The 71,760-nt window shown below is 37.2% G+C and overlaps 4 protein-coding genes, 2 long non-coding RNA genes and 1 other non-coding gene across 8 annotated transcripts in view; 4 read left to right on the top strand and 3 right to left on the bottom strand.

Moving 5' to 3' along the window:
* LOC112762583 (probable receptor-like protein kinase At4g39110) overlaps nt 1-1,903 on the bottom strand; it is a 2,962-nt gene extending 1,059 nt beyond the window's left edge. The window contains exon 1 of the mRNA XM_025808453.3: nt 1-1,903. This exon is cut by the window's left edge and continues 1,059 nt beyond it. Coding sequence (XP_025664238.1) covers nt 1-1,853 — 1,853 coding nt within the window. The 5' untranslated portion in view covers nt 1,854-1,903.
* An 18,658-nt stretch (nt 1,904-20,561) lies between these two features.
* LOC112765607 (bifunctional phosphatase IMPL2, chloroplastic) lies at nt 20,562-22,976 on the bottom strand. The gene is made up of 9 exons (XM_025811499.2): nt 22,606-22,976; nt 22,065-22,219; nt 21,910-21,988; nt 21,736-21,830; nt 21,609-21,658; nt 21,311-21,502; nt 21,149-21,238; nt 20,957-21,068; nt 20,562-20,873 (listed from the first exon to the last, which is right to left on the bottom strand). The coding sequence occupies exons 1-9, from the start codon at nt 22,767-22,769 to the stop codon at nt 20,803-20,805; spliced, it is 1,008 nt and encodes a 335-aa protein (XP_025667284.1). The 5' UTR covers nt 22,770-22,976; the 3' UTR covers nt 20,562-20,802.
* A 676-nt stretch (nt 22,977-23,652) lies between these two features.
* On the top strand, nt 23,653-25,269 carry LOC140180617 (subtilisin-like protease SBT5.4). The gene is made up of 3 exons (XM_072221870.1): nt 23,653-23,737; nt 24,407-24,512; nt 24,675-25,269. The coding sequence occupies exons 1-3, from the start codon at nt 23,653-23,655 to the stop codon at nt 25,267-25,269; spliced, it is 786 nt and encodes a 261-aa protein (XP_072077971.1).
* Nucleotides 25,270-34,221: 8,952 nt separating this feature from the next.
* Nucleotides 34,222-35,687, top strand: LOC112765394 (uncharacterized). 2 transcript variants are annotated; one of them, XR_011874784.1, is made up of 4 exons: nt 34,222-34,288; nt 34,765-35,047; nt 35,142-35,469; nt 35,579-35,687. It is a non-coding gene; the product is annotated as an uncharacterized lncRNA (long non-coding RNA). The 2 variants fall into 2 exon arrangements; XR_011874783.1 differs by having other exon boundaries at nt 34,765-35,469.
* Nucleotides 35,688-41,649: 5,962 nt separating this feature from the next.
* On the top strand, nt 41,650-41,753 carry LOC112767560 (small nucleolar RNA R71). Its single transcript, XR_003185003.1, has one exon. It is a non-coding gene; the product is annotated as a small nucleolar RNA R71 (small nucleolar RNA).
* Nucleotides 41,754-45,895: 4,142 nt separating this feature from the next.
* LOC140180808 (uncharacterized) lies at nt 45,896-46,479 on the top strand. Its single transcript, XR_011874782.1, has 3 exons — nt 45,896-45,945; nt 46,050-46,083; nt 46,174-46,479. It is a non-coding gene; the product is annotated as an uncharacterized lncRNA (long non-coding RNA).
* A 367-nt stretch (nt 46,480-46,846) lies between these two features.
* Nucleotides 46,847-48,238, bottom strand: LOC112763367 (uncharacterized). Its single transcript, XM_025809057.3, has 5 exons — nt 48,209-48,238; nt 47,770-47,872; nt 47,596-47,667; nt 47,294-47,382; nt 46,847-47,191 (listed from the first exon to the last, which is right to left on the bottom strand). The coding sequence occupies exons 1-5, from the start codon at nt 48,236-48,238 to the stop codon at nt 47,045-47,047; spliced, it is 441 nt and encodes a 146-aa protein (XP_025664842.2). The 3' UTR covers nt 46,847-47,044.
* Between the last annotated feature and the right edge of the window lie 23,522 nt (nt 48,239-71,760).

Genomic DNA, 71,760 nt, shown 5'->3' with positions numbered 1-71,760 from the left:
GTTGTGCCTGTGTGGAGGTAGTGAAGGCCGCGGGCCGCTCCGATGCAGATCTCTAATCTCTGCTTCCAGGAAAGAGGATGCAAATTCTTGCCATAAAGATGGTCCCTGAAATGTCCATTAGGCATGTATTCATAAACAAGAATCATCTCATTGTTTTCATCACAGTATCCAATCAACGAAACCAAATGTCTGTGTCTTAGCTTAGACAGCATTTGAATTTCAGTTTGGAATTCGTTGATGCCTTGTTCTGATTGTGGATTCCCTCTCTTAACAGCAACTTTAGTCCCTTCATCAATCATACCTAAATACACATTACCAAATCCTCCAACACCTATAATATTATTGGAGTCAAAGCTCTTGGTAGCATCTTGCAACTCTGCAAACGAGAAAAACCTGCCTAGTCCCATGGTTGAGGAGTAGAAATTGCTCTTGTTAGACCCCAATGAGTTCTTGCTACTTAAGAAGCTTGCGTCACCAGCATGTAAAGGGAGCAACCATGAAGAGAAACTATTCCTTTTTTGCCAATCCGGCGGCCTCTTTTGCCACTTCATCACCATCGCACCAAGACCTACAAAGGCTCCAAACATCATTGCAAAACCAACCGCTGCCACCGCACCGCGGTTTGAACCACCAGCTTTTCTTCCATCAACACCAAATTCACCATCCAAACTGTCCACAGAATTGCTTATCTTCAAGACCTCAATTCCATTCATAATTGCATTGCCATTCCCACCCTCAGCATTTGCAGGACCAACCTGAACCATTAGCCCCTCAGACATCAAAGAAGAATTAACCACAATGTCTTTGTAATAAGGTGTTGCCAAAGCTCCAGTAATAGCTGACAAATCCAAATTGGGAACTGCCATTTTTCCATTGACATATACATTAAAATAGAGTTCATTTAGCCCTTTGCTCACGATATCACAGAAATGCAGTCTTACAAGGTAATCAAAAGCGGTGTCCACATCAAATTTCCACGAGACATTGAAATTAGGCTCGTTAACACCAGCATCACCCATCTCCATGGCAGAAGCATAAACTGTTTGCGGTGCAATGAGCGGAGAAATGGTTGGTGTATTGGAAGGGAACTTAATGGCAGTGGTAGCCACAGAAACACTCTTTGCCGAATTCTTGTTTGTGAGGTAAGGTGCATCAGAATCAGATACCCATGTTCTTCCCAGTGTGTCATTTGATGAAGTTATTAAAGGACCACCATTGTTGATGCGATGAGCCGTTTGGAAAGCGTAGTTGCTCAAGCCCGAAAAGTCTCCAACGGGAAAAAGCGATGTGGCGGTGTCAAATATGAGGTTATCAGGAGCTGAAACAAGCTCAATGGCATTGATAAATGCTGCTGAATCCTTGGTTGGAATGAAGAATATGGACAAGTGAGGCTCTGTGGCATTGATGAGGAACTCCTTGACAATGGTGGTGTCATTGTTGACGTTGAAGCTATGAAGCAAAACATACTTATCTGTGTTCACAGAGAAGGTAGCCTTGTGAAGTTCAAAGATAGTGTTCTCGATTGGGTAGAAATGAAGGCGAAGCCAATGAAAACCAGGTTGGTTCAGAGGGAATGAATATGTAGCCTGATGAATGAAGATCCTTGCGTTTGAGTAGATTGGGGAGGGTAGTTTGGGAATTGGTTCGTTGGATGAGACTTTGGTGTCATCAGTGGCTTGCAAGAAGGAGCTTGATTCAGATTCTGATTTGAATCTTCTTCCATCAGGGAGCGTTGCTACGTTTTCAGCACCGCAATCTATCAGGAAATTATCTTTTGGAGTGAAGTTGTTTAAAGCAGATGTTGCGCATGAGTTAGAGATGAACACCACAATGATAATAAGGAGGGTAGGCATTGAAGATCAAATTCAAGACAAGAGAATGCTACATTATTATGTCTAAACCTTTTGTTAGTCTGTATTTTGGTTTAGAATTAGAATAAGCGGAAGCCTGAATAGGAAAAGTGGTGCGTTTTGTGACACAATAATTAGACAAAGCACGTGAGTAGTAATTTTTGTGCTTTGAGAAATTCTTTCTTTGGCTTTATTTAGCATCTACCAATCGAGAAAGTAGGGATCCAAAATGGTTGGGAGGATTTGATTGGAATAGGTCAAACATCTCATGACCTTGCGTTTGATTTGGAATTCAGATTGTTGCCGCGAATAAATGGTGATTTTGGTCCTTTAGAGCTTGGATGCTTTCAAGTAGTGGATGCTATATGTAACTCTGATCTTCAAGTCAAGGCTGAAACTTGGTTGAAGGGACAGAAAATATTTACACACTCCAATGTTAGCATGTTATCACTTATGAACAATGTAAAAAATTACTTTTAATCCATAAAACTTAATTATCTAAATATAAGCGAGCATGATGCATAAAACAACTAACAAGATTAATATTTCAATTAGTATTTCTTTTTTATTTTTAAATATTGTTTTGGTAAATGTAGCTTTTCTGCTTAGGCGGCAACTTCAGTTCCTCGAACATGATTCCATGGACGAAGATGAACAGAAACAGCGATGACTTTCCCTCTAAGAGACTGAGGAATCCGTACGCTGCCATGTTGACAGCGGATTATCACAGGAAGCTCCTCCTGCATAATTAAGGAGCTTGACTCCAGCATCCGAGAAGGTCCACAACATACCGTAAATCTTCCTGTTCTTTACTCCACCAATCACACTCCTTCTCTTTCAGCTCCTGGCTCCTGATTTCATCAAATCTTTTTTTCAATTTATAATTAATGCTTTCTTTGCTTTTTTAAATTTCCTTGACTTGTCTTCTTTTTTTTTTATCATGTTTCCCTTTGCTGAAATTAAAGTTTTGCATTTTGTTTGTTTGTGGAAGCTAGTTGTAATTATAAATGCTATTTTATTCCCTGCTAATGTAGTGCTTTACTGAATTGATTTGGTTCTAATTTTGTAATTGTACTCAGTTAGAGAGAATTTACGGGTTGCAAAGAACGAATCCTCAAAAACTGAGGATGATCTGAATTCCCTTCAGTAAGCACAGTATTTTGGTGATACCACTCAAGCCATTTTAAAATACGATATTTGCCACATTACTAGGTTCAATACCATGTACAAGCCTTAGCAAATTGATTCTTCAGTTGTTTAGTAATTCTGATTTGTCACATTTATGCTATAGCTAGCAAGTGCAAAGTGATTTTCCTTCGTAGTCTAACATGATCATATTATTAGTGATGGAATTTTTTTGGAATAAAATTAAAAAAAAAACTTTATTTTCACAAAAAAATTATTCTCTGATTATATCCTGGAATCCAATCCCGGAATCCAACCTTTTTTGTGGAGGGCAAGTTTGCCATACTCCGGCGAACTTTATAAGATTCATAAAGTTAGTCGTTCTTCCAACGAACTTTAAATTCCTAAACTTCACAACGTCTCTTTGCTTCTAATTTGAAAAAGATATATATATACTAGAATCAAAACTCTTAATTTTGAAAAATTCTAATTTGGTTTAATTTGTGTGAGAAGAAAAGTTGGAGAGTTAAATGCTGAACAGACAACAAGCATGACTTCTGCAACGTGGTCGGCAGAAATGGTGACCATTATCATCGTCTTCAGAAGTACACAGGATTACACAAAAGTACATAGGAATAAGCCGTATTTAAAAATGACTTAAACTGTTTATACTTTCACATTAGCTTTTTTAAGAATAAGTACTCTTGAAAACTTATAGAAAAAAATAAAATAAAATTCATATGTTCAGTTTATTATTTGTTCAATTGTGTATGACACATGTATATAGGCAACAATGGCATAGTAGAATAGTGGTCCCTAACACAAAGAAGAACTTAGGAATCTGAAGTTCGTTGGGAGAATGATGAACTTTATGAATTTTATAAAGTTTGCGGAGTATAGCGAACTTGCTCCCACAAAAAAAGTTCGATTTCGGAGTATAAGTCCAGAATAATTTTTTAAAAATACGTACTCTTAAAAACTCATAAAAAATAAAATGAAATCATATGTTCAAGTTATTGTTTGTTCAATTGTGTATGGCACATGCATACTGTTCATACCTGACCCAAAACATAAGTTAGGCCCAAAAGTAGATAAAAGCCCAAAAGACAACTATCACATAACCGACCTCTTGAGAGATCGGACAAAATATTACAAGGTGATAACTCCCCTCTGAATGAGTTATAACTGACTCCTAATATCTCTCACCCACTTCTAGAAGAGAGATCTTAACAACCTCTTGATAAAGGGGCAGTTATCCACCATCAAGAGTGGAGCTACTCCAATAGTGGTTATTGGCTCATCACCTATAAATACACTGACACTCTCAGGTATACTTAAGATCCAATACACTATAATCCTGCTAAGACCCTTGTTGACTTAGGCATCGGAGTGTTTTTGTAGGTACCACCCCCCATCTCTTTTCAACAACTCAGACGACGGCCGTACCACCCTGGCTGACACTTCAAATGCGACTCGCTGCAAGACCTTCCCGACAACCTTAACAAAGTCGGCCATGAAATGGTTTGACAGCCTGCCACCTAGGTCGGTTACTGGTCTCGAAGACCTTGCACGAAAATTCCTCACACGGTTTTCAATTCAAAAGGACAAGGTCAAGCATGCACCCAGTCTACTTGGAGTCAAACAGGAAGTTGACGAATCTCTCAAAGACTACATGAAGAGATTCAATAGGGCATGCTTGGAAATCCAAGACTTACCCACTGAGGCAATAATAATGGGACTAGTCAATGGTCTCCAAGAAGGCCCTTTTTCCCAGTCTATCTCAAAAAGACACCCGGCTTCTTTGAATGATGCCAGGCTGCGGAAACCAAATTGGCGATTAAGGCATCCTCATCAGACACGAGAAAGGAAAAGGAGCCCAAGAAGAAAGAAGAATTTGGCTCGGAGAAACCTAGGAGGTATCACAACTACACCCCGCTACGAGTTTCTCTCGTGGATATCTACAGGAAAATATGTCATACCGAGAACCCCCTCCCCCCCGGGCGTCCAATAAAAAATAAAAAGGGTGGAAGCCGTAATGATTATTACGAGTACCACAAGCTGTATGGGCACTCTACAAATGACTGTTACGACCTAAAAAATATGATAGAAAAACTGGCCAGGGAAGGTCGGTTAGAGAGATATCTCATGGAAAGGTCGGACGGCCATGGAAAGAGAAAGAGAGATGACGAAGAAATCGGTCGAAGAGGTCAGCCCCCACAAACTCCAAAGTGACATGTCCACATGATAGCAGGAGGCTTCGCCGGTGGAGGAATTGCATCTGGGCATGATGACCCCATTGTGATTACTATTATACTTGCCGACGCAAATTTACATAGGACCTTGGTAGACCAAGGAAGCTCAACTGACATACTGTTCAAGTCTGCATTCGACAAGTTAGGGTTGGAAGAAAGGAATTGAAATCCTATCCGGATACTCTTTTGGGCTAGGGGATACACCAATTAGGCCATTAGGGTTCATTTCCTTATATACTACTTTTGGAAAGGGATTGAAATCCAAAACCCTAAGCATTGACTACATTATTGCGGATGTAGCTTCAGCCTACAATGCCCTAATTGGCAGGACAACTCTAAATCGACTAGGAGCTGTTGTTTCCACTCCTCACTTCTGCATAAAATTCCCAACAAAGGACGGAATTGTTACCATTAAGGGAGATCAAAATCTGGCGATAAAATATTACAATGAAAGCTTGAATCTACGAGGTAAGGGTAAAGAAGTCAATTCGATTGAGCTCGAAAGAGTCCGAGGAAGAGATGAGCTACGACCACAGCCTAAAAGGAAGATAGAAGAAGTGAAAATCGGAGAGGAAGCCGGAAAAAATACCAATATAGGAGTAAATATAAAAATAGATCTGAAGAAAGAACTCGTAAAACTCTTACAGGAGAACTCCGACCTCTTTGCTTGGAAGGCCGTCAACATGCCCGAAATAGACCCCAGACTCATGACGCACAAACTGGCAGTATATCCCGATTCCCGACCTGTCCAACAAAGAAGGTGCAGACTCAGACCAGAGCGAACTCAAATGGTCAAAGAGCAAGTCAAGCACTACTAGAAGCCGAATTCGTCAAGGAAATGTGGTGTTGGTTAAAAAGCAAAATGGAAAATGGAGGATGTGTGTTGATTATACCGACCTCAACAAAGCTTGCCTAAAAGATCTGTATTCCCATCCCAATATCGATGCTTTGGTGGATTCCTCTTCAGGATATCAATACTATCCTTCATGGATGCGTACTCGGGATATAATCAAATTCCGATGTACAAGTCGGACCAGGAGAAGACATCATTCATCACTCCCAGAGCGAATTACTATTACGTGATCATGCCATTTGGATTAAAAAATTCAAGCGCCACATATCAAAGGTTGATGAACAAGATGTTCGCACCCCACCTTGGAAACTTACCGGAGATATATGTGAACGACATGTTGGTAAAAACCAAGGATAAGGCCAATCTCCTATCTGATCTTTCACAAGTCTCCAGTACCATAAGAAAGCATGGGATGAGGTTGAATCCCACAAAAAGCACTTTTGCGGTAGAAGAAGGAAAATTTTTGGGATTCATGCTCACACAGCGGGGAATTAAGGATAACCTTGACAAGTGCAGAGCGATTTTGTATATGAGAAGCCCGACTTGTTTGAAAGAAGTCCAATAGCTGAATGGACGACTTGCAGCCATGTCTAGATTTTTTTGGCAGGATCAGCCTTGAGATCCTTGCCACTTTTCTCATTACTCAAAAAAGGGTGCCAATTTGAATGGACTTCTGAATGCGAAGAATCCTTTCAAGAATTCAAGAAATCTTTAAGTCAACCACCCATCCTTACCCGGCCAAAAACGGGAGACGAGCTCGTATTGTACCTAGCTGTTGCGGATAAGGCAGTAGCCTCAGCACTAGTATGAGAAGATGAAGTCGGACATAATCCTATTTATTTCACTAGTAAAGTCTTACAAGGGCCAAAATTAAGGTATCAAAAAATAGAGAAATTTGCACGCTTTAATTCTGGCATCTAGGAGGCTTTGACCTTACTTCCAGACGCACACCATAAGAGTCCGGATGAGCCTTCCTATCAAGAAGATTCTCCAGAAAACAGACATAGCAGGTCGGATGGTACAATGGACCATAGAACTGTCCGAGTTCGACTTAAGGTACGAAACTCAGATAGCAATCAAGGCTCAATGCTTCACCGACTTCATAGCAGAATACACAGACAACAAGAATGAAACCTCTACGACTTAGAATCTTTATGTAGATGGATCTTCAAACAAGGTCGGGAGTGGTGCGGGTGTAACACCCTAAATTTTAGCATGTCATGATCGTACCAAAAGTAAGGCGTTACTAACCTATTTTCCTTTATTATCTATTTAATATTGAGCCTTTACGTCATTATCGCGTTTCAGTTTTTAAGAAAGTTCCACAAAATTTTGTTTCTATTAATTAAAACTACATATCAAAGATCTTCAAATAATAATAATCACATAAATACTATTAATAATAACTGCTATACAAATAAATTCAATATAAAACTCAAATACAATACCTATCCCTCTAGATAAAATAGAAACTAAAGCAACAAGGGCGAGAAAATTCTATAAAAGCGACAAGAATCATAAGTAAATCTACCAATCGTCCGCAGCTTCATACTGAGTCTTCGAACTTGTGTCACTGAAAGAGTGGAAGATTTTGGGGTGAGAATAAATCACACATTCTTAGTAGGGAATGAGAATGCCGTAAAAGTAATGAATATAATGCAAACAGTTAACTTACTCAATAAAAATATTTTGTTAAACCTTTAAAAATACTTTTTACTTTTACTTTATATAATGAATTACTTTCTTTAAATTTCTGAACTTAAAGCAAATCTCAATCACAACCTCAGTTCCCAATCACAGAGAAACAATAGCATGAGAAACAGATCAACACACAAACAAATTGCAATAAGACAAACAGCACAATCACAGAGAAACAAGATAAGCAAACACAATCAAATACAATGCACAAATAAGGATGATGCATGTCTAGTCCTATACAGGCCATGAGCTCATGTGTCAGTTTGTTGCCCGATTCTCGTCACTGGTCCTGAGATAAGCATTTCGTACTGCTGTCCTTATCTCAGCCATCGTCCCCTCCATGAGCGTTATGTATCACCGTCCTTATGGGGGAACCTTCTTTTCGGTCTCCAATGAGTGTTACGCATCGCCGTCCTCACTGAGCCATAACCTTCCTTTCGGTCTCCAGTGAGCGTTACATATCGCCGTCTTCACTGAGTCGTCTATATAGTATCAAGTGAGCGTTACGCATCGCCGTCCTCACTAGACACTTGGCACTAAGGCCCAACAATACTCAATATCTTTTAATATTTATTCTCTGCTCTCCTGTGGCAAAAATTCCTTTGACTATCTCTCTTTCCTTTACTTTTTGTTCTTCTTCCTTTCTTTCTTATCAAACCGAACTCGTACCGTAATTTAAATGAAATCTCTTCTCAAAAGATTGGATTTAAAACATTATACTTTTTTAATAAATTGGATTCAAAATAGAATAAATCTTTTCTTAACTAAATTTATCTCAAATAATTTAATTTTCCAAAACCAAATCTTTTAAAATAGCATTTCAAAAAAAGTCTCAAATTTTATAAAAATTTTGGTAGCATCTTGCCTAAAACTCGGACTTAGCCACCCTTACGGGTTCCCTCTTTCATAACAAATCACCAACCCTTTTGTCAGCAGTTATCATAACAACAGATTCTCAATAAACAACTCATCATAATTCAGTTTAACGAGTATCATTCTATCACCAACTAAAATTAGAATTTCTGTCAATCATTCTTTTAAAAGTAAACCCGTCCAACTTCAAAAATTCTAACTACTATTCAAAAATCAGCCTCACATAATTCCAATTATTTTAGAGTTACTTATTCATTAACAAAGTTACAATTTTATCTTAATAAAAATCAAATTTTAAGAAAACAATTCAATAACCAAACTTCAATCATTTACAATCCTCAAAATTAATTCTAATTAATCATAAATCAACATTAACAACAATCATAACCTCATCAAACAACCAGTTCATTAACCACCAGTCACATATTTATTCCGCATCCAAAATTCATCACAGATCAAGCATTCATATATTCGCAATAATTCAGTAAACTTCTTAGGCATTCAATGTTTAAAATATTTATTTTAATAAAATATCCCCTACCTCAACTCATCGAAAATTGAAAGCTATGTAACGCGTCAAAGATCCCTTTTTCTCGACCCGCAACAGCGGCAACCATCAAACACCACATGCAGTCACAGTAACTTCGACCTTAAGACATTAACGTCATGAAAATATCAACAAACTATAACAAAAAGCTAATGGCTAGCGTTTCAAGGCAAGAACAGCTTACTGTACCGAACAAGAACCAAGAATGAAGCAGCCGTAACTCTAGTGGTGAACTCTAGCGGCGTAAATGCTGCTCCCGGCGACCATGCACGGCGGCAACGGCAGAAGAACCACCTCGTGATGCCTTCTCTCTCTTCACACATGTTCTCTCTCTCTCTCTCTCTCTCTCTCTCTCTCTCTCTCTCTCTCTCTCTCTCTCTCTCTCTCTCTCTCTCTCTCTCTCTCTACGCGTCGGCTCCTCCTCGGGGTGGCTCCATGACAGCTCGCAGCAGCAGTGCGACGGTAACAGCTCTATGTAGGTCTGGCCGTGATGGCGGCGCATGCAGCACGAGTTCCTCTCCGTTGGTGCATCCCTAGTTCGTGTCTCTTCCCTTCGACAATGACGGCGTGGCTAATGATGATGGCTTTATATACGGCAACTTGGCAGCGGTGGCGGTGGAACTTCGATGATGGCAAGGCAGTGAGCTAGACGGCAGCTGGGGCGGCTGGGCGGCGAGTTCGGTGGCGGATCGGCAGCAGGGCGTAGCGACAGTTCCCTCTCTCTTTTCCCCCCTTCCCCTCCCTTTTCTTCCATGCTTCTAATCCCTTCTTTTCTTTCTTTCTTCGATGGGTAAGGGTTTTTAAGGGGGTGAATGGCAGCTGTAGGGTTAAATTAGGGTTAGGGTTTCAATTTGGAGATTTTTTTTGCTAATTTAGGTAATTTTTAATAAGATTAGGAGTAATAGAGTAATTAAAAACTAATTTTAATCCAACATTAATATTTATACAAATACTATTTAATTATCGACTTACAAGTTTATTTTCAAATAAATTCTCTAATTCAATAATTAGAGATAATCAAATTAATTTTCTTTAAAATCATAAAATAAAGTTAAAAATCTAATTATTCAATTTAAAGCATATAAAATTCTTGTTATTATTCAACTACTAAAGTTCTAAATCATAAATAAGAAATTGCTTAATTTATACATAATATTTCTTAAAATATAATCTTAATTAAATATAATAAATCATAAATACTTTATTATTTAGTTTTCAAAAATCCGGAGTCTTACATCCTACCCCACTTTAACACTTTTCTTTTAGAACACCTTATGGAAAAAGCATGAAGTCTCAGCTCATATGTATACATATATGATTTCCAATACTTGAATTTTCATATGGCATAAAGATACAAGGGTAAAAAGGTGATGCAAAACCGAGGCTACAAGGTAAGCTTGATGTAAAAGATGACATGCATGCGATGGTAAAGCAAGACAATGAAATGTTATAAAACATGCACAGGGTTAAAACGATGTGCTTAACGTCCACACACTAATCTAATCTCACACCAACTTCAGGGCTTCAATTCCCAAACTCCAGCCCGAGGTATATTCACCATTCCAAAATGTACTTTAACAAACAGATTATTCGTGAATTTCTCAACCTCATCAAATACTTCACAACCCATTACTGGTAAAAAATCTAATTTCTGCAAACTTCTTCACGGGAGTCAAAACCCCAAAACATCCTATGACATCGCATGCTTACAAGCTCCACCTTTCGTGTTCACGAACGCATCCTAAAGAACTAACGCACCACTTGCTATGTGTAACGGTCGCACAAGACACGAAAACAAATCTCAAGTCACTCAAAAAGATACAAGACCTCAGAGAAAGGATAAGTAACTCGGACAAGGTTCACAAAGATTTCAACGATTCACTTTGATGCATTAAACAAGTCCAAAACTACATCAAAGAATATAAGAGTCAAGAAGAGGAGTTTAAACAACACAAGGTGGATACCCAAGAAATTTAAGAAGGCATATACAGTTAGGATCAAATGAGAAAGCATATGAACAAGGAACAGGATTGGAGAATAATCAGTTAACTCTTCAAGAAAGAAATCTCGAATAAGAACCTCAAGTCAAACCATGAAAGAACAGATACGTAACTGAGTAATATCAAGAAATTAACTCCTCACGTTCCTAAAACCCACGATTCGCGTTACCTATTACTTCTATTTTGCCTATGATAACCCGTTAACTTTCCCGTATACATAAACCATCAACATTAAGTTGGCTAGACTTAATATTAACAGATATGCAATGGTAAGCTAACAGCGTTAATCAATAGATAGTCATGTGCTTAAAGCTCTAATTCTTGTTATTCGAACAAGACCTACTACATGACAGACACTCAGAGTATGCAATGAAGCATAGTCAGTCCATTCCCAAGGCTCTAATCAGGATGAACCGCTCTGATACCATAATGTAACACCCTAACTTTTAGCACGTCATGATCGTACCAAAAGTAAGGCGTTACTAACCTATTTTCTTTTATTATCTATTTAATATTTAGCCTTTACATAGTTATCGCATTTCAGTTTTTAAGAAAGTTACACAATTTTGTTTCTATTAATTAAAACTACATATCAAAGATCTTCAAATAATAATAATCTCATAAATACTATTAATAACAAGTGCTATACAAATAAATTCAATATAAAACTCAAACACAATACCTATCTCTCTGGATAAAATAGAAACTAAAGCAACAAGGGAGAGGAAATTCTATAAAAGCGACAGGAATCATAAGTAAATCTACTAATCATCCGCAGCTTCATACTGAATCTTCGAACCTGTGTCACTGAAAGGGTGAAAGATTTTGGGGTGAGAATAAACCACACGTTCTCAGTAAGGAATGAGAATGCCGTAAAAGTAATGAATATAATGCAAACAGTTAACTTACTCAATAAAACTATTTTGTTAAATCTTTAAAAATACTTTTTACTTTTACTTTATATAATTAATTACCTTCTTTAAATTTCTAAACTTAAAGCAAATCTCAATCACAACCTCAGTTCCCAATCACAGAGAAACAATAGCACGAGAAACAGATCAACACACAAACAAATTGCAATAAGACAAACAGCACAATCACAGAGAAACAAGATAAGAAAACACAATCAAATGCAATGCACAAATAAGGATGATGCATGTCTAGTCTTATACAGGCCATGAGCTCATGTGTCGGTTTGTTGCCCGATTCCCATCACTGGTCCTGAGATAAGCGTTTTGTACTGCCGTCCTTATCTCAGCCATCATCCCCTCCATGAGCGTTACGTATCGCCGTCCTCATGGGGGAACCTTCTTTTTGGTATCAAGTGAGTGTTATGCATCGCCGTCCTCACTGAGCCGTAACCTTATTTTCCGTCTCCAGTGAGCGTTACGTATCGCCGTCCTCACTGAGCCGTCCTTATAGTATCAAGTGATCGTTACACATCGCTGTCCTCACTAGACACTTGGCACTAAGGCCCAACAATACTTAATTTCTTTTAATCTTTGTTCTATGCTCTCCTGTGGCAGAAATTCCTTTAATTATCTCGCTTTCTTTTACTTTTCGTTCTTCTTCCTTTCTTTCTTATCAAACCGAATTTATATCATAATTTAAACGAAATCTCTTCGCAAAAGATTGGATTTAAAATATTATACTTTTTTAATAAATTGGATTCAAAATAGAATAAATCTTTTCTTAACTAAATAAATCTCAAATAATTTAATTTTTTAAAACCAAATCTTTTAAAATAGCATTTCAAAAAAAGCCTTAAATTTTATAAAAAAATTGCAACATCTCGCCTAAAACTCGGACTTAGCCACCCTTACGGGTTTCCTCTTTCTTAACAAATCACCAACCCTTTTGTCAACAGTTATCATAACAACAGATTCTCAATAAACAACTCATCATAATTCAGTTTAACGAGTATCATTCTATCACCAACTAAAATCGGAATTTCCGTCAATCATTCTTTTAAAAGTAAACCCGTCCAACTTCAAGAATTCTAACTACTATTCAAAAATCAGCCTCACATAATTTCAATTATTTTAGAGTTACTTATTCATTATCAAAGTTACAATTTTATCTTTCATAAAAATCAAATTTTAAGAAAACAATTCAATAACCAAGCTTCAATCATTTACAATCCTCAAAATTAATTCTAATTAATCATAAATCAACATTAACAATAATCACAACCTCATCAAACAACCAGTTCATTAACGACCAGTCACACATTTATATATTCAGTAAACTTCATAGGCATTCAAGGTTTAAAATATTTAATTTAATAAAATATCCCCTACCTCGACTCGTCAAAAATCAAAAGCTATATAACGCATCAAAGACCCCTTTTTCTCGACCCGCAACAGCGGCAACCATCAAACACCACATGCAGTCACAGTAACTTCGACCCTGAGACATTAACGTCACGAAAACCTCAACAAACTATAACAAAACACTAATGGCTAGGGCTTCAAGGCAAGAACAGCTTACTGTACCGAGCAAGAACCAAGAATGAAGCAGCCGCAGCTCTAGCGGTGAACTCTAGCGGCGTAAACGCTTCTCCCGGCGACCATGCACGGCAGCAACGGCGGCAGAACCACCTCGCGTTGCCTTCTCTCTCTCTCTCTCTCTCTCTCTCTCTCTCTCTCTCTCTCTCTCTCTCTCTCTCTCTCTCTCTCCGCGTCGGCTCCTCCTCGGGGTGTCTCCATGACAGCTCGCAGCGGCGGTGTGACAGTAACAGCTCCATGGAGGTCTGGCCGCGATGGCGGCACATGCAGCACAAGTTCCTCTCCCTTGGTGCATCCCTGGTTCGCGTCTCTTCCCTTCGACAATGACAGCGTGGCTGATGATGATGGCTTTATGGACGGCGACTTGGCAGCGGTGGCGGCGGAACTTCGATGACGGCAAGGCAGTGAGCTAGACGGCAGCTGGGGTGGCTGGGCGGCGAGTTCGGTGGCGGATCGACAGCAGGGCACAGCGACAGTTCCCTCTCTCTTTTCCCCCCTTCCCCTCTCCTTTCTTCCTTACTTCTAATCCCTTTTTTTCTTTCTTTCTTCGATGGGTAAGGGTTTTTTGGGGGGTGAATGGCCGCTGTAGGGTTAAATTAGGGTTAGGATTTCAATTTGGAGTTTTTTTTTTGTAGTTTAGGTAATTTTTAATAAGATTAGGAATAATAGAGTAATTAAAAACTAATTTTAATCCAACACTAATATTTATACAAATACTATTTAATTATCAACTTACAAATTTATTTTTAAATAAATATTCTAATTCAATAATTAGAGATAATCAAATTAATTTTCTTTAAAATCATAAAATAAAGTTAAAAATCTAATTATTTAACTTAAAGCATATAAAATTTATTATTCAACTACTAAAGTTTTAAATCATAAATAAAAAATTACTTAATTTATATATAATATTTCTTAAAATATAATCTTAATTAAATATAATAAATCATAAATAATTTATTATTTAATTTTCAAAAATCCGGGGTCTTACAGCGGGCATCATCCTAGTCAATGACAAAGGGACTCAAATAGAGCTTTCCCTGAAGTTTGAATTTCCTGCTTCCAATAATCAAGCCGAGTATGAAGCCATGATTGCAGGCTTGAAACTCGCCAAAGAAGTCGGAGCCAACAAAGTGGTGGTCTTCAGTAATTCTTAAATAGTGACTTCCTAGATCAATGGAGAATACCAAGCAAAAGACTCCAACATGAAGAGATACTTGGAGAAAACACTTGAGCAAGTTCAGTAATTTCTTGAGACCGAGATCCAGTATATAACTCGGGAATTTAACAGTAGGGCAGATGCTCTTTCTAAATTGGCAAGTACCAAATCAGGAGGAAATAACAGAAGTCTGATACAAGAAACTCTCAAAGAGCCCTCAATTATCAAGTCGGATAACAAGTCGGACATTCTACCTGTCTCTGGCTTAAACCTCGGATGGATGACTCCCTTTATCGAATATCTAAAATTTGACATCCTTTCCGAGGAGTAGAAGGAGGCCAAGAAAATTTGGAGGGAAGCACAAAACTACTCTCTAGTACAAAACTTCCTCTACAGAAGAGGGGTGTCCACACCCTTGTTAAAATTTGTTCCGACTTGCAGAACCAAAGAAGTCTTGGAAGACGTGCATAATGGCATCTGTGGAAACCATCTCGGAGCTTGGTCCTTAGCTAGAAAAGTGGTCTGAGCCGGATTCTTCTGGCCGACCTTGCAAAGCAACATGACCGACTTTGTCAGAAAATGTCCACCTTGTCAGATGCATGCCAATTTCCACATTGCTCCCCCGAAGACCTCATTAGCGTGACCTCCCCATGGCCTTTTGCGAAATGGGGGGTTGGACCTACTCGAACCTTTTTTGCAAGCCCCTGAATAGGTTAAGTACCTTATTGTGGGAGTGAATTACTTCACCAAATGGATAGAAGTAGAACAACTAGCTACTATCACAGCTCAAAGAAGTTGGAAGTTCCTGTACAAGAATATCATTACTCAGTTCAGAGTTCCTCACTCTATTACCGTAGATAATGGTACTCAGTTCACCGACTCTACATTCAAGAGCTTAGTAGCTAGTATGAAGATCAAGTATCAGTTCACATCAGTGGAACATCCCCAAGCTAATGGACAAGTCGAAGCAGCCAATAAAGTTATATTAGCTAGACTGAAGAAAGGGTTGCAAGATGCAAAGGGAGCTTGGATAGAGGAACTCCCGCAAGTGTTATGGGCTTACCGAACAACTCCTCATTCCACGAATGGGGAAACACTCTTCCGACTTACATATGGGATAGAAGCCATGATCCTTATCGAGGTTAACGAGCAAAGTCCAAGAGTAAGATTCTATGACGAGGTCGGGAATGTCCAAGCCCAAAGAGAAGAGCTTGAACTCCTCCCTGAAATTCGAGAATAAGCCTAGATAAGAAAAGCAGCGCTAAAGCAACCAGATACAATAAAAAGGCCATATGAAGAAACTTCGCCACAAGCGACCTAGTCCTGATAAGAAATGACATTGGGGTAAATAAGTCGGGCGAAGGGAAGCTCGCTGCTACGTGGAAGCGACCTTTCAAGATAACTGAAGTCTTGGAAAAATGCTACTACAAAGTGTCCGACTTGAATGGAGCCAAGCTCCCAAGGTTATGGCACGCATGCAACTTGAAAAGATATTATAGCTAGAAGCGCGCCTCACTTCCTGATGTACTCTTTTTCCCGACTTCATGGTTTTTTCCCGAGAAGAATTTTCCTAGAGGGGATTTTAACGAGGCATCAAAGCGGGGACTAGGGGCAAGAAAGTTATCACCCTTAATAGAAAAGCATTTTTTATTTCACTCTTCATTAATAAAAACATCTTTTTTTAATTCCATTATTGTTTCTACGATACACACCGACTTAAGCTCGAAAAAGCGCGTAAATCTGTTGCCCGACCTATATGGTCGGCTAGATAAAGTAACGAGGTACAAGTCGGTGCAAAGAGGTTGTAAATGACGATCATATAAGATCGGTCAACATGACTTACGACTTACGACTTACAAGTCAAAAAGTATTCGAGAAACATAAAATGAATCGCAAAAATAACCTAAGTCATAATAACAGCCCAACAACAGATGAGTTGTCCGATTTACGCAATGGAAAACAATTATCTTGAAATCCTAACACGAAAGGAAATTCAAATATATAAACCTTTTAAGGTAGTTATAACAAACTCCACATCAAAAGGAAAAGTTGTTAAATCCTATCAAAAGGACCAATATCCACGAGTAATAGCAAATGCGAAAACCAAAAAGTAGTTAACATCCTTTAAAAGGAACAGAGTTAATAAACGTACACAAAAGTGTACATAAAAAACATACAAATAAGAAATTTTTATAAAAGGTCCCACAAGCCGGGCTTTAATAAAAACACTAAACACGGCCAAAGACTAGATTTTGATCGTCAGCCGCAGAGAAACCGGGTTCAGTAGAGGAAGTCAGAAGAGTCTCCTCGATTGGAACGGCTTTTGGCTGAGGAGAAGAACTCGGCACTGCCTCCTCGACAGAACGGCCTCTGGTGGAGGAGACTCCACCAGATGCTACCCCGCAGTCTTCAGGTCAGATTCGCTAACATCACCTTCTCAGGGAGGAGGGACAATCTTCCCATCAACCACGATCATGTCTAGGTTGAGAGGGGACAAGTCCAAGTCGGGAGCAATAACCCGAATTTGATTCTTCAAATTTTCAAACACCTCTTTCGTCCCCTCAGCAAGCGACTCCTCTAAGTCGGCATAATCATGTTTAAGTCGCTTTACCTCCTCCTTCAGATCTAAGTTCTTCCCATAAACTCGGACATAGTTCTCTTCGGCCTTCTTCATTAACCCCTCGGCCATAGCACAAGAGGCCGCAGATTTTTTCTCGTTCTCCTGAGTTTTAAAGAGACCGGACTCCAGTTTCAACTTCTCCCCCTCCAACTCCTTTTTTGCCTCCTGAAGAGAAGCCACCTCGACTTGTAAGATCTCCAAAAAATGCTGAGTAACATTCAGAGGAATCCTCTCTAACTCTTTCAGTAAGGTAGAGCATACCCCAACTGTTCGGATCCCACCTCGGATCAAGACCTGGAGGTGGTTTTTGATAGAAACATCATCCATAGCAATGAAGCTATGAGGAAGGATGTATTTCTGACAAAATCTCACACCATCAAACCTAGTATCATAAATGTTGGGGCCGCCAGACTATGAAGTCTTTCTCTTCTTAGAACTCGGCTTCGAAAAGGGGGGAACAGGAGGGGTAGAAACAGGAGGAGGATGACGAGGAGGAAGAGGGTTTACCGACTTATTTTGAGAGGAGGTACCCGAATCAGACTTAGTCGGGGAGGGAGTATTCAATTTCCCAGTTCCTTGTAGCTGAGTAGCTCGAGCTCGAGCATTCCTCTTAGCCTCCTAGACTTTTTGATAAGCCTTAGAACCACTTTTCATTTTCTCTGCACGAGAACATGAAAGGATCAAGAGACAAGTCGAAATAAAAAAATAATTATTTACAAATGGCAATAAAAACTACCTAGCTTGGTACGAACATAACTCGGCGTTCCGAAGAGGAACTTCTTTGTATCAAGGTTTGGAGCCCGCCCCATGCCTTTGAGAAAAAGTCAACTATGGCCTCCTAAACCTCATCCAAATCTATTAGATTGTATTTTCCAACAGGAGCCGCCTCTACCCAATATAATTGAAGTAGGGTTCATTATTTTCATTTAGGAAAAAAGGGTGATGACCCTTAACAGCACGGACTTTAAAAAAGAAGTTCTTGAAATCATGAAATGAATAATCAAAAATGGAGAATACCTTCCGACCTTGAATAGCCCGGAAGAAAATCCATTATTGTTTATTTGAAAGGGAACTGAAGGGTTTTGTAAGATGAAATAAGAAGAGAAGATCTTCAAAGAAATCGAAAAATCGGAAAATCAAGTCACGACTAACAAGTTGATAGATTTTCAAAAACCCCCATGAGTTCAGACGAAGTTGGGAAGGAGCAACTTTACAATCAAACAGGACCTCAATTTCAAAGTCGAAAAAGGGAAGAACTACCCCTAGACAAGTGAAAAGACAATCATACATGAAGAGAAAATGGGCTCCGATATGTCAACTCGGCTAAAGCAAACTCGGTCCTCTGGGTTAGGAGCCACTATCTCATACTTCACCTCATCGTCCCTAAAACTACAAATCCTATGGTGTCTACGAAATTCATCTACGAAAACATTATCTACTACAGGAACTGCTCAAAGAACCGAAGAGTCTACCCATTTCAACAAATCCTCAAGGACCCTTGAAGACATTTTTGAGACAGTTGAACGAGACATATAGAAGAATATACCTACATTATGAAAAAAAAAATTGTCACTACCAATTGGAAACAAAGGAAACCCCCTTTTTTTACAGATCAAAGCAATCGACAAATACGGGGGGAGTATCTTTGAAAATGACATTATGTTGAAGAAAGTTACAACAAATCTCATTTAGAGGCATCTTGATACACAAAGAAGACCATGGCAGCATCACAACAACAAAAAGCAAACTAACAAAGAAAAGCAACGAATATAACGTTCATAATACTACTAGCAAGCAAAGATTCAACAAACAATGATCCCACACTCAAATAAAGGCTTTTAGGTAAGCACTAGAAGATAAAAACTAACCTCTGTTCTCCTCGAAGAAGCCAAAGGCAGATAGGGGCACAGCAGAATAGTGAACGATTCCCTTCAAAGAAAAAGTAAATGTTCTTTAGAATTCTCCAGAGAAGAAACGAAGCTCCAACACAGGAAAGGAAAAGAAAATGAAAAAAAAACTGGAAGAAGAGAGAAAAGCACGAAATGCACAGAGGAAGAAGAAACGAAAAAGAAGAGAGAAAAAGGAATACGTATTTATAAGATTCGAGGAGCAAAACCGTCAAGAGTCCTTCCCCTCATTTAAAGAACGTACACGGTTACCCATGTAACGGCACCCCACGCGTCACAAAGGAAAACCAACAGACGCAACAGTTGGCATTCAAAAATCACGTCGGGCTTCCGACTTGAGAACAGAAGCACTGAAAAACCCGACGTGATAACTCTACTTCTCGACACCGATTTGACTTCATTCATACTTGAATCCGACTTAAGCAAAGATCGGACTCAAGTAGGGGCACTGCTCATACTTGGCCCAAAACATAAGTTAGGCCCAAAAGACAACTACCACATAACCGACCTCTTGAGAGGTCGGATAGAACACTACAAGGTGATAACTCCCCTATGAAGGAGTTATAACTAACTCCTAATATCTCCCACCCACTTCCAGAAGAGAGATCTTAACAACCCCTTGATAAAGGGGCGGTTATCTACCATTAATATTGGAACTACTCCAACGGTGGTTATTGACTCATCACCTATAAATACACTGACACTCTCAGATATACTTAAATTCTAATACACTATAAACCTGCTAAGACCCTTGCTGACTTAGGCATCAAAGTATTTTGCAAGGACCACCCCATCTCTTTTCAACAACTCGGACGACGGCCGTACCACCCAGGCTAAGTCAGAAATCACCTCTCCAAAGAGCTTGGATTTCACGTTCAGGCCCAAATTCGACCCAGTTTCAGGTAACCCTTAGAACACATACTAACAACAATAGTGTAATAGAAATGGTGCTCCCCAACATAAAAAAGAACTTAGGAATTTAATGTTATGAACTTAGGAATTTAATGTTCGCCGATGGAACGACAAACTTTATGAATTTTATAAATTTCGCCGTGCCCCACCCAAACTATTTTTTTATTTTATTCGAGAAAAAATCCCTATTAGTGATAGTTAAAGCAAGCAATGGGCCTAGATATGTAATTATATGGAGTATGTAACATACTTCACTTTTCGATCATCACAAAATTATCATTACGAGATTGATTTAACATGGGAAAAACACGGAACTTACGTTGTTCAGCATGGTTGGTTCAACTACATTTTAAAGGTGTTGGAAAAATCATGAGCATTTGTAGCTCATCCAATCAATTAGAGTAACCGCTTTTGAACTTTATTAGTTAAATAATGGTCAACAACTGATACCACAACACAGCATTAACAACATCTGAATTCTGAAGAATCCCCATTGTCACTTCCACTGCAATGAATCTATTGTCTGTTGATGGATGTGTTTGTCACCAGCCGCCACGACATTAAAACCTGTGACATGCAGTTCACGAAAACCTCAAGTTGATAACAGGACTAGGAGTAGGAGGAAGCAACTGAAATAAACAAGGACATACTTGTTGCAGTTGAAAGTGGAGAAGCTTCCCAATGAAGCTTTTGTCCTTTCCAATCAGTTATGACACCTCCAGCTCCTTCAATAACAGGTATCAATGCAAGAAAATCGTATGGCTGAAACACAAAAGATCAGCAAAGATAGGTATGTAACAATCTAGTTTGAATGTGGAGGCAGAGTTGAGAAAATATAGTACCTTGAGACCGGACTCAACAACAAGATCCACAAAGCCAGAAGACAAAAGAGCATATGCATAGCAGTCACAACCATATAATGGAATCTTAACCTGCAGAATGCAAATTAAGAATATTCATCTTGGGAAAGAAAGGGAATCCAAGTAATAACGCAACAGACCTACCTTGTCCCTAACACGGAAGAATGCGTCCTCTGCATCTCCGCTGAAGAGATGCGGGCTTGTGGTATATAGGTATGCTTGAGAGAGGTTGGAGCAAGCGCGTGTGGACACATGTTTTCCATTGAGTGTAGTCGTCTCTCCGGTCATCCCGACCCATCTTTCTCTCAGGACAGGTTGATCAATGATGCCAAGGATCTAACCAAAAGGAAAGAAAACAAGATATGGTTGATGATAATGCCAATCACAATACATTGATTCATCAAATGTAAAGGAGTGAGTGATTAAAGAGTGGCGTGCATACTGGTGTACCGTTGTGCAGAAGAGCAATCAGAGTTCCAAACAGGGGTTTTCCTGAGGCAGAGGCAGAGTCAAAATGAATGGATGAAATATTTAACGAGTGAGAGGCAATGAATAATGATAGCAGTTACCAGTGATGAAGCTCTTTGTGCCATCAATAGGATCCAGGACCCAGACATAGTCAGCAGTGTCTTGTGTACACCTCCACCCCTTTTCCTCTCCATAACTGCAATTCTCAATATGCCACAAGTGAGTGAATGCAAAAGGCAACAAAGGGTAAAAGGTGGAGTTAAGACTCGACTCACATAGCATGAGAAGGGAAATTGTCTAATATGATGGAAACCATGGCCTCCTCGGCGGATTGATCTGCAATTGTTACTGGACCTGATGCAAGAACGACAATTCCAATTCACAAACAGAGAGAAAATGAAAAGCATTGGAAGGTTGGAGGGAGGCATACTGAGGTCGTCTTTCTGAATAATGTCAAATTTACTCCTGAAATACTGACGGATGACCACTCCGGCAGCATCGGCAACTTTGTTGGCCACGTCGGCAAAGAGGTTCAGGTGGGGAGGCGCGTTGGGAGTGGACGCCGCCATGGCTCTGGCTCTGGGTCTGTAAGATGCAAAATTAAAATTAGAGTGAGATTGTGGGATTGGGAATATAGTGCGGAAAACCTTGGTGCTTCATCACCAACTCTCACACTCAGCCTCACGGGTGTATTCTAACACAACCACCAAAGCATGCCACTAGCATGTAAAGACCATGTAAAGCGCTCAATATTTGCTTTTCAGGTTAAAGTGGGCCCCAACACAACAGCGTCTTCAACCACCCCTCTCAAATGCTAAATCTACTTTATATTATTCTTGAAAATTTTGCAATGTATCTACTCTATCTTAAAAATAAAAAATTCTTTTAATCCCAGTTGCTACTAGCTAACATCTTTAATTCTCAACAGACACACTTGAAGCTGATTTTAATTCTCAGCAAACAGAACTAACCGTATAGCCTGAAGCCCGCCACCGGTAAAGTGGCATAAGCTCAACGCCGACGGCGCTGCGAAGGATTGTCCATGACCAGCAGTTCTTAGGGATTCTGATGGAAGATGGGTTACTGGTTTTGCCAAAAAGGTTGGTATTTGCGACGCACTAACGGCAGACCTCATCAGTCTGGACTTGGCGTGGGAAAGGGGATTTCAAAATCTAGTGATTCTTCTGTTGTAATTCATATCATTAAGAACAGAAGGCTCCACCGTCTGGGAAGCTCCACCGCAGCCGGTTCTTGCATAGCTTGTACAGTTAAATAACGTGATTGCCGAAAGTCCGAAACCCCCTCCTTAAAAAAAAAAAAAAGGAAAAATCTAGGAAACAGCAATCTTTCAAAAAATTGGCCAGTATTTAACCATAGAAAGAAAATTGAATGATCTTACATTATTAAATTTAATTTCACACTATTAAAGATACTATTGATGGCCAATTAATAGTTACAAAATATAAAAGTTGGAATTCGATGGTTTCAGAACGTTTGGACCATAACAAAACATGTTATTTTAAGTTTTTTAATAACGACTAAATAATCATTTTCTAATTTTAATTACAAATTAATTTCGTATATTTTTTTTTAATTATAAAAAATATTTTTTTTTATAAATTATTATTTTATGAATCAACTATTATGTTTATTAACAATCAAAAACAAAAACAATAACGAATTAGATATTCCATTGATCGTAATAAAATTTTTGGGCATTCCAGGGTTGTGAAATCGTGTTTCATTGAAAAACAATCGATTGAATTATAACTCAATCGATTGGATTATAGTTTATCACAAAACAATCCATTGAAAATTGCAAGACAGCATAGTTTTCGCATAAATCAATCAATTGGTCATAGTATTTCAATCGATTGGACGATGAATAACATGTGGATTTTTTATAATTCAATCGATTGTTTATATCTTCCAATCGATTGAATGCTTCAAAACAATCTGAGATTCACAATTCAATCCATTGTTTTTGTTACTCAATCCATTGAATTTACCAAAACAATATGGAAGCAATGATTTATTCTTACACAAGGCATATCAATGACTTTGCTGCAATGCTCCGAGATGAAGAGGCTGCTGAAATTGCAAGTAAGATCAAAGTGGTTGATAGTGAATAGAAAAAGATTTAAATTCTAATCTTACCAAAATTACTGTGATTTTTTACGTAGAACATCCAAAGGTTGTGTTGGTGTTCTTGAACAAAGGAAGGAAGTTACACATTACACGTACGTGGGAGTTTATGTTAATGGAGAAGCAAAGTGGGGGTGATTAGCCCTGCTTCAGTGTTTAGCAAAGCTAGATTTGGTGAAGATACCATAATTGGGAATTTTGACACCTATAAATTTTACATCTTTCTGCCATAATTCTCTTTTATTTCCTTGTAGCACATCAATTTCAAAAGTGACTAGTAAAAGTATCGTATACTCTATTATCTGTCCTTGTTCCATGGCAATCTCGCTGTTTTTAAAAACAATAGAGACAAAAAAATGTGCAATCACAATCCATTCTGTGAAAAGTATGATCTTGTCTTGTTATGCAGCCGTGTAAATCACATTGTCGTGGACCCTTCAAATATTTGTGACATACAAATCATCCATTACCCATCATGTTTCTCCTTTCGAATTCAATAAACCGTATTAACTAGCAAGTACTATACTGTTACATATAATAGTGTTTTTCTCCAATAGTTTATGCGCTGTGATTTCTTTCATTATTGTACGTGCTTTTCATGAAAGTTTGATTAAAATTTACATGTAGGTGTATGGCCAGAATCTCCTAGTTTTAGAGATGAGGGCATAGGTCCCATTCCTTCAAGATGGAAGGGATCTTGTGACGGTGGTAGTCCTGACTTTCATTGCAACAAGTGAGATTTTAACTTCTTTCTTTCTCGCTTTTTATTGATACTGTTTAATGTTTATTCACTCTCTCATTTTATTCTCTCTATAAAGAACAGTACTAGAAATCTTAAAAAAATTATGCAAACACGTAAAACAGTAACAGAAATTTAATCATATCCTGATTACAGGAAGCTGATAGGAGCAAGGTACTTCAACAAAGGGTATGCTGCATATGCAGGGCCAAGTGTACTGAAGAACGGTACTCTTAACACGGTACGAGATTATGAAGGTCATGGATCACACACACTATCAACATTAGGTGGAAACTTTGTCCCCGGCGCTAACGTCTTCGGCTTTGGCAATGGAACCGCGGAAGGCGGCTCTCCTAAAGCTCGAGTGGCTTCTTACAAGGTTTGTTGGCCGCGAGTTGACGGCGGTGAGTGCTTTGATGCTGATATCATGGCGGCTTTCGACATGGCTATACATGATGGTGTGGACATTCTTTCCCTCTCTCTTGGAGGGGATCCCGTTGACTACTTTGAAGATGGTATCGCCATTGGTGCATACCATGCTTTCAGCAAGGGAATCACCGTAGTGTGCTCTGATGGCAACTCGGGACCAAAACGGGGATCTGTCTCCAACATTGCGTCTTGGATACTCACGGTAGCTTGCAAGCACCTTTCATATTATTTTGATGAATTCAATCGATTGAGTAACAAAAACAATTTATTGAATTGTGAACCTCAGGTTATTTTGAAGCATTCAATTGATTGGAAGATATAAATAATCGATTGAATTATAAAAAATTCACATGTTATTCATCGTTCAATCGATTGAAATACTATGAGCAATCGATTGATTTATGCGAAAACCATGCTGCCTTGCAATTTTCAATCGATTATTTTTTGATAAACTGTAATCCAATCGATTAAGTTATAATTCAATCGATTATTTTGATAATCCAATCAATTGGTTTTCAATGAAACACGATTTCACAGCCCCTGGACGAATGTCACGGATCAAATATAAACTTTTAATCTATTGGAATGGCCAAAAGCTTTATTATGATCAATGGAAGATCTAATTCGTTATTGTTTTTGTTTTTTATTGTTAATAAACATAATAGTTGATTCATAAAATAATAATTTATAAAAGAAAAAATAGTTTTTATAATTAAATAAAATATATGGGGTTAATTTGTAATTAAAATTAAAAAATGACTATTTAGCAATTATTAAAAAACTTAAAAAAACATATTTTGTTATGGGACCATTTAATGGTCCAAACGTTATGGGACCATCGAATCCTATGCAAGCACTCCTCTATAAAAAATTTTCAATTTATTTTACCCAAAAACACTCAACAATTTCTATGCCAAAAACATTGAACAATTTCTTTGAAAAAAAAAATAAATGGTTAAATTAGTCTTCTAAACATCATTCATTCTTTAAATTAGTCTTCGAAATATTTTTTTAATTAAATTTGTTAATAAAAAATTTTAAATTAGTCACTTTAGTCTTTTTGTCACTTTTGTTGCTAACGACTTCAAAATTTATTGATATAACACATTAAATGACACCACAATATACACTTAGTAGTTCTAATTGACGGCTAACATGATAAGTTTATGAAATCAGACCAAATTAATCTCAAATTGAGAAATTCTAATACCTCAATTTTTTTCAATTAAATTTTAATTTAATATAATTTGATAAATTTATTATGTTAATAGTTAATTAATATTCCTATATATTTGTTATAGTATTAATTAAGGTACCACATTAATAAATTTTAGCACTGTTAATAAAAAATAATAAAAAAAATTAATGCAATTAATTTAAAATTTTTAAAAAATTTATTTAATTTAAAAAATAAATAATCTTTCAGAAACGAATTTGGTCCTATATCCAAAATAAATAAAACATGTTCTCTGGCTTAAGTTTGATAGACAAAAAAAAAATATATTGCTCGAGAGTATCAGGGATTATGTAAATAATAATTAATTTTTAATGGTCACATATTTACTGAAGAAATAATCTATTTAGCTCTAGACAATCTCTTATTGTTAGTCAACAAAAAGTTAGATGGTTTAACAATATTTAGACTATTAAACAGTTTTAATAATAAAATATATTTTTAAATATTTTAATAATTATTAAATAACTACGGGAATATAAATTTTTGAAAATTACAGTCCACTTTATTTTGACAGTATAAAATATACATATATAGTACAAAAATTTATAAAATCAAATTATTTTTACAAAAAAAAGTCAACAAAAGTCTCTGATTAAGAAAACTAAGATATCTGTAGATAAAAAACAAATAATAAAATTTTTAGTTATTATTTTTGTATAAAAAAGTCTAATTTTTTATTAATAATTAGTTTTAACATTCGTTATCTAAAATTCAAAACAATTTAACTTGTATACTTTTACATTTAATCACGTGTTAACTGTTAAATCTATTGCACAAATAGAAATAATTAATTTTTATACTTTCTATTTAAAAATAATATTTTTTCTCTATATATATAAAAATATAATTAGATATTAGCATAAAAAAATTATACTGATAGTTATAAAATTAACTCAAAATTAATTTTTTTAAAATAATTGAATCTTGATTCTAACTTTTAATTATAATATTAGTATTCTCTCTAAATTACATGTAATAAATATTTAAAAAAAGAGAAATAAAAATATAAATTAGAAAGATAAGCGATGAAAATTTAAAACTAAATAAAAAACTAAAAAATTATGTATATAATAATAATAATATTTTTTATTTAAATTATATAATTTTGTTAAATTTTGTTTTCTGTGGAAGAGAAAGATAGAAAAAATAGAGAATGAGAGAAAAGACAGAAAAAGATAAAGATGAAGAATGAGAGTGAGAGTGAGAGTTTGTTAATTTTGGAAGAAAAAAAATTATTTTAAATGTAAAAAAATATCGGATGATATATTTGATTTATCAAATTACTAACTTAAAATATAAATTATATATAGAGTAAAAATAGTAGAGAGAAATAGAAAAATAGACAGAGGTAGATGAGAGAATTTAGAAAGGAAATTTATTAATTTTAAAAAAAGAATATTTTCTCTCAATTTTAATAAGAGAGTGTCATGTGACACATTTGATTATTAAATTAGATAATAATATATAATATATAATATAGGTATATTTTAATTTCAATTTTAATATTTTAATTTTAATTTTACTGCAATTAAAGAGTGACATGTTGTACATTTTTATTGTCAAATTAGTAATTAGTCATTGATATTGATAATCATATATAAAATAGATAGAGTGGTTGAAGAAATGAGAGAAATAGAGAAAGAAAGAGGGAGGAGGAGAAAACTTTTTAATTTTGGAGGGAAAGATTTTATTTCAATTGCAATAAAGGAATAATGACATGTGACACATTTTGGTTGTAAAATTAGTAAGGACTAAGGAGAATGGAAGAATTCTTTAATTTTGGAGGGAAAAATTTAATTTCAATTACAATGAGAGAGTGACATGTGGTATATTTTGGTTGTAAAATTAGTAAGGAGGAGAGGAGAATTCCTTAATTTTATTTAAAGGAAAAATTTTGATTCCAATTACAATAAAAAAGTGACATGTGATACATTTTGGTTATAAAATTAAAGATATATAATAAACAATAGAATATATAATAGATTTTTTTTGAAGTATTATTTATTAATTAATCCTTCAATTATTATTTTATCTAAAAATCTACCCTTTATTTTATTATTCATCATTTATATTTTATGGACATCATGAACAATTAAAAATAATAAAAACATAGAATTTTTATTGTTGATCTTAATTCTAATATAATCATATATTCAAGGTATGCACTGTCCATATATTTCCTTTTAATTACTAACGTAAAAATCTCTTAGTCACCTAATTTGAGAATCTAACTTATTATGAATAACAAGTTTAATAGCTCGTGCCATACACGTGATAAGATTGAAATTATAATTTTAAATTCTTTTGTTAAGATTAAAATTATAATTTTAAATTTTTTTATTAAGATTAATTTGAATTATAATAATTTGATTAATAAAAATATAACATATTATGTATTGTTTATTTTTTCTTAATCTAATATTAAATATATTAACTCTAAAATAGTTATTAATTAGTTTTAGTAATTTACTTTTTTTAATAAATCAAACATATATACTTAATGTGACCATAAATAACCTAGTAATACTTAGACTCACCAATAAATTTGTATATGTTGTTTTACTGTCAAGTAAGAACATATTAAAATCAGCTCAAAATAAATAATAAATTATTAGAGAATTCTAATGCACAAAATTCTCTAATAAACAATAAATAATTTAAACCCACTAAAAAATAACTCAACACTTTTCTTTAATACCTATAAAATATATACCTGAAATAATATTATATCAATGTTAGTATACAGTTTTACAATCATCGACCGTATAATACGTGACTCCTTCTTAAAAGTTATTCTACATACGTGTGCAGTCGAAAGATAAATTACTGGACTTTATTTTATTTTTCTAAATTACTATAATTATACATTATTCATTAAATGCTACTTGTAATATAATTGTAATATTGTAATATAATTATAATAAAGATATTTTTCTAAAATAAATTTAGAAGAGAGAATAGTGCTTTCATTTTGGAGGGAAAATGAATTCATGAGAAATTGACACTTCACTTTTATTAGTTGATAATGTATTAAATATTGATTTTATATAATTATAATAAAGATATTTTCCTAAATTAGTATAATCATGCATTATTCGTTAAATGTTAATTGTAATATAATTATAATAAAGATATTTTTCTAAAATAAATTTAGAAGAGAAAATAGTGATTTCATTTTAGAGGAAAAATGAATTTATGAGAAATTGACACCTCACTTTTATTAGTTGGAGGAAACATACAGTTTTAGTATATTTCTCGTTATTATATATTTTCTCTAATCATATATCCACTGTTTTCTTTCCTTCGTTTCAGCATTTTGAACCTGGGTTTAACTTATCGTAGTTCTCACTTCTCAGTCATTCTATTAGATGTAGTTGATAACTATTGAAATTCTTTGATTAACATAGGAGAAAAATATATTATTATATGATAGAATTAATATGAGTATATTTTGTTATTAAAAACATAAAGTTAATGTAAAATAAAATTACACATAAAAAAAGTAAAGAAAATAAAATTAAAATAGCAAAAATGAGAAAAAGATTATTTTTACAATTTTGTTTTGTCATTTTTATGTATAGAAGATTAGAAAATAATTATTTTTATTTATTCCTTAAATTTATATATCATAAAAATCAAATCAACATACATAATTTTAAAGTGTGTGATACTTAAATATCTAATCAAATCAATTAGTTGATATAATTAATGCATCATAATGAATTGTATTTAATGAGTTAAACAAAATAAATTAAGAAACACTCTCAGAAATATGCTACGTTGACTCTATCATTAAATGTAAAAAATCGACTTTTATATAATAGAATCGATAATATAATAGACGGTGAGAAAGAGAAAGATAAACATTTTAGATCCTAGGTTGTTTCATTTGGATGTTGTAATGTGGGTATCACATTATTTTATTTATTCTACCCTATAGACCTTTTTGCAACGTTATTTCAGTATCAATAGAATTTTACTACCTTTTAGAAATAAATTAAAATCCAAAATAAAACTGAAAAAAAATAAAGAATATAAAATTATTTATTGAACTTTTATTTTATTTTTTGTTATTATAACAGGTATTTTTATTTAATATATCAACACCGTACAAAATTAATCATAAAAAAAGTATAAAATATAAATAAATATATTGAATTAAGAGATAAAATTATGTTTGTTATCTCATTTTTACTTTTAGCAACACAATATAATATCATGTACTCAACATAATTTAAGATGCAAATCATAATTAATTATACTTTTTATTTTAAAATATTTAAAATTAATCTTAATATAAATAAAAGTAATTTAATATATTAAATAAATTAATAGAATAATATAAGTCAACTATTTTTTTTGATTAATTTTGTTGTTTTTTCTGACTAACATTAAAATTACGACTTTTTTTTTTTAATTTGACCGTGAAATAAAATTAGAGTTGTTGGTCTACACTATTAAAAAAAAATAATATTATGCAATTACATTTGTACATATAACATGTTCCTAAATTTTTATATGCAAAAATTAAGATTCTGTATTTATTTATTTATGCCATAAATAAGTATTATTTACAATTATTCGTATTGATTTAAAAGTTTAAAAACTTTTGTACGTATTAATTTTATATTTAATATTAAAATATGAAAATTTAATATAATATTTTATTATTAATGTATGTAGTATTACATTATAAAATATAAAAATTAAAATGATTATTATATAGCTTAGATGGATTGAACTAAATATAAAATTATAAAATAGAATTGTATTATTAAATTTTAGTAATTTTATTTAGTTAATAATATAAAATATGATAGAAGTGACTATTTATAATTGAATAGTTTTGGTTGATTTATTGATTAGACTAAAAAATCGAAAAACACTCTAAATAAAAAGCCAAATTAACTTTAATATTAAATTCATTAATACAATTTTAATTTTATATAATAGTTAGATAATAAATTAATAAAAGTAAATGGAATGATGGCTTTAATTAGTAGTTGATAAAATACTCATTTAGAATAATTAAAAAAAGTAAAAGTATGATATTATTAAAATAATACATTTTTATGTTTAAAATACATTTAAATAAAATATTTGTAAAATATAAAATTTAGAATAACATATCTTCATGAATATTAATCATTAATCAATTATGAACTAATATAAAATTATAATACAATTTATTAACAAAAAATAATCAACAATTAATATTAATAAATATAAAAATCATCCAAACACTTTAATTAAAAGTATGAGTGGTTAATTATTATTTATTATTAATAATATTTTGTTTATAACTAAAACTAAAAATATAATTATTCAGATTTAGATTTTAAAAGAATAAATATATAAGTAACAAATAATCTATTTTATCATGCATATTATAAATTAATGAATTAAACTAACTGATATAATGAATTATAATTAATTAATTGGTATAAATTATAATAAATTATATGATATTCAAAAAGAAAATAAAATGAATAAGAAGAAAATAAAAAGAAATAAAAGAGATAAAAGACTACAATAAAATAAATTGAGTGTGAGAGTTTCTTTTTTATTTTTTTATTTTACAAACAGGTAAATAACTTAAGCTTAATTACAGAATTTTTTTTTTATTTATGCATACATGATAACACCATGGTCTATAAATATTTCATGGATAACATATCATATATTGCTCTAAATGATGAGCACGAAAGTTGAAGAGTGTGTGGTGGTTTGTGTCCACGACAGTTGCCTTCTTGCGACGACGCCTCATAGGAAGAAAAAGAATTGTTGTAAAAGCTACCCAATAATTACACATCATATATTAATTTTGTTAAAATTATATAATTTTTCATAATATGATTAGAATCGTTATCTTCTATCATAATCAGAGAAAACCCGGACAATGACTAAGAATATTATACCTGATATACACAAATTGAAATAGAAATATATGTCTTGAAATTTAGAAATATAAATCTATTATATCTTCCTAAACAAACCTAAACAACTCTACACCAATAGCCCGTGCCATGTCGTGTTTTTCAAGACTTATATTTAGGAACATATAGAATTTTAATAATAATACACGGGTAATTGAAATAGTTTATATACGAATTTTTCAAGTTATTATTATTATTATTATTGGATAATAAATAAGAATTAGAATTATATTAATATTTTTAAAATTAATATAATTAAAATGACTAAAAATATTTAAAATTAATGTGCGTTATTAATATCATAAAATTTGATCATTTTATAATTAGATTCAAATATTCTTATCATGATTACTACGACCGGTGCAATTATCATATCATTATCATATATTATTATTATTATTATTATTATTATTATTATTATTATTATTATTATTATTATTATTATTATTATTATTATTACTATTATTATTATTAAAATGATTAAAAGTATTTTCAATTGATAATTGATAAGTAGTTTAATAATGCATTAAATATTGATTTGATATAATTATAATAAAGATATTTTTTATAAAATAATTTAGAATAGAGAATAAGAAAGTTCATTTTGGAGGGAAAACGGAGTCACGAGAGATCGACACCTCACCTTCCTTAGTTGGGGGAAAATCCAGTTTTAGTATATTAAGTAGATGCTATTTTTTTTTAATTTGTAGTCAATGAAATATAAATTTATGCTAACTCCAACTATGCATTTTTGAAAGATGTTTGCTACGGTACGATGATAAATTCATACGTACTGACACGTTTAAAATATAGACAAATAACAATAAGATATGTGGAATTTATTTTCCATGTTAGCATTTTTTTTTTAAATATATAGTATATCACCACTTTTACTAAAACACCCTTTTAATTAAATAAAAATAAAAAAATTATTTATTTAATTTTATAAAAAGACTTAAACATCCTTCTTTTATTTGATTAGACAAAAATACCCTTTTAAATTAATCAAATTTTAGAATTCAATTAATCCTAATTTTATAGTTTCAAATAATTGAAACAACAAAACAAAAACACATTAAAAAAACAAAAAATCAAAATTGTTCTTCATCTGTGTTAAACATATTAAAAAAATAAAAAACCAAAATTGTTCTTCATCTGGGTTCAGAAACCTTCTCGTTCACGCCTCTGAAGGTTTCAGTCTTCTTCATCTTCTTCTCTCCTCTTCCTATCCTCTCTCTCTGCTACTCGATCTCTCTCATCTGTCTCACTGTGTGTCGCACGCAAGACACCATCGTTTTGCTGGGATGCCCTAGCCAATTACCCAACCCAGCAACCTTAGCTCCACACAATGGCTAAACACGAACCCATCCCTCCCATCACCCTCGAGCTCCTCCTTCCTCTCTCCGTCATCAATCTCACTCCCTCACCTCCGTCCATCTCCCGCCGCCGTCGCCGAAATGAGCTTCAAAGCCACCGTCGTTATTGTGCAGCTCTGTTCCACCATCGTGCAGCTATCGTTTCAGCTTTGAAAGCACCGTCGCACAGCTCAGTTCCATCGTCGCGGGGCTTGCCTTTTTTTTCCGTCGTGCATCTCTGTTCCATAGTCACCGGCGCTATCTCTATTCCACCTGTCATCCCTTCGGTCGTGCCCTTGTCCCCCTCTTGCTCAGGATCTGCTCTACTCTGTTTTAGGGCTTCTAGCTTCTAGGTATTTTTTTTATAACAATTATTGAATAATTGTTGTTAGTTAACTTGTGAACTTGTTATAGGTTAAATAATTGTTGAATAAGTGTTAATTAATCTGTGAATCTTACTGTTTTTACTGTGAATTACTCCATTATTAATGATTCTGATAATTCATCGAAGAAGGCTGTGTTTGATGAGGATGAGGAAGATAAATACAAGGAAAAAAATCCGGAAAATAGTTTGAAGAGAAAAGAGAGTGGCGGTGGAGGAAAGTCAACCTTGGAAGAATTAATAAGGGAAGAGGAGAAGAAAAAGGAGAAAATCAACAGGAAGAACTATTGGTTGCGTGAGGGAATCATTGTTAAGGTTATGAGCAAGGCCTTGGCAGAGAAGGGGTACTACAAGCAAAAGGGTGTGGTGGAATGATACCTTGGAAACTTCATGTCACCGGAAAACTCTTTCACAGTGGGTTAGCTCATAAAGTATGCTCTTCATTCATATAGTACTACCTTTAACATTTCGCTCGGCTATGGCATTTTCTACTACTATTATTTTTATTTTGGTTTTTTTATTTGATGAGTATGATATATAATATTAATAAGTCAATAATGAAGTTCTAATTCTTGATTTTGTGAGAGATGTGGTATGTGTGTGTAAGTAAACATAATTATTCCAATTTTACTCCTTCTCTACTAAACTGTATTCTTGATGACAAAACAAGAGAGAAGAAAAAAGCTTGTCTTGGTTCTGTGACTATCAAAGTAGATTATAACCAATTCTGTAGTTGCTTTTGTCTTTAGGCCTTACCCCTGCTACGTGGAAACTTGACCAAGTATTGACCAATCAATACATTTTTTTATAATTTTAATGTTTTCTATGACTTCGACTCTTAAGCTTTATAATATTGTAAGTACTGAGTTGTTAACTTGTCTATTATTTCATATTTGGTTTCTTGCAGGCTATAAATCCTCTGGAGCTATCCATGGATGCTCTAAAGGAAATCCAGTCATGATTTTATGAAGACTTTCCACCACATCCACAGGAACAGATCTATGGGTTTGCAACCGCATCAACCATGAAACCAACCCAATGGAGCTGTAAGTTTGTGGGCTCAAATTATTACTTTAGTACTTCTTTTTTAATATAAGATCTTCAATATTCATGATTATATTTTCTACCATAGATCCTGGAGGTGGAATCAACCAAATTCCAGGGGAATGTACTATTTCAGGAGATGTCAGGTTTATGCTCTAGGAAATTACAATCAATCTAGATTTTTCTTTTAGGAATGGTTTTGATATGGCATTAGTGATGTTTTTATTTTGTGTGTTGCAGGTTAACCCCATTTTACAAGTAAGTAACATCTTATAATATGGCCAAAGTTGTGCTCTTTTTGGAACTTTGGATCCAATTTTTTATTCTTCATTTTACTAGTATATTTCATTTGCAAAGTAATTCCGTAAAGGTAGAAAAAAACATGTGAGAATAAGAGATTTCAATGATTTTTCAAGCATATCCTGTGGTCTAATACTTTGTTCAGTGTGAAGGATGTACTAACAAAGCTGCAAGAATATGTGGATAACATTAATCTCAACATACATAAGCTAGAAACACGGGGTCCTGTTTCAAAATATGTCTTGCCTGATGATGACTTAAGGGGAAGGTTTGACTTATTTATCCTCCACTATATTTAGCTATTAAGGTTTGGATCCCTTGATTTTTAATTTTCACGTATGTGTAGCTATTAAGGCTTCTTTTGCATTCTTCTACAGCCTTACTCTAACTTTTGATGAGGCAAATTCTGGAGTAGCTTGTGATCTTAATTCCAGAGGCTACCATGTTTTGTGCAAAGCAACTAAAGAAGTAGTTGGGCATGTGAAGTGGTGCACGAAATTGTGATCTCTAGCAACGACACCAAAATCCTTTTGCGTCTGTCACTACGCCCAACACTCGCGAGTTTGAAGCTCGTCATAGTCATCCCTTCCCAGATCCTACTCGGAATACCACAGACAAGGTTTAGATTTTTCGGATCTCAAGAATGGCTACCAATAATTCTAGCTTATACCACGAAGACTCCGATCTTTCGGAATGGAGGCTAAGAGATAAACGCTCAATCCAAAGTAGAACAGAAGTGGTTGTCAGGCACGCGTTCATAGGTTGAGAATAGTGATGAGTGTCATGGATCATCATATTCATCATGTTGAAGTGCAAGCGAATATCTTAGAATAGGAATAAGCTTGAATTGAATAAGAAAACAATAGTACTTTGCATTAATTCATGAGGAACAGCAGAGCTCCACACCTTAATCTATGGTGTGTAGAAACTCTACCGTTGAAAATACATAAGTGATGATGGTCCAGGCATGGCCGAATGGCCAGCCCCCAAGTCTAAGGAAAAATGTTCCAAAGATCGTCCAAAAGACCCTGAATACAATAGTAAAAAGTCCTATTTATACTAAACTAGTTACTAGGGTTTACAGAGATAAGTAAATGATGCAGAAATCCACTTTCGGGCCCACTTGGTGTGTGCTTGGGCTGAGCATTGAGCTTTCATGTGTAGAGACTCTTTTTGGAGTTAAACGCCAGGTTGTAGCCTGTTTCTGGCGTTTAACTCCAGAATAGGGCAGGAAATTGGTGTTTGAACGCCAGTTTGCGTTATATAAACTCGGGTAAAGTATAGACTATTATATATTTCAAGAAAGTCCTGGATGTCTACTTTCCAACGCAATTGAGAGCACGCCAATTGGATTTCTGTAGCTCCAGAAAATCCATTTCGAGTGCAGGGAGGTCAGAATCCAACAACATCTACAGTCTTTCTTCAGCCTTTGAATCAGATTTTTGCTCAAGTCCCTCAATTTCAGCTAGAAATTACCTGAAATCACAGAAAAACACACAAACTCATAGTAAAGTCCAGAAATGTGATTTTTATTTAAAAACTAATAAAAATATACTAAAAACTAACTAAATCATACTAAAAACTACTTAAAAACAATGCCAAAAAGCGTATAAATTATCCGCTCATCACAACACCAAACTTAAATTGTTGCTTGTCCCCAAGCAACTGAAAATTAAATAGGATAAAAAGAAGAGAATATACTATTAAATTTCAAAATATCAATGAAACTTAGCTCCAATTAGATGAGCGGGACTAGTAGCTTTTTGCCTCTGAACAGTTTTGGCATCTCACTTTATCCTTTGAAGTTTAGAATGATTGGCATCTATAGGAACTCAGAATTCAGATAGTGTTATTGATTCTCCTAGTTCAGTATGTTGATTCTTGAACACAGCTACTTTATGAGTCTTGGTCGTGGCCCTAAGCACTTTGTTTTCCAGTATTATCACCGGATACATAAATGCCACAGACACATAATTGGGTGAACCTTTTCCAGATTGTGACTCAGCTTTGCTAGAGTCCCCAGTTAGAGGTGTCCAGAGTTCTTAAACACACTCTTTTTTTTTTTTACTTTGGATCATGACTTTAACCGCTCAGTCTCAAGCTTTTGGCTTGACACCTTCACGCCACAAGCACATGGTTAGGGACAACTTGGTTTAGCCACTTAGGCCAGGATTTTATTCCTTTGGGCCCTCCTATCCACTGATGCTCAAAGCCTTGGATCCTTTTTTTTCCCTTGCCTTTTGGTTTAAAGAGTTATTGGCTTTTTCTACTTACTTTTCTTTTTCTTTCTCTCTTTTTTTTTCGCCATTTTTTTCTGCAAGCTTTTGTATTCACTGTTTTTTCTTGCTTCAAGAATCAATTTTATAATTTTTCAGATTATCAATAACATTTCTCTTTTTCATCATTCTTTCAAGAGCCAACAATTTTAACATTCATAAACTACAAATTCAAAAGACATATGCACTGTTCAAGCATTCATTCAGAAAACAAAAAGTATTGCCACCACATCAAAATAATCAAACTAATTTCAAGGATGAATTCAAAATTCATGTACTTATTTTTCTTTCGTAATTAAAACATCTTTCATTTAAGAGAGGTGATGGATTCATAGGATATTCATAGCTTTAAGGCATGGATACTAGACCCTAATGATCATGTAATAAGACACAAACATAAATAAAAATAAAGCATAGAGAACGAAAACAAAAAAAAAATTAACTAGACAAGGAGATTAAGGAACGGGTCTACCTTAGTGAGGGTGGCGTCTTCTTCCTCTTGAAGAACCAATAGTGTTCTTGAGCTTCTCTGTGTCTCTTCCTTGCCTTTTTTGCTCCTCCCTCATAGCTCTTTGATCTTCTCTGATCTCATGGAGAATGATGGAGTGCTCTTGGTGCTCCATCCTTAGTTGTCCCATGTTGGAACTTAATTCTCCTAGGGAGGTGTTGATTTTCTTCCAATAGTTTTGTGGAGGAAAGTGCATCCCTTGAGGCATCTCAGGAATTTCATGATGAGGAATTTCATCATGCTCTTGTTGAGGTCCATGAGTGGGCTCTCTTGTTTGCTCCATCCTTTTATTAGTGATGGGCTTGTCCTCATCAATGAGGATATCTCCCTCTATGTCAATCCCATCCGAATTGCAGATATGGCAAATGAGGTGAGGAAAGGCTAACCTTGCCAAAGTGGAGGACTTGTCAGCCACCTTGTAGAGTTCTTGAGGTATAATCTCATGAACTTTCACTTCCTCCCCAATCATGATACTATGGATCATGATGGCCCAATCCACAGTTACTTCGGATCGGTTGCTAGTAGGAATGATAGAGCGTTGGATGAACTCCAACCATCCTCTAGCTACAGGCTTAAGGTCCGGTCTTCTCAATTGAACCGGCTTGCCTCTTGAGTCAACTTCCCATTGAGCTCCTTCCACACATATATCCATGAGGACTTGGTCCAACCTTTGATCAAAGTTGACCCTTCTAGTGTAGGGGTGTGCATTTTCTTGCATCATTGGCAAGTTGAACGCCAACCTTACATTTTCTGGACTGAAATCTAAGTATTTCCCCCGAACCATTGTAAGCCAATTCTTTGGATTCGGGTTCATACTTTGATCATGGTTCCTAGTGATCCATGTGTTTGCATAGAACTCTTGAACCATTAAGATTCTGACTTGTTGAATAGGATTGTAGAGTACTTTCCATCCTCTTCTTCTAATCTCTTGTCGGATCTCCAGATATTCGTCCTTTTTGAGCTTAAAAGGGACCTCAGGGATCACCTTTTTCTTGGCCACAACTTCATAGAAGTGGTCTTGATGGACCTTTGAGATGAATCTCTCCATCTCCCATGACTCAGAGGTGGAAGCAATTGGCTTCCCTTTCCTCTTTCTTGAGGTTTCTCTGGCCTTAGGTGCCATTAATGGTTATGGAAAAACAAAAAGCAACGCTTTTACCACACCAAACTTAAAATGTTTGCTCGTCCTCGAGCAAAAGAAGAAAGAAAGTAGTAGAAGAAGAAGAAAATAAAGGAGATGGAGGGGGATTTGTGGTTCGGCCAAGGGGTAGAAGTAGTAGTTGTAATGTGTGAAAATGAGGTAGTGTTGATGGGTTTATATAGGGGTGGGGGGAGGGTTAGGTTTCCTGTATTAGGGTTGGGTTTGGGAGGGAAATGATTTTTGAATTTGGAGGTAGGTGGGGTTTTTGGAGAAAAGGGGATTGATTTGAGTGGTGAAGAGTATTTGGGGAAGAGATATGGAGGTGATTGGTGAAGGGTATTTGGGAATGAGTGTTATGAAAGGGTGTGAATAGGAGAGAAGAAGAGGTGGGGTAGGTGGGGATCCTGTGGGGTCCACAGATCCTGAGGGGTCAAGGACTTAACATCCCTGCTCCATTTAGGCGTGCAAAACGCCTTTGGTGTGCACTTCTGGCGTTAAACGCCAGGTTGCTGCTTGTTTCTGGTGTTTAACGCCAGCTTTTCTCCCATTCTTGGCGTTAAACGCCAATTACATGCTCTGTTCTGGTGTTAAACGCCAGTCTGGTGCTTGTTTTTGGCGTTAAACGCCAGTTTGATGCTTCTTACTGGCGTTTAAACACCAGTAAGCTCTTCCTCCAGGGTGAGCTATTTTTAATGCTATTTTTCATTCTGTTTTTTATTTTTCAGTTGTTTTTGTGACTTCACATGATCATCAACCTAAAGAAATCATAAAATAACAATAGAATATATATATAACATTGGGTTGCCTCCCAACAAGCGCTTCTTTAATGTCAATAGCTTGACAGTGAGCTCTCATGGAGCCTCACAGATAATCAGAGCAAGGTTGAGGCCTCCCAACACCAAACTTAGAGTTTGGTTGTGGTCTCCCAAAACCAAACTTAGAGTTTGAATGTGGGGGTTCTGTTTGACTCTGTATTGAGAGAAGCTTTTCATGCTTCCTCTCCATGGTTATAGAAGGAGAACCTTGAGTCTTAAATACAAGGTAGTCTTTATTCAACTGAAGGACCAACTCTCCTCTGTCAACATCAATCACAGCTTTTGTTGTGGCTAGAAAGGGTCTGCCAAGGATGATGGATTCAACCTCATCCTTCCCAGTGTCTAAGATTATGAAATCAGCAGGGATGTAGAGGCCTTCAACTTTCACAAGCACGTCCTCAACTAGCCCATAAGCATGTTTCATTGATTTGTTTGCCATCTCTAGTGAGATTCTTGCAACTTGTACCTCAAAGATTCCCAGTTTCTTCATTATAAAAAGTGGCATGAGGTTTATCCCTGACCCCAGGTCGCACAGAGCCTTCTCAAAGGTCATGGCGCCTATGGTACAAGGTATGAAGAATTTTCCGGGATCAGGTTTCTTCTGAGGTAATGTCTGCCTCTTTAATGCATTCAGTTCATTGGTGAACAAGGGGGTTCATCCTCCCAAGTCTCATTACCAAACAACTTGGCATTCAGCTTCATGATTGCTCCTAGATACTTAGCAACTTGCTCTTCAGTGATGTATTCATCCTCTTCAGAGGAAGAATATTCATCAGAGCTCATGAATGGCAGAAAGAAGTTCAATGGAATCCCTATGGTCTATGTATGAGCCTCAGATTCCTTTGGTTCCTCAAACGGGAACTCCTTTCTGTCCAGAGGACGTCCCATGAGGCTTTTCTCACTGGGATTCACGTCCTCCTCACTCTCTCCAGGTTCAGCCATGTTAGTCATGGTTATGGCCTTGCACTCTCTCTTGGGATTTTCTTCTGTATTGCTTGGGAGAGTACTGGGAGGAGTTTCAGTAATCTTCTTACTCAGCTGACCCACCTGTGCCTCCAAATTTCTAATGGAGGACCTTGTTTCATTCATGAAACTTAGAGTGGTCTTGGATAGATCAGAGACTATGGTTGCCAGGCCAGAATGGCTCTGTTCAGAATTCTCTGTCTGTTGCTGAGAAGATGATGGAAAAGGCTTGCTATTGCTAAACCTATTTCTTCCACCATTATTATTGAAGCCTTGTTGAGGCTTCTGTTGGTCTTTCCATGAGAAATTTGGATGATTTCTCCATGAAGAATTATAGGTGTTTCCATAGGGTTCTCCCATATAATTCACCTCTGCTATTGCAGGGTTCTCAGGATCATAAGCTTCTTCTTCAGAAGATGATTCTTTAGTACTATTGGATGCAGCTTGCAATCCATTCAGACTCTGAGAAATCATATTGACTTGCTGAGTCAATATTTTGTTCTGAGCCAATATGGCATTCAGAGTACCAATTTCAAGAACTCCCTTCTTCTGGGGCGTCCCATTGTTCACAGGATTCCTCTCAGAGGTTTACATGAACTGGTTATTTGTAACCATTTCAATGAGTTTCTGAGCTTCTACAGGGGTTTTCACGTGAAGAGATCCTCCTGCAGAATGGTCCAATGATATTTTTGACAACTCAGACAGACCATCATAGAATATACTTATGATGCTCCACTCTGGAAGCATGTCAGTAGGACACCTTTTGATCAGTTGCTTGTATCTTTCCCAAGCTTCATAGAGGGATTCTCCTTCCTTCTGTCTGAAGGTTTGGATTTCCACTCTGAGCTTGCTCATCTTTTGAGGTGGAAAGAATTTGGCCAGGAAAGCACTGACCAGCTTATCTCAAGAGTTCAGGCTATCCTTAGGTTGTGAATCCAACCATGTTCTAGCTTTGTCTCTTACAACAAAAGGGAAAAGCATAAGCCTGTAGACCTCGGGATCAACTCCATTGGTCTTGACAGTGTCACAGATTTGCAAGAATTCAGCTAAAAATTGATGAGGATCTTCCATTGGAAGTCCATGAAACTTGCAATTTTGCTGCATTAGAGAAACCAATTGAGGCTTAAGCTCAAAGTTATTTGATCAAATTGCAGAAATTGAGAGGCTTCTTCCATAGAAGTTGGAAGAGGGTGCAATAAAGTCACCAAGCATCTTCCTTGCATCTCCACCATTGTTATTAGGTTCGGCCATGTCTTCCTCTTTTTTGAAAATCTCTGTCAGGTTCTCTCCAGAGAGTTGTGCCTTAGCTTCCCTTAGCTTCCTCTTCAGAGTCCTTTCAGGTTCAAGATCAGCTTCAACAAGAATATTCTTATCCTTGTTCCTGCTCATATGAAAAAGAAGAGAACAGAAAAGAAAATATGAAATTCTCTATGTCACAGTATAGAGATTTCTTATGTGAGTATAAAAAGAAAAGAATAGAAGAAGGAGAAGAGACAAACTCGAACACAGAGAAGAAGATGGGGTTCGAATTATGAGAGAAGTGTTAGTAGATAAATAAATAAATAGAAAGAGATGAGAGGGGGAAGAATTTGAAAATTAATTAAAATAAACTAAAAATAGTTTTGTTTTTATTTTAAATGTTAATTAGAATTCAAAAATTAAGGAGAAAAATAAAATTAAATTGAAATTTAAAACAATTAGTTAATGAAAAGAAATTTTTTGAAAAAAAAAGGTTAGTAATTTTCGAAAATAAGAGAGAGAAAAGTAGTTAGGTGGTTTTGAAAATGATAAGGATTTTTAAAAATCAAACAAAAAGTTAAGTGGTTAATTGAAAAAGATTTTGAAAATCAATTTTGAAAAGATGAGAAGTTAGAAAAGATTTTAAAATTAAGTTTTGAAAAAGATATGATTGAAATTTATGATTGAAAATCATTTTGAAAAAGATTTGAAAAAGAAATTTAAAAAGATTTGATTTTGAAAATTGAAGTTGATTACTTGACTAACAAGAAACTAAAAGATATGATTCTAAAATTTAAAGATTGAACAAAATCTTAATAGGCAAGTAACAAACTTTAAAATTTTTGAATCAATCACATTAATTGTTAGTAAAGAATTTGAAATTATGAAATGAAATTAAGAAAAAAGGATTTTGAAAATCATTTTTAAAAGTTTTCGAAAATATAAGAAAATGAGAAAGATTTGATTTTTGAAAAGGTTTTGAAAAGATAAGATTTTTAAATTAAAAATTTGATTTGACTCATAAGAAACAACTAGAGTTTAAAATTTTTTGAAAAAGTCAACTCAAATATTCGAATTTTATGAGAAGAAAAAGGGAAATATATTATTTTTTTATTTTTAAATTTTTAATGATGAAAGAAAAAAACAATGAAAAGACTCAAAACATGAAAATCATGAATCAAAACACACAATGCATGCAAGAACACTTTGAATGTCAAGATGAACACCAAGAACACTTTGAAGATCAAGATGAACATCAAGAACTTATTTTTTGGAAATTTTTTTTAAGAAAAGACACACATGCAAGACACCAAACTTAGAGATTTTCAATGTTTAGACACTAACAAATTGAAAATGCATATGAAAAACAAGAAAAGACACAAAACATGAAAATTCAAAGATCAAATAAAGACAATCATCAAGAACAACTTGAAGATCATGAAGAACATCATGCATGGGTATTCGAAAATTCAAAGAAAAAGTGACAAAGATGCAATTGACCCAAACTTACAATTTGACACTAGACTCAAACAATAAACATAAAATTTTTTTGGTTTTTATGATTTTATTAAATTTTTTTTTGTATTTTTCCGAAAATTAATTGGAAAAAGAAAAATAAGGATTTCAAAATTTTTAATGAGAATTCCAGGAATCATGCAATGTTAGTCTAAAGCTCCAGTCCAGGAATTAGACACGGTTTACTAGCCAGCCAAGCTTTTAGTGAAAGCTCCGGGCCAAAACACTAGACATGGCCAATGGCCAGCCAAGCTTTAGCATACAAATCAGGCATACAACAGCTGAATTGATGAGAATAAAAAAGCTCTTGTGATGATGAGTTGAAACCTTGGTCCAAATAATTAGACATGGCTTCACAGCCAGCCAGACTTCAACATATCATCATGAAACTCTAGAATTCATTCTTAAAAATTCTGAAGTCATAGAATAATTTATTATTTTTTTTGAAATTTTTTTTTCGAAAATAAAAATAAAAACAAAAAGCTTAAAATTAAAATAAAATTACCTAATCTGAGCAACAAGATGAACCGTCAGTTGTCCAAACTCGAACAATCCCCGGCAACGGCGCCAAAAACTTGGTGCACAAAATTGTGATCCCCGGCAACGGCGCCAAAAACTTGGTGCACGAAATTGTGATCTCTAGCAACGGCGCCAAAAACTTGGTACGCATGTTTATAATCTCAAATTCTTTTTTACAACTCTGATACAACTAACCAGCAAGTGCACTGGGTCGTCCAAGTAATAAACCTTACGTGAGTAAGGGTCGATCCTACGGAGATTGTCGGCTTGAAGCAAGCTACAGTCACCTTGTAAATCTCAGTCAAGCAGATTCAAATGGTTATGGGATTTTGATAATTAAAATATAAATAACAGAAAATAAGATAGAGATACTTATGTAATTCATTAGTGAGAATTTCAGATAAGCATATGGAGATGCTTTGTTCCTTCTGAATCCCTGCTTTCCTATTGCCTTCATCCAATCATCCCTACTCCTTTCCATGGCAAGCTGTATGTTGGGCATCACCGTTGTCAATGGCTACTTCCCATCCTCTCAGTGAAAATGGTCCAAATGCGCTGTCACTGCACGACTAATCATCTGTCGGTTCCCGATCATGTTGGAATAGGATCCAGTGATCCTTTTGCATCTGTCACTACGCCCAACACTCGCGAGTTTGAAGCTCGTCAAAGTCATCCCTTCCCAGATCCTACTCGGAATACCACAGACAAGGTTTATACTTTCCGGATCTCAAGAATGGCTGCCAATAATTCTAGCTTATACCACGAAGACTCTAATCTTTTGGAATGGAGGCTAAGAGATAAACGCTCAATCCAAAGTAGAACGAAAGTGGTTGTCAGGCACGCGTTCATAGGTTGAGAATAGTGATGAGTGTCACGGATCATCATATTCATCATGTTGAAGTGCAAGCGAATATCTTAGAATAGGAATAAGCTTGAATTGAATAAGAAAATAATAGTACTTTACATTAATTCATGAGGAACAGCAGAGCTCCACACCTTAATCTATGGTGTGTAGAAACTCTACCATTGAAAATACATAAGTGATGATGGTTCAGGTATGGCCGAATGGCCAGCCCCCAAGTCTAAGGAAAAATGTTCCAAAGATCGTCCAAAAGACCCTGAATACAATAGTAAAAAGCCCTATTTATACTAAACTAGTTACTATGGTTTACAGAGATAAGTAAATGATGCAGAAATCCACTTCCAGGCCCACTTGGTGTGTGCTTGGGCTGAGCATTGAGGTTTCATGTGTAGAGACTCTTTTTGGAGTTAAACGCCAGGTTGTAGCTTGTTTCTGGCGTTTAACTCTAGAATAGGGCAGGAAGTTGGCGTTTGAATGCCAGTTTGCGTCATCTAAACTCGGCCAAAGTATGGACTATTATATATTGATGGAAAGCCCTGGATGTCTACTTTCTAACGCAATTGAGAGCGCGCCAATTGGGTTTCTGTAGCTCCAGAAAATTTATTTTGAGTGCAGGGAGGTCAGAATCCAACAGCATCTGTAGTCCTTCTTCAGCCTCTGAATCAGATTTTTGCTCAAGTCCCTCAATTTCAGCCAGAAATTACCTGAAATCACAAAAAAATACACGAACTCATAGTAAAGTCTAGAAATGTAATTTTTATTTAAAAACTAATAAAAATATACTAAAAACTAACTAAATCATACTAAAAACTACTTAAAAACAATACCAAAAAGCGTATAAATTATCCGCTCATCATGAAGGCTTACTCAATTACTGGAAGTTTGCCACTCATTCGGGAGCTACAGGTGATAATACATTCTCGTTGCTCGGTGAAAATTAAAAATCTTTCCTAGTTGTAGGCAGTTAGCACTCAGATCCCTTACTTGAACTCTTATTTTATCTACCGCAGGATGAAGGTTTTGATGTCCAAACTGCTGGATATGGTATGGCCTTCCTAAGAACAAATTTATACACGTTGAATCTTGATGTAGAGAAGAAACAAGTTACTCACTTGCGTTTCATGTTACTATTAGGTCTAATGGCTACATACCATGCCCAGAATGAGTACTGCCTTTTTACGGATATGTCTTAAGGGTATCGAGTTTTTGCAAGCATCATCGCTCAGTTAGAGGAAGATTGAGACTACGAGTTGAACTTCATTCTAGCATTTCACGGCCTATGAATATGTCATTGCTGCTAAAGCTGAAGGAAGACCTTAAGTGACTCTGTATTCATTGTATGTATGAAGTAGAAGTTTGGTGGTATTGATTTCTACACTAGTCTTACGAAAATAGTTGACTTAGTACACTATTATCTAAGTTATATGTTGTTTTATACTATTATTAATATATATTTTCTTTTCCTTTTTGGGTGATATATAACGCTCCATGTGAAAAAATGTTTAATTAAAATTTTCAGTTTTATCTACTCAAAATAAATTCCTTTTCTTTATGAAGAATCTTATGTAACATTGTTTAGATGCTTATCTATTTACCTACTTTCTTTTGCGTTTACAACTTGACTTTAACTAGCACCTAACTTGTATGTCTTTTTTTGTCTCTTATTTAGCATAGTCAACATTGGGGTAAAGCCGTAAAGGATATATACTACCCCACTACGTCACATGGTGAATTATTCACCCCATGATAGCTAGTGGTTCAAATAAAACGTTCCATGGATAATTTAAATGGAACAGTAAATGTGCTATTTGTTTCACCAAACATTTTCCCCCATTTTATTGGAAAACATTCATAACTGGAAAATTTTTTAATCAGAACTTGCTTATTCTGTATGTAAGAGATCTCAACTAACATAATTATACAACTTTCCTTTACAAGATTAACAACTCTAATACATATACAATTTTTCATCAAGCTGTGTCAGCCATGGATGGTATTTCAAAATCTACTTGGAATATCTTTCTTCTGATTTGAGCTGTTGGATTCTTTGCCGTAGTCTACGCCGGTGGTCATGAATTTTCCAAAGGCCATGTCCCAATATAACCGTTGAGTATATGCCATGCGTGATAATGGGAGCTAGAATGTTATTTGTCTGTCACATAACCATTGCCAATTAGTTTATCCTTGAAAATCTTACACAAAACAGAAAAATATTTTCAAAAGATTATATAAAATGTAAAGCTAAGAAGATTACTTGAATCCATTCAAAACCCAAGTAGAGGGCAAGAAGTCCTTCAAGAAGAGGGGAATATATCTTTTTCATTTGGCGCTTCTCATACCATGCTGCAAACCGAAAGCAGGCAATGCAATCAGACTCATGAAACAAATATAATATGTAGAAACTGCTTAATCAATGACTAGTAGATATTATATCATAGAGAAACTTTATAAGTTTATGACTTTATTCCACCACTTTCTGAACCAAATGAAACTTTGTTCAATCTATGAATCTATGAACTGAATCTAATGCTTTGCTGCAGGGATAAGTAATTGAACCTTCAAATAGCTTTTTCAAATCTTGACGGCCCGAGCGAGATTGCAAAATAGGTGCCACAACATAAGTGGGATCTGAAAGAAGTAAACAAATAAGCAAGAGATCGTTAAGCAAGCTTAAAAACAAAATAAGTCAGTACAAAGGGAAAACATGTTGAAGGGTAATAAGAACAGGACCTTTGGGCGAGGCAGCCACATAATAGAGAGAACCAGTAAGAACAGCTGTGAGTACAGCTGCAAATGCTTGCGCAAAAGGTACAAACGGAGGCAATACCCCTGTCTACAATTTTGAAAATAAATCACCATTTAGCCACTGGAATGAAAACTTTTGCTTTGGATACTTGTAATAAGTAGCCCTTGTCAGATGGTATAACTGAAAAAGGAATAGTAACTTGAGTAATAGGTTCTTGGTAGGAACTCGGGTCAACAACTTCTGTAAATCCAAAAGCTTTTGCTGCGGCAACAATAAACACAATAACAAATAATGAACCAAGGATTGTGCTAGGTGAAAAAACAATATTCAGATCGATTTCAGGACTGATTTTGGCACTATTTTCACACTTATGTGGATTCTTATCCACGCCAATTATTCGAGATGCTCCCCTTAGTTTTGCGCCTTGTGCAACCTAATTAAAGGAGAATTCATAAATTATCTTGTAGTTTGGAAATGATAATTAGTAATCAATTGAGAACTGAAAAGTTAAGACAGACAAAGTTGTTCGCTGCACTTACAGAAAGGCCAACAGTTCCGAGACCAAATATCACCCCAGTTGATCCTTTTGTCACATTAGCAACATTCCATGCTGCGCCTAGACCTTCCATGAGTAACATAATCAATCAGAAACTAAGAATTTATCAATGGAATTAAGAGTTATGAATGCATCGAAGCAAGGCAGCAACTAGAGTTTAGTGGGCACTCTAATATTACTTTTAGATCAAGACTATACTCTATGAAAATGCATGAAATGCCACTTTGATTCTAGACATATTATGTTTCAATACAAGGTTGATGGGCCAATGCTTCATCCATCCTTCAAGCCTAAACAACTTCTACTTATGTGAGGTATACCACATATAAAAATCATTCCCAACCCAAGCAAAATGTGAACTTCTAAGTTTAAGTTAAGCAATCATTATTCCAGGCATTCAATAAGCCCAACAACACATGAAGTTAGTATTTTGTATTAACAACTTCTGGAGAGGCAGCAGCTATGTATGAGCGTGAGAATCCATCAACCCAGTTAAATAGTTTTCAGTAAGTAGCAGAACAAGAAAATTACAAATACAAGAAATAGAAAGCCTAAGATCATTATGAAACTATACTTACTTTTAAATCATGTGAAAGTTTTAAATTTTCTTCAAGATCGCTTTTTCTTTTAGCCAACTCATTAGATGCAGCTGTGATGGCTTCATTTTGCTTGTCATCGACTGCCTAATAAACAAAAAATATGTGAATTTGGGAATTGTAGTTCAACAAACTGCTGAAAGATAACCATAAATAACAAAGACATCAATAGTGATTTACTGAGTGAAACATAATAGATTAGTGAAAGACACACATATGAGCAGAGTAACTTTACCTTTTTTCCCTGATCAGGCAGCATATTCAAAATTGAGCATAAATGAACCTTTAATTATTTAAACAAAAGCTGCATCAACCAGCCCCTTCTCTCGGGTATAATCCAAATCACTCGAACTCCCACTTCCACTTCAAAATCCCACTTCCACTCCAAGCATGGTGGTAGAATCTCTTTGGAAGCATGGATTAAGCCATACTAAACCAATAGGAGCAGTTTTAACATGGCAGGAGCAATTTTACCATGGCAAGTTTTCATCTTCCACTCAATGAACAATTTATTAAATCAATCACAGCAAATCACAATATAACAATCAAAAGGTAGAGAACAACACCAAAACAATAATTTATCAAATTAACAAGTTAATAAGATCAATTAAAACTGAAAATCAAAATAACAAGAACAATTAACATTTTAAACTATAGCAAACTAACAACAAAATAAGAACTAGAAAACATACTAACCATGAAAACAACAATAAAAAAAACAATAACTGAATAATTAATACAAGAAAGAACAAGAAGAAGGAAATAAAAATCACCCTAGGATGGAGCAGTTCTGAAATTCAAACAGTACAGGGAAAGGGAGGAGCTTTAAATCGCAACGGAGATGGCTGAATGGAGGCAGACAATGGCGGAACGGTGGCTGAAAGGCCGCAGAACAGAGGCTGAACAGAGGCTCGAACACGCAGCGTAAAGGACTGAACAGAGGGCTAAGAAGCTCGAACAAGGGTTGGCTAAAAAGGGCAGAACAAGGGTTGGCAAAAAAACAGACGCAGAAGCTTGGCCAAAAAAGAGGCGGATGCGCGGCGAACAAGGGCGACGTTGCGCCGAAGCTGTAGTAGCGACGGTGGCTGGACATTGAGGAACGGCGACGAGAGATGGCTGCTTCGGTGCTTCCTCCATGCTGCGTTTGAGTTTTCTTCTGTCTTCTCTGCGTTCTTCAATGTGTTCGTTCAGAGGCCAGAGAGAGGGAACTGAGGGAGTGAGGAGGAGCTCGATGAGAGGAAGGAGGAGAGTGGCTGAGTGAGACTGTGAGAGAGGAGAGGCCAAGAAGGTGCTGCGCATTTTGGTTACTGGTTAGGGTTCCTCTAACCAACGGCACCGTTTTGAGCAAATTTTAGAAAACCGGTCGGGTCCCGGTTCGGTTTGACCGACCGGTTCTTGACCGGTTTGACGGTCCAACGACAGTTTCTGAATCTTTCGGTTTTGATATATGACCGATTCATTTTTTATACTGGTCCACGGTTTGAACCAATTTTTAGAATCTTTGTCCGAATCGCTTTTCCCTTCGGTTCACGATTTGACCGGTTCGACCAGTCGATTCGAACCGTTTTCAGAACTTTGCGTTTTTCCCATATTCCAAAAATCCGGCCAAGTGACGATTCGGTTCGACTGACCAGTTCTTGGCCGGTTCGACGGTTAAATTGTGGTTTTTGAAATTGGAGACTTTAACATTTGTCTGAGTTATTTTTTGTAGCGGTTCATGTTCAACCGGTTCAACCGGCCGGTTCGAACCGATTTTCAGAAGATAGATTATAACCATTCTCTCATGTTGTTTTTATTTTAAAATGCTTAATATATTTTAGTATCAAATTTTCAATTAAACTTACAACACAGAAGTGGTTTAAGGAATCTAAATGCTAGAGTGAAAATTAAGCTTCACCTAAATTCAATTAAAATCGAACGAAAGACAGAAACATTAATTTTCAACAAGAGTCCATAAAAAATATAGTGCATAATAATTTTTTAAGTAAAAGAGATGAAACTAACAACTCTTAGTAGTTAATATAAACTAAACATGACTACATGACAATTACGATTATTTAATTTTTGTTTGACTCCTTTTGTTTATACTTATTGTAATTCCTGGTAGCAAATTCAATGACATTACGCAGCATCAAGTTGTGGGGCCTTAGAATCAAATCCAACGCAAGTCGCATCCTTGTACCATCATTAACCTGAAAAATATAAATATTTTAGGTTACCAACAAAACCATACACATTAGCAATTGAAGTACTATTTTTTTAGCAAAAGAAAATTATATTTATTGTATAACTATAAGTCTTCCTGTAGTTTGTCATCCAGGTTGCCACCTGTTCCGAGGGTTACCTGAAACTGTAGGTCGATCTCGGACGAGATCTTCTGTACTGGTCGGAGATGACGTGTCCGGCTGGCTGGTGGCGGCCGGAGCTGTTGTGTCCGACTTGTTGGACTGGCTGCACTTCTGATCCTTTGCCACCGGATGGTGGGGGGTACCTGCAAGAGACTCCGATGCTTAAGTTAGCATGGGTATTAAACAGGTTTTATGTAGAATCAGAGTATGAGTTATACCTGGGTGCTCCAGTGTATTTATAGTGTTGAGATGTGACCTTCGTTGGGTAAGATAAGTTAGTTATCTTATCTTATCTTTATCTTTAGAGTTGAGGTCAGCATATCTTTATTGGAACCGCCCTTATCTCTATAGGCTTAGGCCGCCTTAGGATTTGGGTCGTGTTCCTCTATTTGGGCCTTTTACTGGGCTCTCTTATTGATTTGGCCGAGCTCTTTGAGACGAGGTCGGATAGTCTGTCCTGAAGAGGTTGGTCGCTTTATCTCGAATCATCCCAGGTCGGATAGCTCGACCTAGGGTATGAACAGTGCCCCTGCTTGAGCTCGATCTTCTCTTTGAGGTCGAGTCCTTGACTTCGGTCCTTCTTAAAGTCGAACTCAAGCATTTGTCGATTCCTTTCTTTGTAGAGTCTTTTTTGAATGTAGAACGTTTCCTTCTAGAAGCGCGCGCTTTTGTATTAGCGCTTTTTTGAGAATGCAAGCGGTTTTAATATCTGCATTTAATTGGTATTAATTTTGCCTTTCATTCTCTCTTGGCTTTTTGAATTTCGCGATCAAAAACGGTTTTTTTCTTCATTTCTTCTTCGTAACTTCTCCCTTTACTCTCTCGTTTTCCGTTTCTCTTATCTGCTCTCTGTCTTTTGCTTGCGCTTCTGCTTTCTTGTGTTTGCGGCGTCGTTCGGCGTTTTTCTAGGCAGCCTCTATCCCTGCGCTTCCACTTTTCCTTGAAGCTTCTTTCGTCTCCAGGTTAGTCCCATTTCATATTTTTCTCGTCGTTTTTGACTTTGCGATGGAGTTTTTGATCTTCTTTTTGGAGAAAGTTTGGATCTTTCTGTTTTTATCATGCTTGACTTTGTTGCATGCTTTGGGATTTCTTCATTTTCTGCATGATTGCCTTTGCTTAATGCTTTTTAGGGTTTTCGCATGCTATCGCCTTTCCTGTTTTGTGCTTTCGATGGTGGTTTTCGCCTAATTCTGAGAAAGGTTGTGCCTTTGGTGATTTTCTGTTTGGCATTGTTGACGTTTGACAGTGCTTTCGCTGGTAGACTGTAGAAAGATAGTTACTTTGATGACTTTTTCGTTTTTTAACTTGATGGACGAAATGCTTGCTACTTTAGGTCTTCTTTCCTTGTTTTGAGAGATACTGGGGTGTAGGTTTTTCCTAGGAATCTTGCTTTGTTATTGCCTCCAAAGGATGCCCCAGGACTTTTGGTTTGAGTCTTGGGGTTTTTCTTTTTGTTTATCCGCCCGTCGAGATGTTTTGACCCGTGCCCGAGATGTTTTTGAGTAATCCGCTCTTCTTTTCTTTTGTAGGATCTTAGTTGACCTCATGTCTTCCCGAAATAACGTCGTAGCGACGCCTTCCCAGGTCCCTGCGGGTATGGCCGATTGGGTGGACTCCATGGTTCTCATGTGTGTCTCATTGGTTGACTCTGAGTTTTGTTCTCAGCTTAGGCAGTTTCACAGCGTCTGTAGTAACTCTGGTGAAGAGAAGAATTATGAGCTTGTTCCTCCTTCCTCTGATGAGAGAGTCTGTTTCTCGACTCGAGTTGTTGACAATCGCCCTTTCTTTTATGCTTATGATTTTTTCTTTGGTCGACTCGGGGTTACTCTTCCCTTTACTCCATTTGAAATCGACTTGTTATGGTCTTGTAATGTTGCCCCTTCTCAATTTCACCCCAACTCCTGGGGTTTTATTAAAATCTTCCAATTGTTGTGTGATAGTTTTGGTATTCCAGCTTCCCAATCTCTCTTTTTCTACTTGTTTGTCTTGACTAAGCCTGGTGTGGTGAAAGAGAAGTCAGCTTGGGTCTCCTTCCGTTCTACCCAAGGAAAGAAAGTTTTTTCCATGTTTGACGAATCGTTTCGGGATTTTAAAAACTATTTTTTCAAGGTCCGAGCTGTTGAAGGATCTCGGCCCTTTTTCTTGGATGAAAATGATGAGCCCGCCTTTCCCCTAGAGTGGCAGAAGGATGTTAGGGTCTCCAGGTACTCTTGGGACATGTTGGATGAGGCTGAGCGAGCCTTTGTGACTGTTTTAGAGGAGCGTTGGGGTCAGCCTCCCCATCTTGACATAAAGAAGTTTCTAACCAATCCTTCTCTTCTTCAATCTGAACTGGGTATCTTGTGTTTCCTTTGCTGTTTGTCTTACGATGCTTCTAGCTGTATTTTCAACTTGTTTGATTTGTAGCTTGACTTCTATTTTATTTGCAGAGGTAATGAAGAACAATGAGTCTATGAAAGCTTTTAAGAGGGCACAGAAGGCGACTGCTGCCAGGAATGTTGCCGCTCGGGCTGCTGGGGAGGGGTCCTCCCAGCCCCGCGAGAAGCCGGCCGTGCCGAGCTCTCCCGGGGTGAAGAAGGCGATCCCGGTACCTCGGGTTCGTTTGGTGGATCCTCCTTCTTCTTCTGCGATTCCATCCGCCGCTCCTCCGAGTAAAAAGCAAAAGACTTCTGAGCCTTTCGACCTCAACGCTCCTGATTTCAATGCCATTGAGTTTATAGATCAACAAATTGGGCCATATGGTACCATTCCTATGGATGATGTGTCCATTCTCCATCATTTGGAGTTTATGGCTTAGAATCATGTGAGGATGGCCTTTATGTCGGCTGCACTTCATCGCACTGCCCAGAATCTTCCTCTCCACGCTACCAAGGCGTTTATGGAGGAGGCGAAACGAGAGTTTGACCGGATGAAGGGTTTGAAGGAGGAGCTCGAGGTGAAGGTGATCAAATTGGAGAAGGACCTCAAAAATGAGAAGGCGAGTTCCGAGGCGCTGGCTGCTTCCTTGAGGTTGGCTGAGGATGCGGCCATGATGCACAAGGACAGCTATGTGACTTCCTATAGGGAGGGGAGGCGCCTGAGGGAAGAACTCGACAATGCCCGGGAGGATTATGCTGAGCTCCAAAGTCATCTTGTTGGCAGCGTAACTGCTGCTTACGAGAAATTGAAAGAGCAAGTCCGAATTATTGCTCCCGAGGCCGATCTTACCCTTTTTAGCTTGGATAATGTTGTCAGAGATGGCAAGATTGTCCCTGATGATGAGGGTGATGATGATGAAGTTGTTCCTCCCCTTGTGTCTTCCACCAAAGCGCCGACTTCTTCCACTCCTCCTGTTGTACCTGACCTGGATTGCCAGATCCTGAATCGGGAGGATGGGACTGTTGATACGGTGCCGCTTCAAACTCGCCCTTCTTCTCCTGGTCCTGATGTCGCCAAGAAAGCTCATGATGCTGCCGAGAAAACTTCTGATGTTTGTTGATTGTAGTTGGCCCGGCTTGTGGGCGTTTTTTGGAACTTTATTAAGATGTTGACTTTTTAGTTGCTTTCCTAGCAACTTTTTATTTAAAAAACGGACCAGTAGCTTGCTACCCTTTGGGTAGTCAGTGTTAGTGGCCCTTCAAGGCCTTTATAACTTTATATAATTTGGTTTTCTTGCTTTGTGTGTGTTCTTTACTGCCTTGTGACCGACTTCTTTGCGTTGGTCCCCTGATAGACTCTTTTTTGTAATCCTCTTTCTCGGACCTTCGTGAGGTCTCTTTCAGGGATTGCTTGGATTTTTATAGTGGATCGACCTCGTTGGGTCGACTTCTTCTAAGCTGTTTCGTAATCCTCTTTCTTGGACCTTTGTTAGGTCTCTTTCAGGGATTACTTCTATAACTTGTCTTTTGTAGGAGGTCGACTTCGTTAGGTCGATCTCTTCTAAGTTATTTCGTAATCCTCTTTTTTGGACCTTGGTTAGGTCTCTTTCAGGGATTACTTTTATAACTTGTCTTTTGTAGGAGGTCGACTTCGTTAGGTCGATCTCTTCTAAGTTATTTCGTAATCCTCTTTTTTGGACCTTGGTTAGGTCTCTTTCAAGGATTACTTTTATAACTTGTCTTTTGTAGGAGGTCGACTTCGTTAGGTCGATCTCTTCTAAGTTATTTCGTAATCCTCTTTTTTGGACCTTGGTTAGGTCTCTTTCAGGGATTACTTTTATAACTTGTCTTTTGTAGGAGGTCGACTTCGTTAGGTCGATCTCTTCTAAGTTATTTCGTAATCCTCTTTTTTGGACCTTGGTTAGGTCTCTTTCAGGGATTACTTTTATAACTTTTCATCTTGGGCTGACTTTGCTAGGTCGAGCCCTTCTAAGTTAAAGTAATCCTCTTTAATAGGGTTGGCCAGACCTCTTTCCAGGGTTTACTTATAACTTGGGTTGACTTGGTCCGACTTCCGAACGCCGGCCAGTCTTTAAGTTATTTTATTAGCTATCCGTAAGACCTCGTCAGGTTCTTTTTTAGATTGCTTTCTATAACTTCTTACATTATTCTGTGTTTATCTTTGCCGATTTGTAGAAAGTGGTTGGAATCTCTAGCTCGTCCTTTGGGTGAATCGCGTTTTCACCTTTATCGGACGACTCATCTTTATCGTGGTCGTGCAGTGAAATTGTTTTTCACTTTCTGCCGACCTGTAGCTTTATAATCAGACGATGAATACTTCAGATTAATGCGTCTTGAAATCTTTGTAGAACGCCTAGATAAATTTTATTCAAAGAAAAATGCAAATATATACATATGGGAATTTTCTCATCCTCTTACGTTGGGTATGTCTCAACCTGGTGCCTCATTAAAAAACCTTTTCAGAAAAAAGAGTGCATCCACTGATGAGATCCTTTACCTTTTCTAACTGTAGTACCTTCTTAGGTTGCAGGCATGCCATAACCTTGGAAGCTCCCGTCCGTCGAGTTCGGACACTCTGTAGTAGCCCTTCCCGAGTACTTCTATGACTCGGTATGGTCCTTTCCAATTGGCTGCCAGCTTTCCCTCTCCGGGTCGAGTTGTTCCGATGTCATTTCGGATTAAGATGAGGTCGTTTTCAGCGAAACTTCTTGGTACTACCCTTTGGTTATATCTAGAAGCCATTCGGCGTTTTAGCGCTTCTTCTCTGATCCGAGCTCTTTCCTGAACCTCGGGTAGTAGGTCGAGTTCTTCCCTCTGGAGTTGGGAGTTTGCTCCCTCATTATAATGGACTGCCCTATGTGATCCTTCCTCAATTTCTATTGGAATCATTGCCTCCGTTCCGTATGTTAGCCGGAATGGGGATTCTTTTGTGGTGGAATGTGGCGTTGTTCGATATGCCCATAGGACTTATGGGAGTTCCTCTGCCCAGGCTCCCTTCGCATCCTGCAATCTCTATTTTAACCCTGCCAATATGACTTTGTTGGCGGTTTTGGCCTGTCCGTTAGCTTGGGGGTGTTCGACAGAGGTGTACTGGTGCTTTATATTCAAATCAGCTACTAATTTTCTGAAGCCCGTATCTGTGAATTGGGTGCCATTGTCTGTGGTTATTGAGTACGGGACCCCAAATCTTGTGACAATGTTTCTGTATAAGAATTTTCGGCTTCTTTGGGCAGTGGCATTGGCTAATGGTTTTGCTTCGATCTACTTTGTAAAGTAATCTACCCCTACTATGAGGAATTTAACTTGCCCTGATCCCTGGAGAAAGGGGCCGAGAAGGTCGAGTCCCCATTTCGCAAAAAGCCAAGGGGCAGTCACGCTGATGAGTTCTTCTGGCGGGGCGATGTGGAAATTGGCATGTTTCTGACATGGTGGACATGTCTTTACGAATTCTGTAGATTCTTTCTGTAAAGTTGGCCAGTAAAACCCTGCCTGGAGTATCTTTTTGGCAAGAGCCCGTGCTCCAAGATGATTGCCGCAAATGCCGCTGTGTACCTCTTCTAACACTTCCCTGGTGTGGGAGGTTGGCACACATTTTAGTAATGGTACCGAGATCCCTCTTTTGTATAGGATGTTGTTTATGATGGTGTAATACTGTGCCTCCCTTTTTAGCTTCTTTGCTTCCTTGTCTTCTGCGGGGAGTGTTCCTGTTTTGAGGTAGTTAATTATGGGGATCATCCATCCTTGGTCCTGGCCTGTTATGGTTAGGACTTTTTTCGTTTCCGAGATTGATGGGTTCTGTAGCATTTCTTGGATGAGGCTTCTATTATTGCCCCCTGGTTTGGTGCTGGCCAGTTTTGAGAGTGCGTCAGCTCGAACATTTTGCTCACGGGGTATGTGGCAGATCTTGTATTCCCCGATTCGTTCGAGCTGTTGCTTGGTCTTATCCAGATATCTTTTCATGGTGGGATCTTTGGCTTGGTAGCTCTCTGCTATCTGTGATGTGACCACTTGCGAATCACTGTAAATGTTAAGTTTTTGAGCTCCCACCTCTTCAGCCAGTTTTAGACCAGCTAGCAATGCTTCATATTCCGCCTGGTTATTTGAAGCCGGGAATCCGAACTTGAGGGAGAGCTCAATTTGGGTTCCCTGGTTGCTTTCTATTATAATTCCTACGCCACTTCCCGTTTTATTTGAAGAACCATCCACATACAGATTCCACTCTATGGGGACTTCTAGGGCATCTGTGAATTCGGCGATAAAATCGGCCAGGTATTGTGATTTGATGGCGGTCCGAGCTTCATATTGGAGGTCAAATTCTGACAGCTCGACTGCCCATTGTAGAATTCTGCCTGCTAAATCTGTTTTCTGCAGTATTCCCTTTAAGGGCTGATTAGTTCGAACTTTAATGGTGTGGGCCTGGAAGTAGGGGCGGAGTCGCCGAGATGTTAAAACGAGAGCGTAAGCAAATTTTTCTATTTTCTGATAGTTCAGCTCGGATCCCTGCAGTGCTTTGCTAATGAAGTAGACGGGTTGTTGCCCGTTTTTGCTTTCTCGGACCAGTGCTGACGCTACTGCCTTATCTCCTACTGTAAGATATAGTATGAGTGGTTCTCCTTCTTGAGGTCGGGATAGGATAGGTGGCTGTCCTAAGAACTTTTTAAAGTCTTGGAACGTTTGTTCGCATTCGGTCGTCCACTCGAACTGTTTTCCCTTTCTTAAGGTAGGGTAGAAGGGGAGAGATCTTATTGCGGCTCCTGCTAAGAATCGGGATAGGGCGGCCAACTGATGTGCGGAAAACGATCCGACACAAAACTCACCGGCAAGTGCACCGGGTCGCATCAAGTAATAATAACTCACGGGAGTGAGGTCGATCCCACAGGGATTGAAGGATTGAGCAATTTTAGTTTAGTGGTTGATTTAGTCAAGCGAATCAAGATTTGGTTGAGAGATTTGTGATTTGCAGAATTTAAATTGAGTGGAAAATAAAGAGAATGGGTAGTTTGCATGAAATTAAAGAGAACTGAAATTTAAAGTGCTAAATCTTAAAGGGTAAGAAATTAAATGGAAGAAACTTAGAACGCAAGAAATGTAAATTGCAGAATCTTAAAGTGCAAGAAATGTAAATGGCTTGAATTGTAAAGGGAATTGGGAATTGGATTTGCAGAAATTAAACAAGGAAGAGTAAAATTCAACACACAAAAGAGTAGAAGATGCCTTGGGTTGAATCAGATCTAAAACAGAAATATAAAAGAGCTTGAAAAGCAGTAAACAGAGAAATTGAGAATGGGAATCCAGATCTCAGGACTCAAGAGACTAGATAACCAAGTCTAGATCTCAATGCCTTCCTAGATCCAACAAGAGCAATTGCAAAGGAAATGTAAATTGCAGAGAAAGTAAAAGAAGAAGCAATTAACAGAAACTGAAATTCAATTGTGCAGTAAGTAAACAGAGAGATCTCAGGATGAGATTGAAACAGAATTCCTTCAATTCTCCAACCCAAGATCAAAGCAAATGTAATTGAAATTGAAAGCAAGAAAACTAAGAGGAAGGGAATTCAATTCTCCTTCCCCAAGACTTAGAAACTCAAAATCACTCAACACCCAAAAGCTCTTCGAAAACTCCCTACGAAAACTAAAGGAAAGCTCTCTCAAAAACTTAAATCCTAAGCTATTTATACACTTTCTTCAAATGGTCTTCAAGCTTTGAATTGGGCCTTTGCTCTTGATGGAATTGGGTTGATAGAGGCCTTGGTTGATTGCTCTTGGAGTTGGAGAGAGAACCGAAGTGAACCGGGTTGGGAATTATAAAAGCTTGAGTAAAAGTTTGAGTAAAAGTTTGAGGCAAACTTTTACTCAAACTTTTTACACCAGCTGCCCCATTCTTGCTGCTACCAACGTTTGAGCTAAAGTTTGGGGTCAAACTTTTGCTCAAACGTTGGCCCCCTTATGCACACTCATGGCGCCAACGTTTGCCAAAAAGTTTGAGGCAAACGTTGGCACAAACGTTTTGTCTCCAGGGTGTGTTGCTGATGGCGCCAACGTTTGCCAAAAAGTTTGAGGCAAACGTTGGCGCAAGCTTTTGTCCTCCAGGGTATTGATTTGTGATGCCAACGTTTGCCAAAAATGTTTGAGGCAAACGTTGGCGCAAGCTTTTTTCCCAAAAGTTTGAGCTAAAGTTTGAGGCAAACTTTTGCTCAAGCTTTTTGTTCCCTGGGGTGTTTTCACTTATTCCGAAAGTTTGAGCTAAAGTTTGAGGCAAACTTTTGCTCAAACTTTTTGTTCTCTCTTGCTCCTAGCCATTCCTTCTTGCTTCAACCTTTCTCCAAGCTTTCTTCACCTATCATTAATCAACCAAACACATCAAAGCTATGCTCAAAATCATGAGATTGTCATTCTTTCATAATATGTGGCAATTATAGCATAAATCCTCATGAAATTGCATTAATTTATCTATGGTTGATTAAATCAAAGGAAACATGAAAATCTACCCAATTGGCATGCTTGTGGCTCAAGAAAGTGCATAATTCAATTGAAAACAAAAGAAAAAGTCTAGTAAAACTAGGCTAAGATGACTTGTCATCACAACACCAAACTTAAAGCTTGCTTGTCCCCAAGCAAGAAATGAATTATTGAGAAGAAAGAATGAAATGGAAGATGATGTTCATGCTAGCAGAGTATTATTGGTAGTTCATGGGGTTTTATGTGGATATGTAAACACTCACTTCTTATTGACTCTTAGGCCTAGAAAGTCTTCTTCAAGCATCAAGCAACACACTCCTATAACCTCTCATTATTCCTTTATCCTTGGCTATTATTTTGTTCATAAGCTTTATTTGAGTGTCATGTGTAACAAGTTCATTGATTTCTTTATACTTGACACATTATTCACTATAGACACTTGGCTCACATTCCTTCTTAAAACATTGATGCCCAGCACCTCTTTGGGCTACTAAATGGCTTGTAGTTAGGTTGCTCTTGATAGTGGACTTTCAGCTGATGATCCCAGGTTAGTTAACCCAAGTCACCGAGTGTTGATGCACTCCAAAGAGCTTAATAGTCCAAGCAGATCCTAGTACAAAGACACCACAGACATATATTCTAAGGTTCAAGCTATTGGTGTCTAGCTTTGTTTCTTTTTGTTTTTCTTTTGTTCTGTTGCCATTTTTGGCTTTTTCTTTTCTCTTTTTTTTTTGTTTTTCTTTTTAACCAAGGATTTTTATTTGATTGAGATTCATAGACAGTAGGCCACTTTCTACTTAAGAGGAGACATCCTAGTTCTCTTATTCATTAAAAGTGAGCTATTATGCAATCACACATTCATACCACCACTTACTTTTATTGTACTTCTATCTAACAGAGAACTATCTCACTTCACATTCAAACCTTTCTTTTATTGAATTAAAGATGCAGGGAACAAAGCATGCTTTTTGTTCAGTGAAAGTCAACACACAAGCACACACATAGGCTAGCTTACTTATTTTAAGAGAAACAAACATAATGCAAAGACTACTAAACTAACAGTCACTGTTAAGATGGGCATATTCACACTTCCAATTTAAAGCAATTCAATGCTGATGGAGTTAAGTGGCAATACAACCACTTGGTGGCTTCTTCTTCTTTTCTCTTAGCTAATGGTGTGTAGTCCTCCCAAGAGAGTAATTGAATTCCTGCAGTGTTAATGGAAGTTGCTTGTTTCTCAAGCCCTTAGGTGACTGATTAGTGTGTAAGACTTTCTTGTAGGCGTTTGAACTTACATTGGTGTGTAAACAACAAACTTAATCCCTTGTCATGTTTCTTATGCATTAAAATATCCATATGTGAAAGCCTAAGTCTTTGCTAAAGGTAATAAAACTAAAAACTGGAAACAGACAATGATTAAATGATTTATCAGATTGCTTGGAGCTAGTAACCCTTTGTGTAGAAGGTGAGAATGTGCTTTGAAATGAGATTTTGGTGGAACACCAAACTTAGAATCCTTTATTCTCCCTGAAATTGTTTTGGTGTGAAACACCAAACTTAGCTCCTTGCAATACATACCAATCATTCAACCTTTTTATTGAAATAGCTATAAAACGAAAATTACCTCAGGTTGGGTTGCCTCGCAACAAGCGCTTCTTTATTGTCATTAGCTTGACATTTTTCAATTCTTTTCAAGAAGGTTGTAGGTTCTGAACCTCTTTTTCCTTATCCCATTGTCCTCCCAAGTACATCTTTGCTCTGTGACCATTTGCTGTAAATTGACTCTTTGTTGCTTCATCTAGCAATTCAATACTCCCATAAGGAAAAACCTTTGTCACCAAGTACGGGCCAGTCCACTTAGACTTAAGTTTGCCAGGGAAGATCTTAAGCCTTGAGTTATACAGGAGCACTTGTTGTCCTGGCTTGAACTCCTTCTTTGTGATCTTCTTATCATGCCACCTCTTAGCTCTTTCCTTGTATATCTTAGCACTTTCATAGGCTTCTAGCCTGAATTCATCTAACTCATTTAGTTGTAACAAACTTTTCTCTCCTACAGCTTGGGAATCAAGGTTGAGGAGTTTAGTGGCCCAAAAAGCTCTGTGTTCCATTTCTACAGGGAGGTGACAGGATTTGCCATATAATAACTGAAAGGGTGACTTGCCAATAGGGGTTTTGTAAGCTGTCCTATATGCCCATAAGGCATCTTCTAACTTTCTAGCCCAATCCTTTCTCGTGCTTCCCACTGTTTTCTCTAGGATCTTCTTCAGTTCCCTATTTGCGAGTTTAGCCTGGCCATTAGTCTGAGGGTGGTAAGGTGTGACTACTTTATGGATTACTCCATATTTTTGGAGGAGTTTCTCCATCTGTTTGTTGCAAAAGTGACCACCACCATCACTAACCAGCCCCTTGGGCACTCCATATCTTGTGAAAATGTGCTTTTTAAGGAATTGGAGGACAATCTGTGCATCACAGGTGGTTGTGGCTATGGCTTCCACCCACTTTGATACATACTCTACTGCCACCAGGATATATCTGAAAGAGTAGGAAGGAGGAAAAGGTCCCATGAAATAAATGCCCCATAAGTCAAACACCTCCACTTCCAGGATGAAGTTTTGAGGCATCTCATTTCTCTTTGTCAATCCTCCAGTTCTTTGACATTCATTTCATTGGTGAACAAACTCTCTGGCATCCTTGAAGATGGTTGGCCAATAAAACCCACTCTGTAATACCTTTGCAGCTGTTCTCTCTAGTCCAAAGTGTCCACCATATGCTGAGCCATGGCAATGCCATAGTATGTCCTTCATTTCACTTTCAGGGATACACCTCCTAATCATTCCATCAGCGCATCTCTTGAATAGAAAAGGTTCATCCCACAAGAACTTCCTTGCTTCATTGAGTAATTTCTTCATTTGTTGCTTGGAAAATTCTTGAGGTATCTTCCTTCCTACCTTGTAGTTTGCTATGTCAGCAAACCAAGGTGTTTGTTGAATTTGGAAAAGATATTCATCAGGGAAGTTCTCATTTACTTGATGTGGTTTATCTTGCTTAGCTTCTTGTGGCACTCTTGATAGATGATCTGCTACTTGATTCTCACTTCCCTTCCTATCCCTCACTTCAATATCAAATTCTTGTAGCAGCAACACCCACCTAATAAGCCTTGGCTTTGAATCCTGTTTAGACATTAAATACTTGAGAGCAGAATGGTCAGTGTATACTATAACTTTTGAACCGATCAAGTATTGTCTAAACTTATCAAATGCATATACAATTGCTAAAAGTTCTTTTTCAGTGGTGGTATAATTTTTCTGTGTTTCATTCAACACTTTGCTAGCATAATATATGACATGATGTAATTTGTCCTTCTTTTGCCCCAGTACAGCACCGATAGAAAGGTTACTTGCATCACACATAAGTTCAAAAGGTAAATTCCAATCAGGGGGTGTGATGATTGGTGCTGTAATGAGCTTTCTCTTGAGAGTTTCAAAGGCATGTCTACAGTTATCATCAAAAATGAAGGAAACATCATTCATTAGTAAATTGCTCAATGGTTTTGCTATTTTTGAAAAGTCCTTGATGAACCTTCTGTAGAAGCCAGCATGCCCAAGAAAACTTCTTACTGCTTTCACATTAACAGGTATAGGGAGTTTTTTAATAACTTCTATTTTAGCTTTATCAACTTCTATACCTCTACATGACACTTTATGCCCAAGAACTATTCCTTCCAGAACCATGAAATGGCATTTTTCCCAATTCAACACCAAATTAGTTTCTTGGCATCTTTTCAAAACAAGAGTTAAGTTATGCAAGCAAGTGTTAAATGAATTGCCAAAAACAGAAAAATCATCCATGAAGGCTTCTAAAAATTTTTCCACCATATCAGAAAAAATAGAAAGCATACACCTTTGAAAAGTGGCTGGGGCGTTGCACAGCCCAAAGGGCATCCTTCTATAGGCAAAAACTCCAAATGGGCATGTGAAGGAGGTCTTCTCTTGATCTTTGGGGTCCACCACTATTTGATTGTAACCAGAATACCCATCCAGGAAGCAATAATAAGCATGGCCTGCTAGTCTTTCCAACATTTGATCGATGAATGGCAAAGGAAAATGATCTTTTCTTGTTGCATCATTCAATCTCCTATAGTCTATGAACATTCTCCACCCAGTCACTGTCCTAGTGGGGATCAACTCATTCTTTTCATTGGTGATGACTGTCATTCCTCCCTTTTTTGGCACAACTTGAACCGGACTCACCCAAGAGCTGTCTGAGATTGGGAAAATTATCCCTGCATTCCATAGCTTCATCACTTCTTTTTGAATCACCTCTTTCATGGTTGGGTTGAGTCTTCTTTGAGGTTGAACCACATGTTTTGATTCTTCCTCCAATAAAATTTTATGCATGCAAATAGCAGGGCTGATGCCTTTGATGTCCTCAATTGTCCACCCCAAGGATGTTTTGTGAGTTTTTAATACTTCAATCAACCTTGCTTCCTCATCCATGTTCAAAGAGGAATTTATAATCACTGGTAATGCCTCTGCTTCCCCAAGAAACACGTATTTGAGGTGAGGAGGGAGAGGTTTCAACTCCTGTTTTGGTTTATCCTCTTTCTTGTCTTTAATGAGTATTTCTATCACTTCCTCTCTTTGTTCTTTCTGATGCTCCAAATAGTCGTCTTCAAACATTTTTTCTACCAGCCCTTCTATCATATCCACATTCATGTAGTTTTCTTGCTCTGAGGGGTGTTGCATTGATTTGAAGACATTGATTACCATTTGTTCATTATGCACCCTGAAGGTCATTTCTCCCTTCTCCACATCAATAGTGGTTCTTGCTGTGGCTAGAAATGGTCTCCCCAAAATGATTGAGCTGCTTCCTTCCCCTTCTGTGTCTAAGATTACGAAGTCTGCGGGGAAGATAAACTTTCCAACCTTCACTAGTAAATTCTCCACAATACCATTGGGTGTCTTGATTGATCTATCAGCCATGACTAGTGACATCCTGGTGGGTTTAATTTCTTCTATGGCAAGCTTTCTCATCAATGATAGAGGCATCAAGTTGATGCTGGCACCTAGATCACACAGGGCGTTTTCCAATGTTATCTTGCCTATGGTGCATGAGACTACAAAACTCCCTAGATCTTTGAGCTTTGGTGGGATACCCATCTGGATCACAGCGCTACATTCTTCAGTGAGCATGATAGTTTCCTTTTCTTGCCAACTTCTCTTCTTGTTGATTAGCTCCTTCATGAACTTGGCATATAGGGGCATCTGCTCCAGTGCCTCAGCCAAGGGGATATTTATCTCCAACTTCTTGAAAGTCTCAAGGAACTTGTGAAATTGTTGGTCCTTTGCCTCCTTGTTGAATCTCTGGGGATATGGCAGTGGAGGTACAAAGGTCTTCTCTGCTTGTTGCTTTTGATTCTTTGTTGGCTCTTCAATTGCTTCATTCCCCTTTTTTGGAATTTTTGATTGTTCCTCCTTTTCTTGAGTTTGCTTTGAAGCTTGCTTGCTTGCCATTACATCATCATCATTGGCTTCCTCTGTGTGTGTTGGCTGTTCTTCTTCTAGTGGTCTTTTGCTGCTCTTCAATGTTCTCCCACTCCTTAATTGTATTGCCTTGCATTCTTCCTTAGGATTTGGGATTGTGTCACTCGGCAGTGAGCTTGAAGGTCTCTCAACAGAAATCTGTTTGGAGATTTGCCCAATTTGCCTCTCTAGACTCTTCATGGAGGCTTCATGGTTCTTGGTTGTCATTTCCTGGTGTTTCAACATTTTGTCTATCAAGGTCTCCAAGTTAGTGAGTCTTTGAGATTCAGGTGATGCTTGTGGTGGGTTGTGAGATGTGGATGGTGGATGGTAGGCATTTTGGTTGGTGGGTTGGTTATTAGATTGGTACTGGATGGGGTTGGGGTAGTTGTTTTGAGGTTTTTTGTAGGGGTTCTGGTTAGTTTGCTGCTGGTTGTGGTTTTGGTTGTTTCTTGAAGTGTTTTGGTTTGAGTTCCTCTGCCATGGTTGTTGGTTTTGGGTGTGATTATCTCCCTATCTGAGGTTTGGGTGATTCTTTCAGGATGGATTGTATGTATCATCATACACTTCATTTGGTCCTTGGTTGTGCATATACTGTACTTGTTCTTGTTGTTGTTCTTCTTGAGTTTCTTCATTTTGCCCCCATGTGGATGATGGTTGGCTTGTGTTAACTGCTGCAACTTGGAGGCTATCAATCCTCTTGGCCATTTGCTCAAATTATTGTTGAATTTGCTGCTGCATCATCTTGTTTTGAGCCAAGATTGAGTCCACTCCTTCTAGCTCCATTACTCCTCTCCTTTGTGATGGTTGGCGATTTCTTTGATGAGCAAAGAAATATTGATTGTTGGCCACCATGTCAATAAGATTTTGAGCTTCTTCTGCTGTTTTCATCAGTTACAATGATCCTCCAGCTGAGTGGTCAAGTGATTCTTGAGCCTTTAGAGTGAGTCCTTCATAGAAGTTCTGTAGCTTGTCCCACTCAGTGAAAATTTCTGGTGGACATTTCCTCAGCAGAGCCTTGTATCTCTCCCATGCTTCATACAGATTTTCAGCATCCAATTGTGTGAATGTTTGCACCTCGGTCTTCAGCCTGATGACTTTTTGAGGTGGATAAAATTTGGCTAGAAATTTAGTCACCAAGTCATCCCAGCTAGTGATGCTTCCTTGAGGAAAAGTTTCAAGCCATTGTGCGGCCTTGTCCCTTAATGAGAACGGGAATAGCAGAAGCTTGTAAGTTTCAGGATTCATGCCATTGGACTTGACAGTGTCACAAATCCTTAAGAAGGTAGATAGATGTTGATTTGGATCCTCCAATGGTCCTCCCCCAAACGAGCAGTTGTTTTGGACCAATGTAATGAGTTGTGGCTTCAATTCAAAGTTATTTGCATTGACATTAGGGGTGAGAATGCTGCTTCCACAATGTCTAGCATTTGCAAAGGTATAGGAGGCCAATACTCTCCTCTGCTGTGGGTTATTGTTAACCCCTCCTCCTGGATTAGATGGATCTCCTTCCATCTCGTGATATTCTTCCTCAGAATCTTCCTCTCCAACAATATTTTTCCTCTTTCAGCTCTTCTCAACCTTCTAAGAGTTCTCTGGTCAGTTTCAGATAAAACAGGAATGGATCTCCCTATACCTGACATACAAACAAAACAAAAGAAACACCACCAGTAACTCTTCAGTCTATTGCTAGAACGAAGTTTAGTTTAAGCAAAATTTCAAACAGTTAGCGTGTTAATCAAAGATTAGAGAAATAGAAAATAAAAATGCTAGATCTAGATCACCACCTCACTTAATCATTGTCAATCTAATCAATCCCCGGCAACGGCGCCAAAAACTTGATGTGCGGAAAACGATCCGACACAAAACTCACCGGCAAGTGCACCGGGTCGCATCAAGTAATAATAACTCACGGGAGTGAGGTCGATCCCACAGGGATTGAAGGATTGAGCAATTTTAGTTTAGTGGTTGATTTAGTCAAGCGAATCAAGACTTGGTTGAGAGATTTGTGATTTGCAGAATTTAAATTGCATGGAAAATAAAGGGAATGGGTAGTTTGCATGAAATTAAAGAGAACTGAAATTTAAAGTGCTAAATCTTAAAGGGCAAGAAATTAAATGACAGAAACTTAGAACGCAAGAAATGTAAATTGCAGAATCTTAAAGTGCAAGAAATGTAAATGGCTTGAATTGTAAAGGGAATTGGGAATTGGATTTGCAGAAATTAAACAAGGAAGAGTAAAATTCAACACACAGAAGAGTAGAAGATGCCTTGGGTTGAATCGGATCTAAAACAGAAATATAAAAGAGCTTGAAAAGCAGTAAACAGAGAAATTGAGAATGGGAATCCAGATCTCAGGACTCAAGAGACTAGATAACCAAGTCTAGATCTCAATGCCTTCCTAGATCCAACAAGAGCAATTGCAAAGGAAATGTAAATTGCAGAGAAAGTAGAAGAAGAAGCAATTAACAGAAACTGAAATTCAATTGTGCAGTAAGTAAACAGAGAGATCTCAGGATGAGATTGAAACAGAATTCCTTCAATTCTCCAACCCAAGATCAAAGCAAATGTAATTGAAATTGAAAGCAAGAAAACTAAGAGGAAGGGAATTCAATTCTCCTTCCCTGAGACTTAGAAACTCAAAATCACTCAACACCCAAAATCTCTCCGAAAACTCCCTACGAAAACTAAAGGAAAGCTCTCTCAAAAACTTAAATCCTAAGCTATTTATACACTTTCTTCAAATGGTCTTCAAGCTTTGAATTGGGCCTTTGCTCTTGATGGAATTGGGTTGATAGAGGCCTTGGTTGATTGCTCTTGGAGTTGGAGAGAGAACCGAAGTGAACCGGGTTGGGAATTATAAAAGCTTGAGTAAAAGTTTGAGTAAAAGTTTGAGGCAAACTTTTACTCAAACTTTTTACACCAGTTGCCCCATTCTTGCTGCTACCAACGTTTGAGCTAAAGTTTGGGGTCAAACTTTTGCTCAAACGTTGGCCCCCTTATGCACACTCATGGCGCCAACATTTGCCAAAAAGTTTGAGGCAAACGTTGGCGCAAACTTTTTGTCTCCAAGGTGTGTTGCTGATGGCGCCAACGTTTGCCAAAAAGTTTGAGGCAAACGTTGGCGCAAGCTTTTTTCCCCAAAGTTTGAGCTAAAGTTTGAGGCAAACTTTTGCTCAAGCTTTTTGTTCCCTGGGGTGTTTTCACTTATTCCGAAAGTTTGAGCTAAAGTTTGAGGCAAACTTTTGCTCAAACTTTTTGTTCTCTCTTGCTCCTAGCCATTCCTTCTTGCTTCAACCTTTCTCCAAGCTTTCTTCACCTATCATTAATCAACCAAACACATCAAAGCTATGCTCAAAATCATGAGATTGTCATTCTTTCATAATATGTGGCAATTATAGCATAAATCCTCATGAAATTGCATTAATTTATCTATGGTTGATTAAATCAAAGGAAACATGAAAATCTACCCAATTGGCTTGCTTGTGGCTCAAGAAAGTGCATAATTCAATTGAAAACAAAAGAAAAAGGCTAGTGAAACTAGGCTAAGATGACTTGTCATCACCAACCTCCCGTTGAGTTGTTGTACTTATTTTACGCAGGTTGGGCTTTTCATATTGAGTATGGCCTGGCATTTATCTGGATTTGCTTCAATTCCTCTCTGTGTGAGCATGAAGCCTAAGAATTTTCCCGCTTCTACCGCAAAGGTGCATTTTGCTGGATTGAGTTGCATATTATGCTTCCTGATGGTGTTGAACACCTGGGCTAGGTCGGTCAATAGTGTCTGTTCACTTTTTGTTTTAATTAGCATGTCGTCCACATAAACTTCCATGATTTTCCCGATGTGATCCGAGAAGACTTTATTCATCAATCTTTGATAAGTGGCTCCTGCGTTCTTAAGGCCGAAAGGCATTACGATGTAGCAGTAGTTCGCCTTTGGCGTTAAAAACGAGGTCTTTTCCTGGTCCGGTAGGTACATGGGGATTTGGTTGTATCCTGAATACGCATCCATAAACGAGAGATATTTATATCCAGAGGAAGCATCTACCAGGGCGTCAATACTCGGGAGTGGGTATGGGTCTTTTGAGCAAGCTTTGTTAAGATTTGTGTAATCGGTGCACATTCGCCACTTCCCATTTGATTTTTTCACCAAAACGACGTTGGCTAGCCATAGTGGGTATTTGACTTCTCTTATAAATCCAGCTTCCAGCAGTGCCTGCACTTGCTCTTCCACAGCTTGGGATCGCTCTGGCCCGAGTTTTCTTCGTTTCTGCTGGACCGGTCGAGATCCTGGATAAACTGCTAACTTGTGACACATTAGTTTAGGGTCTATGCCTGGCATGTCTGTGGCTTTCCATGCAAAAAGGTTGGCATTATCTCGCAAAAATTGTATTAGCAGTTCTTTTAAATCTCCTTTGAGGATTGTGCCGATATTAGTTATTTTTTCCGAGGTGTCCCCGATCTGAATTTTTTCTATCTCGCCCTCTGGTTGGGGGCGAAACTATTCTCGTCGTTGAACTCCGCCCAGCTCTATTGTGTGGAACTCTTCTCCTTTGCCCCTGAGGTTGAGGCTCTCGTTGTAACAGCGACGCGCCATCCTCTGGTCTACTTTATCGTGGCTATCCCTTTTGGAGTTGGGAATTTCATGCATAGGTGTGGGATCGAGACTATTGCACCGAGTTGGTTGAGCGTGGTCCGGCCTATGAGAGCGTTGTAGGCTGAGCTTATGTCGACTACAATGTAGTCTATTTTGAGGGTCCTGGATTGGTCTCCCTTTCCAAAGGTTGTATGCAGTGGTATGTATCCTAGTGGTCGAATCGGAGTGTCTCCTAGCCCGAACAAACTGTTTGGATATGCTTTAAGTTCTTTTTCTTCTAAGCCGAGTTTATCAAAGGCTGTTTTGAATAAGATGTCGGCAGAACTCCTTTGATCTATTAGCGTCCGATGTAGGTTGGCGTTTGCCAATATGATAGTGATAACCATTGGATCGTCGTGTCCTGTAATGATGCCAGTTGCGTCCTCTTTAGTGAATGTTATTGCCGGGATGTTGTTTGCTCCCTCCTCTCCTTCGACATGGTATACCTCTTTGAGGTATCTTTTACGAGAGGATTTGAAGATCCCTCCTGCTGCAAAGCCGCCATGTATCATGTGGACATGTCTTTCTGGCGTCCGAGGTGATCGTTCCGCTCGTTCCGTGTCTTCATCCCTTCGTCTCTTTCTTTGCTCGTCATCTCGTGTGGCCAGAAATCGGTCTAGTTTTCCTTCCCTTACCAATTTTTCTATGATATTTTTCAAGTCGAAGCATTCGTTGGTGGAGTGTCCCCGGACATGATGATATTCACAATACTCCTTTCGGTTTCCTCCTCCCTTTTTGCCTTTGAGCGGCCGTGCTGGGGGAATTTTTTCTGTATGGCAGACCTCTTTATATATTTCGACCAGGGATGCTCTAAGAGGAGTATAGTTATGGTACTTCTTAATTTTCTCCCCTTGTCTGTCGTCTTTTCTTTTGGATTCTTTGTCTCTGTCACGGTGGGAAGCTCCCGACTTCGAGGACTCTCCTAACCGAGCGTTTTCTTCCATATTGATGTATTTTTCTGCTCGCTCCTGTACTTCGTCGAGGGTGGCCGGGTACTTTTTTGATATAGATTGGCTGAAAGGTCCCTCTCGTAGGCCGTTGATGAGTCCCATGATTGCGGCCTCCGTGGGTAAACTTTGTATGTCCATGCATGTTTTGTTGAATCTTTCCATGTAGTTTCGAAGGCTCTCCCAATCTCCTTGTTTGATTCCTAATAAACTGGGGGCATGTTTAGCTTTATCCTTTTGAATGGAAAATCTGGCTAGGAATTTTTTGGCTAAGTCGTCGAAGCTTGAGATGGATTTTGGGGGTAAGTTGTCGAACCACCGAATAGCTATCTTTGTGAGAGTTGTTGGGAAGGCTTTACAGCGAACAGCATCTGGGGCGTCAGTGAGGTACATTCTGCTTCTGAAGTTACTAAGATGGTGGTTGGGATCCGTGGTGCCGTCGTACAGGGTCATATCCGGGAGTTTGAAGTCTTTTGGAATTTTGGTTTTCATGATTTCCCTAGTGAAGGGGTCTTGCTCTTTGTGTGAATTTTA

This window comes from Arachis hypogaea, chromosome 17 (genome assembly GCF_003086295.3).
Source record: "Arachis hypogaea cultivar Tifrunner chromosome 17, arahy.Tifrunner.gnm2.J5K5, whole genome shotgun sequence".
NCBI classification, from domain to species: domain Eukaryota; kingdom Viridiplantae; phylum Streptophyta; class Magnoliopsida; order Fabales; family Fabaceae; genus Arachis; species Arachis hypogaea.
This window is presented reverse-complemented; position numbering and strand designations above follow the sequence as displayed.

Coding starts and splice junctions, on each gene's coding strand:
- LOC112763367 (XM_025809057.3), bottom strand. CDS start 48,238: ATGAATTCTCCTTTAATTAGGTTGCACAAG. Junction 47,873..48,208: donor CTTTAATTAGGTTGCACAAG/GCGCAAAACTAA, acceptor TCAAAATTGTAG/ACAGGGGTATTGCCTCCGTT. Junction 47,668..47,769: donor TGTGGCTGCCTCGCCCAAAG/GTCCTGTTCTTA, acceptor TACTTCTTTCAG/ATCCCACTTATGTTGTGGCA.
- LOC140180617 (XM_072221870.1), top strand. CDS start 23,653: ATGGAAGCAATGATTTATTCTTACACAAGGCATATCAATGACTTTGCT. Junction 23,738..24,406: donor AGAGGCTGCTGAAATTGCAA/GTAAGATCAAAG, acceptor ATTTACATGTAG/GTGTATGGCCAGAATCTCCT. Junction 24,513..24,674: donor CCTGACTTTCATTGCAACAA/GTGAGATTTTAA, acceptor TCCTGATTACAG/GAAGCTGATAGGAGCAAGGT.
- LOC112765607 (XM_025811499.2), bottom strand. CDS start 22,769: ATGAGGTCTGCCGTTAGTGCGTCGCAAATACCAACCTTTTTGGCAAAA. Junction 21,831..21,909: donor AATTTCCCTTCTCATGCTAT/GTGAGTCGAGTC, acceptor TGAGAATTGCAG/TTATGGAGAGGAAAAGGGGT. Junction 21,069..21,148: donor TTGTTGAGTCCGGTCTCAAG/GTACTATATTTT, acceptor TTTGTGTTTCAG/CCATACGATTTTCTTGCATT.